Raw genomic sequence first — 72089 nt, forward strand, 5'->3', positions numbered from 1 at the left:
GATTGGGTTGGTTATGGTATTGGAGGATTTGAGCAAATTGTTGGCGAAAAAAGGCATTCTCCGCTTGTTGTTCTTGATAGTGATTTGCAATGGTAGTTTCAATAGAACACAATTTGTTGAAGACTATATCCAAAGTAGCTCCTCCTTCCGGAATGGGTGGTGGAACATCATCATCCTTGTAAACAAAAGTTCCGTCCAAGGCTAAGACAATACCGGTATTCTTGAGAGCGGTTTTGTCATTAATCTCACATTCCCTTGGAGACATAGGTAAAGAAGGTTGATTTTTAAGGTTCACACCGGCAGCTTTCATGATATGTGTAATGGGTCTACTATAAGGTAAACCACCACTCAAATGTTGAAGCCTATGCATGTGGAGCAACATTGTGACAGCCCAATTGATTTGAATGTTATTCTTGACACCATAAAGCACTTGAAGTTCTACCTCATTAACACGGGAGTGATTAGAATGTTTTGGGAGCAAAACATAGGCAATAATGAAGTGAAGCATTCTCTCATTTACCGGAAAATTTGATCCAAACATATTAAACTTTGAGGATAGAGGGTTTTGTTGTGTTACGGAAGCGGTTTGGGATGGTCGGATCATATCTAAAAAGCTTTGAGTTTTGCTAAAGCCTTCCCATTCGGGTGTATAACCGGCAACCAAAACTTGGCCGGTAGTAGGGAGACCTAAGCAATTACCAAAAGAAGCAACATCCATCCTAATAGTTTTGTTACGAACCGAAGAAGTGAGCATAATTTCTTCTAGGTTAGATAGATCATTACCAAACACAATAGTCAAATTATCATAGAACTCCTTAACCAAATCCGGATATATTTTGCCATAATCACTCACAAAATCATAAACCCCTTGATATCTTAGTTTTTCCGGAAATATAAAACTATGAGAAGGAAAGGTTTCAAGGTTACCATATTTTGAAATCAAGAGAGGCCTATTCCGAATGTTGAGCTTTGGATTCTTTGGAAGAGGTTGTTCATCGAAATCATTCCTTGCCTTTTTCTTTCCCTTGGATGCTCTTGATGAAGAAGCCATGGATGAAGCTTTTTGAGAGTTTAGGGTTTGAGAAGGGGATTTTCGGATTTGATTGTATGGAGAGTTTTGTGATATGAGTTTTGGATATGTGAGAGTATATATAGGAGATTGGATGAGTGGGTTTTAATTTTGGTGGAGTGAAAGGCTTGATTTAGTGGAGTTTTTTAATGGTAGTGGAGGAAGATTGAAGAAGATGAGTGGTGTAGTTAAGAGTGAGATGAATGAGTTTGAATGAGTTTGAATGTGAAATAATAGTAGGTTAAAGTTAGGTTGAATGGAGTGAATGAGAATGAGTTATGAGATATAATGACATAAATTCAAAATGGGACAAGTTATGACACATAGAGAAAAGAGAAGGGAACATAAAAGTAGAGTTATGACATATAGAAAGGAGAGAAAGAATCACATGTTTGAATAATATATCATATAAGAAGAAACAAAAAAAAATCACATGTTTGAATAAAACAAAATTGAAATAAAAAAAAGATGTTGCTGCGCAGGAACCGGTTCCCCCTTTTGGGAACCCGGGTTCCAGACCCTAAAAAGGACTAAAAAATTGGCAGACGAACCTAGGAACCGGTTCCCACTTTTGGGAACCCGGGTTCCTTAACCAAAAAAGGCTAAAAATGCATAGAAAGAAGCATTTAACACATAGAGAACCATAGACATTATTGCTAGTATATATATATATATATATAAATAAAAGTATTAATCATATGTGTACCTTTATTTTTACCAAATGAAGAATCATATATCTTTTTCATCTAAAATTCCAAGTTCTCGCCGAATTTTGTAAAAAGGTTCTTTTGCGAGTGGTTTGGTGAAGATATCCGCAAGTTGGTTATGAGTATCCACAAATGTTACTTCGACATCTCCTTGAAGGACATGGTCTCGGAGAAAATGATGTCGAATGTCTATGTGTTTGGTTCTAGAATGCATGACCGGATTTTTTGTAATATTAATTGCACTTGTGTTGTCGCATCGAAGAGGAATGCATCCGAGATCAAGTCCGTAGTCACGAAGTTGTTGCTTAAGCCAAAGAATTTGTGCACAACAACTACCCGCTGCTATGTATTCTGCTTCGGCTGTGCTAAGAGCAACACATGCTTGCTTTTTACAAGCCCATGATACTAATGCATTTCCAAGAATGTGACAGGTACCACTTGTGCTTTTACGATCAGTTTTACAGCCTGCATAATCCGCGTCAGAATAACCAATTAAATTGCAAATACTACCTTTAGGATACCATAGGCCAACGTTGGTCGTTCCTTTGAGATACTTCATGATCCTTTTAACCGCCATAAGATGTGATTCCTTTGGATTTGCTTGAAAGCGAGCACAAAGGCAAACACTAAACATTATGTCAGGACGGCTTGCCGTCAAATATAATAAAGAACCAATCATACCTCGATATTTGGTAATATCAATTGGAGTACCGGATTCATCTTGATCAACATATGTACCGGAGCCCATTGGAGTATTCATTGCTTTGCAATTATCCATATCAAACTTCTTCAATAGTTCTTTACAATATTTGGATTGATTGATAAAGATTCCATCTTTGAGTTGCTTAATTTGTAGTCCAAGAAAGTAATTCATCTTTCCCATCATAGACATCTCGAATTCTCCTTGCATCATCAATGCGAATTCCTCACACATTTCTTTGTTAGTCGATCCAAAAATGATATCATCAACATAGACTTGAACCAATAAAGTGTTACTCTTGATTTTCTTAATGAACAAAGTTTTATCAACCTTACCCTTTTCGAAACCCTTTTCACACAAAAAATTGCTAAGTCTATCATACCATGCTCTAGGTGCTTGCTTTAATCCATAAAGAGCCTTTCTCAACTTAAAGACATGTGAAGGATTCTTGAAGTCTTCAAATCCCGGGGGTTGTTTGACATAGACTTCTTCATTGATGTAGCCATTCAAGAATGCGCTCTTGACGTCCATTTGATAAAGCTGAAAATTTAATGAACATGCATAAGCAAGTAAAAGACGAATAGCTTCTAACCTTGCAACCGGAGCAAATGTTTCTTCAAAGTCGATTCCTTCTTCTTGATTGTAACCTTGGGCCACCAATCTTGCTTTGTTTCGAACAATTATACCATTCTCATCAAGTTTGTTCTTAAACACCCATCGAGTACCTATGATGTGTTTGTTACTTGGTCTAGGAACAAGTTCCCAAACTTGATTTCTCTCGAATTGATTTAATTCTTCTTGCATTGCATTTATCCATTGATCATCTCCTAAGGCTTCATCAACTTTGGAAGGTTCAATTTGAGAAACAAAAGCCATGTGTAAGCAAGCATCTTTTGAGATTTAATCTTGTTGCAACTCCTTGACTAATATCACCAATAACTTTATCAATAGGATGATCTCTATGAGTTCTCCATTCTTTTGGTAGATCATTGGTGTTTGATTCTTGTTGTACACTTTCTTGTTGAACACTTTCTTGTTGTACTTCCGGTGCCTTCTCAATTATATCATTTGAAAGTTCTTCCGGTGCCTTCACAATTGTATCATTTGAAGGTTCTTCCGGGGGTAAATCTAAAGGATCATCATCATCACAAACAACTTCTTCCTCTTTGGAAGTGTTAGTCTCATCAAAAGATACATGCATGGATTCTTCAATAGTTAAGGTTCTTTTATTATAAATTCTATATGCTTTACTAGAAAGAGAATAACCAAGAAATATACCTTCGTCGGATTTCTCATCAAACTTACCAAGATTGTCTTTGTCATTGTTTAGAACAAAGCACTTGCATCCAAAAATGTGAAAATGAGCAATGTTTGGCTTTCTTCCTTTGAAGAGTTCATATGGAGTCTTCTTTAAGATAGGTCTAATGATTATTCGATTTCCAACATAACATGCCGTACTAACCGCATCCGCCCAAAAATATTTAGGAAGATTTGCATCACTAAGCATTGTTCTTGCAAGTTCCACTAGAAACCTATTTTTCCTTTCAACTACTCCATTTTGTTGTGGAGTTCTTGGTGCTGAAAAATTATGAGAGATACCATGTTCTTCACAAAATTCTTCAAACGATGCATTTTGAAACTCTCCACCATGATCACTTCTTATGGATACAATCTTTAATGATTTTTCATTTTGGATTTGTTTTGCATACTTCTTAAAGGCTCTAAAAGCATCACTTTTCTGCACAAGAAACAAAGTCCAAGAATATCTAGAATAATCATCAACAATAACTAAAGCGTATACATTACCTCCGAAGCTTCTTGTCCTTGATGGACCAAATAGATCCATATGCAACAATTGAAGTGGTCTTGTTGTAGTTACCACATTCTTTGGTTTGAAAGATGATTTGGTTTGCTTTCCCTTTTGACATGCATCACATAGTTTATCTTTGACAAACTTTATCTTAGGTAAGCCAATAACAAGATCATGTTTGGTTAACTTATTTAAATGATCCATATGAATATGGGCTGCTCTTTTATGCCATAACCATGATTCATTATTGTTTACCAAAAGACATTTTACTTTCAAAGATAAATCATTTAAAGAAATCATAAAAATGTTATTAATTCTTGTACCTTTGAGTTTTACCTCATTGGTGACTTCATCGATGATCAAGCATTCTTTCTTAGTGAATTTGATCTTGAAGCCTTTGTCACAAAGTTGGCTAATGCTTAGAAGATTATGCTTTAGTCCTTCAACATAAAGAACATCTTCAATTGATGTGAAAGGTGGTGCACCAACTTTGCCTTTGCCAAGAATTCTTCCCTTATTGTTGTCTCCATAAGTGACAAAACCCTTGGCCTTTAACTTTAGATCTGAAAATTGGTTTAGGTCACCCGTCATATGCTTTGAACAACCACTATCTAGATACCATAGGTTTGAAGTGGTTTTCAAGCAAACCTACAAAACAAATTAAGTTTTGTTAGGTACCCAAATGGCTTTGGGTCCATCATAGTTAGTTCCTTTCTTCACCCATACATAATGTCCACTAGGAACACTAAAGTTCCTTACATAACAAGCATTGGGTGTGTGACCAATAATACCACAATAAAAACAAGTAGGTTCAAAGTTACTTCTATATCTAGGAGGATAAGATTTCTTTTGAACAAAGTTCTTCCTTTTAGGATAATGTTGCATTACTTTAGGCTTGATCACTTTCTCTTGAATTGGTTGGTTACTAGCCTTGACAAAGATAGTCTTGTTGGATGTTGGTTTATCAAATTTAGAGAAACCAAGTCCGCTCTTATCATTGGAGTATCTTTGTGTGCTAAGAACATTTTCCAATCCAATTTGCCCTTTTTCATATCTTTCTAAAACACGTTTTAATTGGACAATTTGGAAGGAAAGTGATTCACAATTTTTGCATGCAACATTATCTTCTTGAATACTAATCATTTTTTCTTTGTCATTTTTATGTTCTTCTTCAATTATCTTAACCTTCTCTTCTAAAGATGATATTATCTTCTTTTGAGATGAGATAGTTTTATAGAGAATTTTACATTCATTTAACAATTCATTTATTGCACCTTGTGCACCATTATTAAAAAGAGAATCATCATAACTAACCTCGCCTTCTTCATCATCAGAGTGGTGTGATGCCATTAGTGCTAGGTTTGCACTTTCGTCACTATCGGAGTCCGATGAGGAACTTACTTCATTATCTTCCCATGCTATGTAGGCCCTTTTCTTTTTGAATTCTTTCTTGCCTTTGAATCCATTATTCTTAGAAAGTTTTGGACACTTCGGCTTTATGTGTCCTTGTTTCCCACATTCATAGCATGTTACTTCTTGTGATGAAGTGGATGCTTCTTTGTCCTTATGCTTTGAGAATTTCTTCCTTTTGACAAAGTTAGCATTATCAATATTATTTTTATTACCAAAAAATTTGCCTAACCTTTTTACAAGAAGCATGAAGTTTTCATCTTCATCCGATGTATCTTTCATTTTTCTTTCCTTTGAATCTACTTTTAATGCAATGCCTTTGGATTTCTTCTCTAAGTTCTCATGCTTTTCCAATCTTCCAAGTTCTGTCTCATATTCTTGAAGTTTTCCAAATAGTGTTGCGGAAGTAAGTTTTGATAAATTCTTCTTTTCGGATATCGCCGTTACTTTTGGTTGCCACTCCCTTGTCAAAGATCTGAGCACTTTAAGATTAAGTTCTTCGGTAGTAAGAGTCTTACCAAGTGCCTTCAAGTGATTTGTCAAATGTACGAATCGTTTTTGCAAATCGAGAATAGTTTCTCCGGGCTTCATTCTAAACAGTTCGTACTCTTGGCTTAAAGTATTCAACCTTGATCTTTTAACTTCAGCGGTACCTTCATGAGTTTCTACAAGAGTATCCCAAATTTCCTTTGATGTTGTACATGTTGATACTCGGAAGAATTCATCCATACTAAGAGCACCATGAAGAAGACTGATCGCCTTTTTGTCAGCAAGAACCCTTTTTCTATCATTATCATCCCATGACGCTTTAGGTTTCTCCGATCCAACACCATTGACGACCGTTATAGGAACATGAGGACCTTGTTGGACAGCCTCCCAAACTTCTTCTCCTTGTGCTTCTAGATGAGCCTTCATTTGGATTTTCCAAAAGTCAAAATATTCACCACAAAACAATGGAGGCTTGTTGTTAGAACCACCATCTTTGAAAACCGGTCTTTGATTTGCGGAAGCCATTCTGGATCTTTAGGAACAAGTTACCTATAACTAGCTCTGATGCCAAATGTAAGTATAAGAGTGCGCCTAAGAGGGGGGGGTGAATTAGGTTTTTTAAAAATAATCGGTTTTATGAGAATGTTTTACTAACTTTTTTTTGTTAAGTGTTTGAAGGCTTTTGATGGTTTGTATCTTTATCTTGGTAATGGTGATGAAAGCGGTAAATGCGGAAAGATAAAGAACACAACGATATATACTGGTTCCCCTCACAAGTCGAGAGTACTCCAGTCCCCTTTCAAACACGAAAGAGATTTCACTATAGTTAGAATTATTGTACAAGCTTATGCCTACTATCTAACCTATAGGGTGATCAAAGGTTCTTAACACCTTTAAGATCAAAACAACACTAATGTGAATGAAGAACAATCCTCTTCAAACACAACACTTACTTCCAACAATCCTGGATAGTAAGGAAGAAATAATTTTTTGAATGATACAAGAATTTATGAAGATGAATAATATATCAATCTTGGATTGATCTTCCCTTTCAAGCATATAATTCCTTTTAATGATAAACAAGTGTTCAAAGGATGTATGATATGAAACTTTGGTATTTGAGTGAAAGTTGTATGAACAAAGTTTCAAATAAAAATGAAGTATGGACACTTGATGATTTTTGTGAAAGATATGGACACTTGAATTTTTTGAATTATTTGAATGAAAGAGGTGAAGAATAAAATATAAAAATCTGAAATATATAGCCTCTAAGACACCTTTACAAATGGTTATTTTGTATGGAAGGATGCAAGGATAAAAGATGAAGAGGTACCTTTTGAAGAAAGAAAAGAATTCTGAATTTTCAAAAAAATTCACGTGGGAACCGGTTCCCTTAAAACAGAACCCGGGTTCCCTATATCCAACGTTATAAAAATTTGAAAAAATGAACTGGGGAACCGGTTCCCAGAATGTGGAACTCGGTTCCTGGACATGGTGATGCGCAAATATGCTGGGCAGTGGGATCTGGGAACCGGTTCCTCCAATCTGGAACTCGGTTCCCACATGTAAAAAATGCCAAAAACTTATTTTTAATGATTTGAATGCTTTTCTAATGACTTGCAAATATTATGGAACATGTATGAATGTTTGAGAACACTTGTTTATGCATTAAGAGAGTTGTATATTATATACCTTAATATCTTTGATCAATGAAGTTTAAACTCTTTTGAAATACTTGAATCTTTATGCTTTCATATGAATTGATCCATTCCTTTTGCAATTGAAATCTTGTCTTCATCAAAACCAAATTGTAGAAAGATTGTCTTCACAACATCACACACACACAAAATCTTTTGAGCCGAACTACGGCTGCTCTAATTCCTTAATCATAATACGTAGACATTAGGTCGCGGGGCCTGAACGAGCACAATCTTGTATATATTTCTTTCTTTTCCCTGCATTTCTTTTTTCTTCTTTCTTCGGGCGTTTCCCTTTAGTTTTAGGTTTAGATTTTTAGATAATACCCTTAGATTTAGACTAACAAGAGCGGATTCCGTCGAGTACGACGGACGTGAGGAGTGCTAACCCATTCTTTTTGCATAACCGACACCCTTACCTGTTTCTCTAGGTTGTAAGACCTTTGTTTGTTTTTCCCTTTAGGTTTTACTCGAAGTTTTCCTTTCCTATTTCATGGGCTAAATAAACAATCAATGGCGACTTCATTGATTTCATTTGATGATTTCGATCCAGTTGTTTCAAGTACCTTCTCTAGCGCTAGGCCTTCAGCTGCTAGATGATCAACCGATTCCACCATTAGAATTAATCTAGCTGGTGTGGATTTCAATCCTAATGTTCCTATCCCAATTTATCAAGAAGAAACCTTCAGATCACCTTCACCTACTGCTTCACAGGTTTTAGGTACCTTAACTAGAGAAAATCCATTTATTATAGATAAAACATGGATTAGAAATGAGTTTAACTCAGATTATAATAAAGAAAAGAGAGATTGGTATTTCTCTTCTTTTGATAAAACATTAACAAAATTATATTAATTTAGAAAAAATTTATGAATTCTTAAGTTATCATGAAATTAATACATATTTCTTTACTTGGTTTAAATTATACTGTTTAGAAGAAAAAATTAAAAATCCATACGCTAATAAGATGTTTTTAGATGTTAACACTAGAATTACTACTCAGTGGAAAATAATTTAAAAAGAAACTGTTAGCTCTATACATCCACCTTTATAAGCTATTAAAATAACACCACCTAAAGAAAATGTTGAGATAGAAGCATCTCCTTTTAAAACCATTATATGTCCCGATGAAACTAGAAAAGATATTAATAACGTTCATAGTCAACTTAACTTTACCAACCAAATTTTAAGTACTATGTCAAAACAATTAGAAATAATTGAGGAGTCTATTCCTCATACTGCTTATATACCTTCCCACTAGGGGTGGGAATAGGCCAGGCCGGCCTACAGGGGCCTACGGCCCAGCCTACATAGGCCTAGGCCAGGCCAGGCCTATTTAATAAAGAGGCCAGGCTTAGGCTTTTTTAAAAGCCTATTTTATTTAATAGGCCAGGCTTAGGCTATTAAAAAAGCCTATGAAGCCGTATAGGCCGGCCTATATTTTCATATATATTAGAGATATGTTAAATAAGTTGGTTCATGTATGCATATATATTAAAAAGAAAAAAGCTAAATAGGCTACCATATATATATATATATATATATATATATATATATATATATATATATATATATATATATATATATATATATATATATATATATAAAACAAATGCTAAATAGGTTCACTTATATATGTATATATAGGCCGACCTACAAGACTTCTTAAGTTATATAGATTAATTGAAAACTTTAATGAGATACAGGCTTTTTAAACAGGCTTTCAGGCCAGGCCAGGCTTTTAAAAAGGCCAGGCCAGGCCAAAAAACTGAGCCTATGATAGGCCTTAGGTCAGGCTTAGGCCTTTTAAGTTTATCGTAGGCCAGGCTCAGGCCTTCTAAAGCCTAGCCTATCCTAGCCTATTTCCACCCCTACTTCCCACACACTTGATCCTACTAGACCCATATATCATTATGATATTCCCTCAAAAGAAAAACTACAAGGTATGTTGCTAGGACAAGAGTCTGATGAGAAAATTAATGAATTAATTAAAAGATTAAATGGTTTAAATTTAGGATCAATGTCCACGTTACACACCCTTTCTCACGAAGGAGAAAGTAATAGTACATTAAACAAACTAGGGATTAGAGGCCCAAGGCCAAAAACTAGAAATTATTATTCTAGACCTTCATTTGCTGACTTGCAATTTGAAGAAAGAAGTAGCTTTGTAGGAGATAGCTACTCTGGCGAATCTATAGTTGAATGGAATATAGATGGTGCTTCAAAACAACAAATTCTGGATACCATTCAACAAATGACAATGGCTGCTATAGCTTTTAAAATTAGAAGAAATAGCGATAAGAAGACCAAAGACATGATAGTCATGGGCTTTACTGGTCAATTAAAAGGTTGATTGGATAACATCATTGCCTCAAATGATAAGTTAAAAATTGATATGGAAGTAAAAGGAGAAAATAATGAAGAAAATCGTGTTACAACTCTCCTTTACGCAATTACTAAGTTCTTTGTAGGAGCACCTTTAAAACTTCAACAAAGTGCCTTTGATCAATTAATGAACCTTTATTTCCCTACCATGTATGATTATCGTTGGTATAAAGACATGCTTCTTTCTAAACTCTGCCTTAGATCTGATGGAGCGGCAAATTATTGGAAAGAAAGATTTATTAGTGGCCTACCTAGATTATTCGCTGAAAAGGTCAAAACCAATATTAAACAAAATTATAATGGGATTGTTCCCTACAATTCTTTGTCTATGGGAGAAATTTCCAATTATATAATATAAACATGTATACAAATATGTACTGACTATAAAATACAAAATAAAATTAAAAATGAAAAAATGAATAGTAAGCGCAAAATGGGAACATTTTGTGAACAATATGGAGTTGCCCCTATAAGGGCTCCCAGTAACCCCAAAGGTAAAAAGCGAGTTAGTTATAAAAGAAAAAGCCCTCATTACCATAAAAAACATTATAAAAAAGATAGTCAAGAATTTTATAACAAGCCTTATAAAAGAAATTATGGTAAGAAACCACAAAATAAAAGAATTTTTAAGAAATCTCTTAACAAATATAAAGATATAAAATATTTTAAATGTGGTCGTTTTGGTCATTACGCTAATAAATGTAATGTTAAAGAAAAATCAATCAAATCAGTAATTTAGATATTTCTGATGAATTAAAAGAAAGTCTTATTAGCACTCTAGAAAATATTATGTTAAACAATGGGGATTCTTCGTCTTCTGAAGAATCAGCTTATAATTCCGCATATGATGATGTTAATCAATTAAACAATTCAGAAGAGTCGGCCTCTGACTCTGATGAATGTTTTGGGTTAAACTTTTGTAGTTGTAACAATTGTTCAAAAAGAATTAATGTCCTAACAAATAATCAAGCTAATATATTAATCACCATATTAGATAAAATGCAAGACTCTGAAAGTAAAAAAGCTTTCATGCGTCAGATAAAAGATATTATTAATGATAATGATGTTCATAAAAATGACATTCATAAAATAGAATTTAAAGATATTATGAAAATGTTTGAACTGCCTAAAACAGTTACTATTAACGATTTAAATAACGAAATAAAAATATTAAAGACTGAAATTAGATATCTAAAAGAACATGGAGATAATTTAAAATTAAAATTCCTAGAGCTACAAGGAAAATTTATTATTAGTCAAGAACAGAAGAGTAGACCAACTGAGAGTCCTTCAATATCAGATACTAATAATTCTAAGAATTACATAGATAATATTGCTAGGATCAGGGCCGGCCCTGGGCCAGGGCAAGTAGGCCCATAGCCCAGGGCCTTAAAAGATATGGGGCCTCATAATTTGGGTCTAGGAGCTTTGTAAATTAAAGCGATATCTACTAAGTAATATATATTACATTCATATAACAAAATGAGCGAGTAGTCTAGCGGTTGTGTTTCAGGTGGATGCATTGCCATGTTCTCAGTTCGATTCCTGAGTTATATACTTTGGCAATTCAGTTTTTTGTACTTTTATATGTGAGTTAAATATAGTACTTTGTGACAATTCAATAGCTTTTATTTTTATAAATGAGTTAAAATGATCTTTATGATCCTATAATAAACAAAGTATAGTTTATTTTAATATTATTTTGTTATAATTTTTTTAGATTTTAAAATATTATTTAAATTTAATACTATTTTAAATGAAAAAATTATAAAAAAACTATTTTTTTAGATATATCATTTTGGAAAGTTATGTGAGTTTGATTATATTAAAATATTTAATAATAAATATTTAAATTATTCTTTTCATTTATAAAAAATAATTGAAAATAACTTCTAATATTTTTTTTCAAAAAGTTCTCATAAAATTATTAACTATAATAAGATATTTCATATGATTCGATTGTTTTATTTCAACAAATAAATTGACTCTATAAAGGCTTCAAAAGTTTGATATCATTTTAAAATCACAAATTAACTTACATAGTTTTTGTTTGAAAGAAAAATTTCGGTAGACGAATGATCCTACAAAGTGTTAAGAGTCTTACATCGAATAATATATGATCTAATCATGTGCTTATAACTAAGGACAATCTTCACCCTACTAACCGGTTTTGTATGGATGAGTTAGGCTCAACCACATTTCTTTGCATAAATGTGTTATTATTTGTATACGAGGTTAACATGGTCGTGATTAGTTGACAATGTAAATTTTACATTGTTAGTGTATATATTTTTTCTCTATTTATATATAATCATTTTCTAATCATTAAAAATAAAACTTAAAAAAGGAAAATCAAAATTCAAAATTAATTGCTTCGTCGGGGTCCATTTTTATTATTTGCCCTGGGCCTCTAAAAAGTCAGGACCGGCCCTGGCTAGGATTATATCCCATAAATGGTATACAAGAGTCCAATTAGTTGTTCAGAATCAAACTTATGAATTAATTGCGTTAATTGATTCTGGAGCAGATTTAAATTGTATTCAAGAAGGATTAATCCCGACTCAATATTATGAAAAACAAAAGAATCACTGCGGGGAGCAAATGGTAGTAAATTACAAGTTTCTTATAAATTATCTAACGCTAAGATCTGCAAAGATCAAATCTGTTATAAAACTTCATTTTTGTTAGTAAAAAATATTCATGAAACTATTATACTAGGAACATCCTTTCTAACATTATTATATCCTTTTACGGTCAGTGATATCGCAATAACCACAATGCTTTAGGAAGAACAATTAAATTTGAATTTTTAAATCCACAAAAAAATTAGGGATCTTAATTCCATTAAAGAAAAAAGCATATCCCATGTAAATCAAATAGATATAAAAAGAAAACAAATTAATTTTATTAATAAAGAAATTCATTTTAAAAGAATAGATGAACAACTACAATCAAAGAAAAATCAAGAAAAATTAAGGAGATACAAGACAAATTTGTAAAGACCTTTGTTCAGAACAACCTAACGCTTTTTGGAAAAGAAAAGTTCATGTTGTATCTCTACCTTATGAACCCAATTTTAAGGAAATTAATATACCAACTAAAGCGAGGTCAATTCAGATGAATAAACAACATCTGGATTATTGTAAAACTGAAATACAAGATTACTTAAAAAAATGGTCTAATTAGGCCAAGCAAGTCTCCTTGGAGTTGCTCTGCCTTTTATGTTGTCAATGCCTCTGAATTAGAGCGAGGAAGTCCTTGTTTGGTAATTAATTATAAACCTTTAAACACTGCATTACAATGGATTAGGTACCCTATTCCCAACAAGAAAAACTTGATTAATAGATTACATAATAAAAGTGTATTTTCAAAATTTGACCTTAAATCTGGATATTACCAAATTCAATTAAAAGAGGAAGATAAATACAAAACCGCTTTTGTAGTACCTTTTGGATATTATGAATGGAATGTTATGCCTTTAGGACTAAAGAATGCACCTTCATAAATCCAAAATATCATGAACAATATATTTAATGATTATTCTCTCTTCACCATAGTTTATTTAGATGATATTTTAGTTTTTTTCAGATTCTGTTAATCAGCATATAGACCATATGAATAAATTTTATGAAATAATTAAGTCGAATGGTCTAGTTTTATCTGAAAAGAAATTAAAAAATATTCCAATCAAAAATTAGATTTTTGGGTTTTGATATCAGCCAGGGAATGTATACTCCTATTAGCCGGTCTCTAAAATTTGTTAGTAAATTCCCAAATGAAATAAAAGATAAAAACCAGCTACAAAGGTTTCTAGGTTGTCTTAATTATGTCTCAGATTTCATTCCCAACCTTAGGACTATTTGTGCATCATTATTCAAACGTCTCAAGAAAAATCCTCCTCCTTGGGATGACTCTATGGCTCAAAGTGTTATTCATTTAAAGAAAATAGTCAAAAAAATTACCATGTCTAGGAATCCCATCTCCTAGTGCCAAATTAATAGTTGAAACAAATGCCTCTGACCTTGGGTTTAGGGGAATTTTAAAACAAATACTTTCGAGTTCATAAAAGGAACAAGTTGTCAGATATTATTCTGGGACTTGGTCTTCTGCCCAATTAAATTATAGCACTATTAAAAAAAAAATTTTAGCAATTTTTAATGCATTATGAAATTTCAAGATGATTTATTTTAAAGCATTTTTATTAAAAACTGATTGCAAATCTGCAAAAAATGTCTTACAAAAGGATGTAAAAAATTTAGTTTCTAAACATATATTTGCCAAATGGCAATCATTACTTGCATGTTTTGATTTTGAAATCATGCAAATTGAATGAATTAAAAATGCTTTGCCTGATTTTTTTGACAAGAGAATTTCTGTAGGGTAACCATGAACAACAAAAAGACGAATACTAAAGCGTCTTATGGCCCCCCATTACCATCAAATGATAAGCAGATTATTTTGGATTCGCCCACCTACTTATCAAAGATTAGCCCTCCTAGTTCCTCCTCTAAGGGGACTGGATTAAAAAATGAACTGGTTTCTCCTTTACAGTTCACTCAGAAGACTACGACTTCCCTTTCTCCCTAGAAGGCCTCCCCATCAAAATTTGCATATTACACTCCTCCTCCTACGGAGAGGACAACTTTTATTACAATTTTTTTCATTTCCTATTATTCCTCTGGAACAACATTATTGCCCCCAGGGCTCTTCTTTGACACGGATTATTACAAAAATATTTTCTCAAGGGTTCTTCTTTTTACCAAAAGATACATTAAAAACCAAGAGAATTTTATGAGTTTAAACTAGTAGACTCAGACTCCATTACTCTCAATCATGAATATGATAACTCAGTTATTAAATTTTCAAAGTTTAAAATTAATAAGGTCTTATCACCCGCTGATTGGAATCTTCCTCCAACAGCTGTTAAATCATTTTCAAGGCAATACACTCCTCAACATTACAGCTATCTTGATTACATGGACGCTTGGTCCCATTTTTTCTGTGTTAAACCTTTTGAACATATCTGGTTCATTTGGTTTAATAAGAATATTTCATTATCCTTACCTAACTAGTTCATACAGTGGTTCAATGTGTATGGACTCAATGAAGATATATTTCCAAATTATGCCTCTAAAGCTTATAGAGAATTTACTTCCACTGTTACGTGCCCCAAGCACAAATCTTTACTGGCTTTTTGTGCCGTTTTTGGCATTAACTAGATTACCTCTTGGACATTCTCCTCTGAACAAATATGGCCAAAGTGTCAAGCCCAACAATTAGCCAAAAAAATATCTATTAAATGGTGGGTTAGGTTTAACCTTGAATTACTATCACCAAAAACATTACAAATTTGGTTTAAAGATCATCCAAGATTATGCAAAACTTCATCTGCTTCTGAAGATACTTCTTTTTTAGCAGACAAATCCAAGGTATTAGCCACATTATCTTCTACTGCAGATCCAAGGGAATTCATAGAGAAATTAAAAGATGTTATGTCTGTCTTTTCTGAAAGTGACAGTGCTTCCGGCACATCTGAGTTGGCACCGGAAAATGAAGACGACTATTATGGTATTCTAGATCTCTAAGGAGAATCTATTATGTTGCAAGACATTATTACTTTGATAAAATTACTATTATTAAATTTTAAATTAAGAGTTGTCCAACTTTGAGTTATCTTTGTCCAACTTTAAAGTTACTTTGGCTTTTATACCTAAAAAGGGATGAAGATAAGGAATGAATAAAGTTGCTATGGCCTTTATGTCTAAAAAGAGATGAAGATAAGAAGGAATAAAGCTTCTTTGGAATTATCTGAAAAGAGATGACATTATTATTACTTTACAGTTCAAAGGAACCCACTACATTATTCATTTTGGTGTTATTGAGTATATTATGAAGCCACGTTGGCATTTTATTTTACTTTTTGCTTTTGGCCATTTAAGTTTGTCGGCCACTTTGTATGTTTATTTTTCTTTTGAAATCCGGTTGTAATAAATTTGAAGTCCAGACTTCTTAGTTTACTCCTATATATAGGAGGTTTGTGTGTCTGTTTAGGGCATTTGAAGTTTGGAGAACATACTTGTTCTACAATTGTAGTTTCCCTGAGCAAGAACTCTTGTAAGTTTTTAAATAAAAATGTCTTTGAGCATATTTGTCTACATTAATTATATTTTCGCATTTCATTATTTCAACTATGATATTTTAAACAATATGACAATAAACATTTGCATATTTATTAACTCTTTTATTGATTCAACAATCAACCTTTACATTATTCGTCCGATCCCTGCATATATATATATATATAGAGAGAGAGAGAGAGGGAGAGAGAGAGAGAGAAGTGTGAAATGTATTAAAAAAACTAGACCATGGCCTAGTGGTAAAGCCCACGCTCTACAGTCTTAGCAGACCAGGTTCGATTCCTCTTAATACTTTACCCCTCAGTTTTCAATAAAACCGAGGTAATAAGTTATAAAAAAAATTTAAAAAATTAAAAGATTTTAAAACCAAAGGAATGTATGGTAGGTATATATATATTTTTTAAAGTTAAATATCGATGGAGCTAGAGACAAAGATGGAAATTCGGGGTGCAGGGGTATTATAAGAGACAATGAGGAAGAGTGACTTGAAGGTTTGTCCAAATTCATTGGAATGTGCAGCGTCTACATTGCAGAGTTGTGGGGTGTGTATGAAGAATTACAACTTGCTAATAAACTTGGATTCAAATATATTACTATCGAGAGTGATTATCAACAGGTAGTCAAGGATATTAACTTTGATAATCCTAGTAACATTCTGAGTAGAAAGCTGATTTCCAAAATCAAATCTTTCAACTGCCAAGATACTGAGCTTACTTTTCAGCACATATTTTGTGAAGCAAATATGTGTGTTGGTACTTTAACAAAGAATGGAGTGTTTACATCGAGAATTTATGTGTGTTTTTGTAGCTTGTCCTACCTTCATCAACCACTTCTTAGCTAGTGATTTGTTTGACAATTCAATTTTCCGTTTAGTTTTGTCGTAGTTTTCTTTTTCTAAGCTTTGGCGCTCCATGTAATAAAAAAAATTGTACGAAAAACAAAAGACTTTCACAATTCACAGATATTAGACAAGGATCGGCTACCTTTCAATTTTGGTGTCTTTCTTGACTTTCCCTCTATCTCTTTCTAAACCATTCTATCTCTCATCAAAATAATTCTTTTTATTACTTAACTAGTAAGAGACCCGTGCTCGCGCACGGGTAATTGAATTATGATATTGTGTAAATAATTTAAAAAAATATAGTAATTAAAATCTTCAAAAAATAATAATGAAATAAAAAATTAACAACAAAAGATTTGTTAATATGATAACACATGAATGAGTCTTAATGTCATACAGCATGTGTATACCCTTGTTTTGGTTTGGTTTACTTGTTTCCTTAGATGAACTGAGGGAAAACATGAAGCAATGTCAACCTTCTACGACCTTTGTCCTTACTATACTTCTCAACAACATTTTTGCCCAAGATATCAATTTTAGTTCCACCACAAAATCTGTTTTGATATCTGCAAGCATCAAAACAGATCCAAAATCATTCTCCATTATGAAAATGAGAAAATATGCTTAACTTATGATAATATAAACTACTCCAACTTTTCTGATGTTGGCTATAAATTCATCACAAAACAACACAATTCAAGTATCAACATAATAAAACATGTCTTAATTAGACTTTAATGATGCAAAGCAAAAACTGTGTTTATCAGCAGCAGTATCATGCTCAGATATTTTGGTCCTTAACTCAAACAATGATAGAAAAAGTTGAAAACTATCCACATAAAAATAAGCTGCGAACAGTGAGAAATACAAATAAAAGTATATCAAACATAGGATAGTTTAGTCTGGCAGCACCCAAAGTATCTTCAATATTCTTGATTCTTTCATTTCCTAAATTGCATTTGTTCCTAGTTATGCCTTGCTAACATAGTTTGAGACATGAGAAAATTGAGCCATCTCAATGCTGACAAGAATTGTACTCTGCAACATCAATTGACATATGTAATAAAATTTGCAGCAACTATTAGTGTAAGAAAAGATTTGTTGCTTACCTGCTTTTTTCTTTTGAAATTAAAATCCTAGCAAAAATAAATAAAAACACCATAGATCTACTAATTCAAGACCTATTCTGATAAACTTTTTCCCGTAACTCTTTTCAAGATCTAAGAATAGATCTAAGTTCCAACTATGAACTCACAGTGAGAAATAGTGAAAGAGAGATTGAAATGAAAGATGGGTTTCTAAGATACCATAGAATCGGAGACGAAGAGTAGTGTGGTTATGGGTTTCTGCCGTTTTCTTCGTATCTTTGTCTTCGATCTTGACATGAGTTTATGCACTTTGCTATGGATCTCAAAAGGTTTATAGAGGGAACAGATCGGAAAAAGTTTAGGATGTGAGAGGCCAATGTGATTCACTAACTCATCTTTGTCATCAGTCTTTACATGAATTTCATTGGATTTCTTCACATTAATTTGTTGCTTTGATACAAAGCTTTTCCAATTCTCGGTGGGAGAGAAAGAAAGAGAGAGCGAGTGAATATTAGGGTTGGAGGAATGAAAGAGAGAAAGAGAGAGAAAAAATGAGGAGTAGTATTTTGGGGGAAATAAGTTTTTTAATATAGACCAATAAAAATGGAACATTTAGTGCAAGAATGAAAAAATGAAGAGTTATTTTGTTAATTACTAAAATATCCAATTTGTAGTGCAAATTATTTTTGAGAAAAGCGTATTTTAGAGAGTTTGGCCAATCTTATAATAATTGGTAGATAGTAGAGTAGACAATAGAAGATAGTAGATAGATAGTATATGAACTAAAGGCATCAATGGCACACAGTAATAAAGGCAGCAAATCTCCCTCCTAGTCTTCGAATTTACGATGGCATTGATGATTGGCTGGCATATGGTTCTCAATTGTTTCTATTTCCTTTGTATTTTTGTGACAGTAGCGACACACTGATTATTGCAAGCAATCAAGAAGGTGATGGTTTTTACAACCAACAGGCAATTCTCTATAATTGGAGATATAATATAGTAGAGGAAATTACTTCAAAGCACACCGAGATATTGTGGTTTTATACCAAGGATTATGTTGAAAGCTTGGTTTCGACCTGTCCAAAGTAAGTTTCTCTTCAATGATTTAATTGTTTGGTTTTTCTTTTTGTTGTAGTTTCATGTATGATGTTTTAAAATCTTAGCTAGTGCGGGTACTCTCTTTTCAGTGGCTTAGGATTTATGTTTTTTCTTTGTTTTGATATTATTACTATTTACTATTATTATGACTAGAAGTCGATCCTCCCAAAAGGAAATTTAGTAACTCTTGAATGATTTTTATTTGTTATGTCTTTTCAAACCATTTTATACAAAACTAAAGTACGAAGATGTCCTCAAATTTGGGATAATGTTAAAAAGTGGTAGAGACAAGAGTCTAATGTTAATGCCAGAAACATGTCAATGGGTTGGTGACACATATGTGACATATCTCTTGACTTGGACTGATTTATACTTATATGAGAAAAGAAAAACATTAGTTTCTCTTGAAACTAATAATGTTTTTGTTTACTTCAAAACTTTGTTATAACTAATGAACGTATTTGTAACTGGCTGAATGCATGTTTGTCATAATTGTCAACTCACCTTCCAACTTATGGTTTAGTTTTGCTTATGCCAGTTCAAGTATTTCCAATTTTTGTAAGTGGGGATTAATTTATTTTTGTCCTGATAATGATATTGCAGTAGTATCTAGAATCATAACTGTCCTGTCACTTGTGGTACGAGCTTGTCGTCAGGCATCAAGGTTGAAACCAATTTCTTTACTTTTTATCTACATTTTGTATTTTGATGTTTCAATCTCCAGTCTAATATAGGTCTTTTTTGAATCACAGGACCGCACCATCAATCAACTTCAAGCACATAAGGCATTATTGAGGTTGATGGCTTGGTAGGAAGTAAGGAAAAAGTATTATTGGAGCTATATTTTCTTCTGTTTTAGTGCTCATTTGGTATAAGATGTTTATGGCTCTATTGGTTCCTCTTTTGGACTACTTTGTAAGTGTCGATAGAATTTACCGCCAAATATGTTGTTTTACAATTGTACTCCTATTTGTGTAAGAGAGCCATTGGGAAGAATTATTGTTGCTGAAACATCCAACTATTTTCTGATGATATCAACCATTGTTTTGGCAACACAATTTTTATTATGTACATGTGATCCTCCCTAGGCCAAACAATACATTAAACCACTAGCGTGAATAATATCTGAAACTTCTCCGAATATTATTTTGTAGTTATCTTTGGATTGTATAATTATAATCTGCCTAAAAGTACATTTTTAAATATTTTTCTCATCATTTAAAATGAGGCTGTTTGCTATCATATTGGTGATGGTAATGTTGTTTATAATGATGAGTGTGTAAGTTTATTTATGTTTTAGGAACAATATTTGGAGATAGTAAATAGGATTGAGGTGTGTGGGAAATGGTTCATTTGGGTGATACCTACGAATGATGAAGAGTTTTGTATAGGGCTTCAACTTCAAGAGAGGGATGGGTTTCACTGAGCTTGATCTTGAAGCGCCATGCAGTTGGATTCGTGGTGGGTATTAGTGTCCATAAATTCGTACACCATCCCTTTCTGATTCTTTTTCACAAATCCGGGAGGTTGTACACATAAACTTCTCTTTGTAAAGGGTCGTCTAGAAATGCATATTTACATCCAGATGTATCATAGGTCAATTCCTATTAGCCGCTATAACAATCACCAACCTGATTATTTCATGTCTAGCTACAAGTGCAAACACCTCAAAGTAATCTAGTCCAGGTTTCTGAAGAAAACCTTTAGCTACTAACCTTGATTTATGTTTTTCCAATTGATCCATATGGCTTCAACTTCACCTTGAAGACCCATCTGATGTTGGTGGCTTTCTTTTCCTTTGGAAGCTCAGTCAACTCCTAAGTCTTGTTTCTTTCTATAGCCTCAAGTTCTTCTTTCATGGTCTTCTGCTAGACTTTCTTCTTGAGTGCTTCTTTTGTATTCACAGGTTCAGAGTTACTAACATGGCACATTGAATGACATTGCCTTCAAAGTCTATTTCAGTATCACGTAACATGTCAAACTTTGCAAACCTTCCGGGTATTTGTCTCATTCTTTGTGGTCTCTGAACTTATTCTGAATCTTCTACAGAACCTGGAACAGTGTTAGCTTATGGACCTCCTCCGAAAACACTACCTTCATAAACATGATCACCTTCAAAAGTTTGACCCCTATAGTCGGGACCACCTTTAGAGTCTGGATCACTTCCAGAGTCTCCATCAAAATCACCCTCAGAGTCGCCTTCAGATTCTGATTCACCAAATTATGGACCATCATCAGAATCTGGATCAAAATTAGATTCACCTTCAGAATTAGAATCATCTTCTGATTTTGACTATCTTCTGAATCTCATAGAATCAGACTCGACTTAAGCTTCAAAATCATCTTCTGACTCAGACTCATCTTCGGAACCTACTTCATAATCAAACTCGACTTCAGCTTTAGAGTCACCTTCTGATTTTGACTCATATTCAGAGTCTCATTCAAAATCAGAAATTGTCAATCACACGGGTTCATCATCATATTCATAAGCCATCAATAACACAGGTTCTTCTTTAGAATCTCCTTTGGCTATGTTTGCTTCTTCTGACTTCCTTTCCTTGTTTGACCAACAGTCCTTAGCAAAATGATCAAACCTACTACAAAAGTAACATTGAACCATTCTCTTGTCAAGCTTTTCCTTTCCCTTTTGACGTTTCTTTTCATCAGAGTAGGAGGCTTCTGACTTCAGAGAACCACCGTGTCTTTTCTTGGCATCTGACCAAGACTGTATCTGGTCCTTCTTGACAAAAGATGCTTTCAGAGCCTGCTTTACCTCTCTTTCAGAGGTTCTCTTAGTCAGACACAACTCTTGTGGTTCTAGACTGTTTGTAGCTCTTTAATTCTCATGGTGCTTAGATCCTTAGAATGTTCAATAGCTACAACAATGTAATCAAACTGAGGAGTAAGTGATCTTAGTACCTTCTCAATAATCACCTGTTTTGAGAGCGTTTCTCCACAGGCTTTCATCTCATTAGTGACCAGAATCACTCTAGATATGTGTTGGTGTAAGCCCTAGAGGCCAATACTTTTGGTATTTGTATCGAATAATTTATTAATAATAAAAAGGAATTTTTATATTATGTTTGTTTTTCCAAAATAATAAAGTCCCTAGAATATCTAGTCAGTTTAAAGAAATGTTAAGTTTGACTTAATCATGATAATCATTAAACATAAAGACATTATTCTTAAAGTATCTGTATTCGAGCTTTATTGTGAAGTGGGATAGGATAACATTAAAGCATTGAGACTATTATGTAGATAGACTGATGATCACATCTCATGGATCATGGATAAGGAGTTATAAAGTCTTAACATAGGTATAAATATTAGGAGTAATATTTATAATGGATTGACCCGCTATGAGAATACTACATAGAATGTTATACAAAGTGTCATAAGTTATTCTCATGGCGATAAGTGGTGTATACCACCCTTCGACCTGAAACCACTATGGACCCTAGATGTAGAGTCGAATACTTTATTGCTGATCAAACATTATCCGTAACTAGATGCCCATAAAGACATTTGATGGGTACTCCACAAAGCATGTTGAGGGACATGAGTGACATAGGTGGAATTTGCCCATCCTGCATAACAGGATTAACGTCTAAGGGCCTAATATTGAATTGGACAAAGGTGACACGGTCTATGCCTCGTGTTCAATATAAACATAAGGGCAAAAGGGTAATTGTACACACAAATATTATCATGGAAAAATGTTGTCAGATCACATGACATTTTTGTGACTTTGGTAACAGTGATGTGTTGCTAGATACCGCTCATTGTTTATTAAGTTAAATACATGATTTAATATAATTGCTAACGTCGCGAGAACCTACAGGGTCATACACAAGGACAGATTGATGAGAGATAAAATAAATAAGGAACATTGTAATGTACGTTGCACTTAAGTAGAATACAGAATATGGTAAGGTACCACCCGCTTAAGTGATATACGGTTGTCGCTACCGCGAAAATTAACAGAGTCGCCACTAACATATTTATCCTGAAAAGGAAGGGAATGCCAGCAAACCACAAAAACAAAACAACGGTCTCACGACCAGAGAAAAGGGTAAGGGAGTCGGTTACGCGAGGGGAAGGTGTTAGCACCCCTCGCGCCCATCGTACTCGATGGTATCCACGCCTGTGTCTAAAACTATGGGTGTGTAACAAGTCTACGTCTAAACTGGACTAATATGCATGCAAAATGTAGGGAAAAGAAAGAGTTATGCTCGCACGGGCCCTACCCCGCTGCCTACGTATCTGTTTTGCAGAATCAGAGCTACCGTAGCTCGGCTAACTAATTTTGTTTGTTTTGTGTTTTTTAGGTGAACGAGTTACATTCACACTCCGCTGCTCGACCTTTGGAGGCTTACGCTTGGGAATGGAGCGGAAATAACAAGCTCTTAAGAAAAGAAAATCAAAGAGTGTGGTTTGTGTTTTAAACAATGCATGAGGAAGACCTAAGCTAAAGGGGAAAGCTTGCTACCTAATGTTATCATACAAAGGGTACAAGTCTAAACTAAACTAAACAACCTACGGGGGAAAAAGGGAAGCACACAATAAGCACACAAACGAGCATCCGCTCGTAAAGCAAACAAACCAACGGTACTGACCGAGTGGTAGAAAAGCGGTCCCGCCATAGCCAAGGGGAGCAGCTCAACCCAAGTCAACCAAGCATTAGACCTCGCGAAAATGATCGGGCCATAGACAAGAGGGCGGACCCCTCTCAGCAACCAAGCCGTCACGGATCATAAAGGAAAAAGGTGCGTGCGTACACCGAGCATCAACGTCGAGCGACGCGAGCTATAGGAAAGGCGGGGGTCCGGCTACATGAACCCTTTTACCTGACATACTCGATAACAAGATCTTTTGCACGTTCGGAAGCAAACAACGCGAGGCGTGCGCATACCAAACAGACTCGATGAGACTAGGCGGGGGTTAATTACGAACCCTTGACCGCATGCCTTCCATGAGGACTTAACGGAGTGCCATATAGGACTTATTACACCGTGACTCCCTGCCGCAAAGCACAAATGTAAACACACCAACAAAAACAGAGCCTCTTTCGAGGGCTTGGCCAGATGCATGTCTAGGTCCTACTTCTCATGTTATAGGATGATGCGAGAAAGCGATAAAGGGACCAGGAGACAATACCGAGCGGATAGCAAATCCGCAGTGAGCTAGCAACGCAAGCAAAGAAGAAACTTCACGTAATCTAACATCCAGCAAAGCCGGGAGTCCAGCATAAGCGTCAAAGCAATGCGGTGTGAAAATAAATCACAACCGTTATGTGGTGCATATCAAACACAACCACACAAGCAACCTGCAAGAGAAACACAAGCCAGACGATACAGGAATATACATCTCAATGAATGAGAGATCAGGTGAATCGCATCGGGCATAAGTTCGTGTCCCACAAATAAAGTGGAACACGATGCAAATCAATCGCACCGGAAGCGAATTCGTGTCCCACAAATAAAGTGGAACACGAGGCAATCGAATCACAATCGAAGGCTCTCTCGAAGTACCTCGCACATCTCAGCAAACGCATCAGTAATAACAAGGAAGCATGCACCGACCATAGAAAATACTAGCAATTAAATTCTAAGTAAATCCTAAACAAAGTTTAGCAAGATTAAATTGTTTTCATGACATTTTTATCTAAAAAGCAACGGAACAAAACTATATACAAAACAATTAAATTCTAATGAGCAAAAGGTATTACTTGTTTTTATTCATTTTTTTTAATCATGTAAAAAAAACTAACAAAGATCAAGGTTTTTCATACATTTTGTTATACTAAAAATAATAGACAAAAAACTAGTTAAAAAAACTAAATCTAATAGGTGAAATAGTGTACAGAAGGGGTTAAAGTATGAAAATAATGGTGTAGGAATTAACAGGGGCGCTAGGCCCAGCCAGAATCGGCCCAAGGTGGTGTTTATTGTTCAATAGGTTTTTTTCTATACAGGAATTGGGCTCTTATTGGGGGTGTGGACAGTAATTTTCGTATGAACATGGCATGGCCCAAGGGACATGGATCAGACTTCAGATCTTATTCTAATTAATCACAATTAACCAACCAAATTTCACTTAATTCTCCACTAATCACAATTATATTCATTTAATTTCAGTTAAGAGAAAATGATTAATACAAAGGGATTAGGGTTACGTGAACATTGGAATTTCATCCTTCTTCTTCACGTGAGCGGCGAACGGCGGCACATCAACAACCTTCTCCGAGCTCTTTTCTCCGATCAACCTCTCTGGCTCTCTCTCTCGATTTCACTCTCATGTTGTTCGTCTCCGATTCTCTCTCGAATATCTCGCATCTCAGTGATACGTCTCGTTTCCTAATCTAATCGGAGAAGCTCCGATAGAGATTCCAAGACGTTGGTGACGAGAGATTAAGGTCATCATACGCGTTTCCTCCATCCGATTCATGCTTCTTCTTTGGATTATTGCTGAACTTTATGGATCGTTGTTGTTGGATGCGAGACCTGATGCCGGTTGATGATGAAGTTGCGTGAAGCTCGTGAAGATGAAGCTTCCATGAACTTGATGTGTGAAGAGCGTGAAGCGTGACCTTATGCCGCGGTGCTGAAGACGTTGCAGAGAATATGTGAAGAGTGATTGAATTGCTGTCGAAGATGAAGATTCACGAGATCGCATTGATGGAGGAGATTCTGCCGAGAAGGTTGAGATTGAAGAATCAAAGATGATGAAGAACGAGGGAGCTCTCGTTGCTATTCTCAGTGATGAAGATCACGGATTTGGTTCAAGATCCAGAGAAAAGTGCAATTCGGTTAGAGGTTTGTTATCTCCACCTTCTCTCTTGTGTTATCGATTTCTCCCTTTTTTGTTGTGTGAGTTTTTTTGACGAATCTTCAGTGAATTGAAGGATGAAGATGAGGATTGTTGAATTCTCCAGGTGATTGATGAAGAGTTTGTGATTTGTTGAAGATTGGAGAGTAACCGAGAGCGAGGACAAGTTTGTTACGGTTTCTCTTCCAATTTCTGTTACCAGGTTGAATCAAGAGAGAAAGAATTGAAGAGAATCGTGAATGTGAAGATGATGAAGATAGCAGGAGTGATGATGAACGATGAAGGTTCTTGAAGAGGCTCAAAGTTTGTTACGTTTAGGTTATGAAGTCTTTTTCGGTTTTTTTTTGTTATGTTGTGTGGTGAATGGACGAGTTGTAGTGAGTTAGATCCAGTAACTTCTGCATAACTTTGGTTTTTTATGTTAATTGTTGCAGGTGCTGTATTATGAACTAATGATTCACGGTTTTTTCTCCGCAGTGAAATTAATCACAAGCCATCAAAAAATTCTTCCATCAATGAAATTTTCTTTTGTATCTTATGTGACTGAAAAATCAACTACTTTGTAAATCTTCTTGGAATTGAACTCGTGCTTAGTAATGGATAGAACTTTTTGTAATGAGCTTTGTACATGGACTTGAATATCTTGATTTATTGTGATGATCTCTTGAATATGTAATGAATATAAAGACTTCTTTAAATTTCGAGAACTTTTTCTCCCCATCAAACAACCACATATTCGCATTATTTCTTTTCCAACCTTTGATGCTTGAAACTATGACATCAATGAGATGAAGGACAAAAACTCGCTTAGTTGACTTTAACACCACGTCAAAATTATGGCTAAGAACCTTGAATGACTTCACAAAACCTCAACTGAACTCACGTCACTTGTATTAACTGCGGAGCTTTGCCTTGTAAACCAAGTAACCATGTGAATCTAGTTTCCAATGATGATGATAACTAGAGGAAGCCTTAAAGTATTGAAATGAACCATATAGTGACAAAACACTAGAATGATCACTGTCATGAACCAATCAATGAACCAGAGAATTATGTATTTCACTGACCTTCCGGTAAGAAGCTATAGATTTTGCACTTATGCCGTTAAAACAAAATTCCAAACTGTCGTGAAACAAAGGAAACTCTTTATTATTTTTTCAACGACGAATTAACGCCTTTCATAACTTATAGCACGGAGAAAGAGGGCAAATTTTGGGGTGCAACAGCTGCCCCTATTCAAACTTCTTGAACCGACGAGTGAGAAATGAAAGTTTCGAACCGTTGAGGTGGAAGGAGATTGAATACCAGAATGAACTCGAAAATTTGCTCTCTTGATCAATAGAAGATTCCATCTTGCAATAAGAAGAAATGTACCACCCCGCAAGCAGGGAGAAAAAACTTCAATCGATCTAGATAATAAATATGTTCCAACTTGTGATAAGAAGGAACGGGCACCCACAGGCAGGGGAAACACTTCAAATGATCTGGGCATCAAGAGAAGGAACATCTCGACTGATCTGAGTATCAGGCGTGGCAGATGTCTCCGAACATGCATCGGGATAGATGTCTTAAGTCGATCTGGGAATCGAGGGAGATACAACGGTTGAATCGGACATCAACGGGTAATAGGTATCTCTGATCTGGGAATCATGATCTGGGAATCTGGGCAGACATCTCTTCTGATGCAATTAAATCATCAGGTAGATATTCCTACTAATCTGGGAATTAGCGGCTAGCTCCTTCGTAAGACCACGGGGATCCGGAGGCGGTTCCTTCAACTGAACTAGTAATCAGGATAGGAACAATATCTCTTCCGAACTGTGTACGCCGGGGAAAGAATGCCTTTAAACTGATCTAGACATGATGCTAGAAAATAAGTAGGACAATCTTCATCTGAATGAAAAAGTCAATCAGGCAAACATCTCCATCTGATCTAATGATATCAGTGGCTTGCTCCTTCGTAAGACCTTGGGAGATCCGGAGGCGGTTCCTTCAACTAATCTGAAACTGGATATTAGGATAGGAACAGATGTTTCTTCCGAACTGTGTACGCCGGGTAAAGAAAACGTCCTCAACTGATGGTTAGGCATCAGGACTGGGCAAACGAATTTCTTCTTCTGAACGAACTAAATCGTCAGGGAGTAGATATTTCCAACTGATCTGATGTATCAGAGGGCTTGCTCCTTCGGAAGATCTTGGGAGATCCGGAGGCGGTTCCTTCAACTGAAAGTCTGATTCATCAGGAATAGGAACAAATATCTTCCACCGATCTGGGGGGCATCGGGAATAGGAATGTCTTTGAACTGATCTGAGCTATGCCAGAAAATAAGTAGAACAATCCTCTTCTGATTCAAAACATCAGGATAAGCGCCTGTAATGACTAGGCGAATATTGCTCTTTGGGAGCATTTGAATCTGGATAAGTTTCCTGCAGAAAGAAACAGATATGATATGATTTATGCATGATGCATGTATGAATGTGCATGGGATAACGTTTCCGAGGAGGAAGACGCTACACGCTTAGAGAATGCAATGCGAATGATGCATGATTCGGACGTTGCTTAAGGAAACAACGGATGAGCACTGAGTTGCTGAAGAAGTCCTGAAGAGAGTATAGAACTCTGCGGGGAGGACAAGATGAGTGACCACAAGTCACAACTACGAGCTGGCAAAGATGGATCAGAAATCTGCTGGAGACGATCAAATCTAGATGCGAACTCTGTTTGGGGAATAAATCCTGCTTGGGGATATGGACATCCCAATTATCTGCTTAGGGAAGACCCTTACAACTTCATTGGAGAAGCAAATTCTCGACATTCTGGGGATGTGGAGATAAGAGCAAGTCATGGAGATAACTCTGATGGGGAGTGGCCAACTTGCTTATATAGGATGCATTCCGCTGGGGAAATCCTTGAAGGACACAGATTCTGCTGAGGATGCAAGTGAAACTCTGCTGAGGAAAGAAGCTCAGTGGGGAAGATGAATACTTCTGCAAAGCGAGCGACTGAGGATATGAGAGATACGCTGGGGAGAAGGAACTTGACATAAGAACCTTTTGTTAAGATAACTCCACTGGGGAATGAGATAACTCTCCTGGGGAAAACAGGTCAATCTGTTGGGGAGAGAAAACCTCTACTGGGGAGAACAAGGAATTCGGGCAAGAGACCTCATTAAGAGCCTGCTAGGGAATCAGATACCATTCTATCATGATTCGACTGGGGAGAAGGCATTCTGTCGGAGAATAAGGCTTCTGGAGCACGGAGAATGCATCGAGACGTGCTTTGCTGAGGATATGAGAATCTTGGAACAAAGAAAGTCTCATCTGAACGTACTCAGCTGGGGAATGAGAGTCTTCCATTAGAATGCACTCAGCTGGGGAGAGAGAAACTCTCATGGTTAGGTCCGCCAATATGTTGATACGAAGCGCTTGCGAGGACGTACCTGCGAACAAACAAATGAATATGCCCCAGGATATAGCATGATATCTTTCATAGGACCTCCTCACATGGCAGAGAACGGTAATGCTCACCCACAATGGGCAAATGCAAGAGCAAACTGATTGTCAGACATCTTAACTTTGAAACTTTCCATACAGGCAATGGATTCAATGAGCTGATAGGAAAGCAATGATTATAACACCAAACCAGTATCGGCCTAAGCATCAAACAGGCATCCGTTCTTCAAGAGAATACCACCAGGAGGTGGGCTTAATGGGTCAAGCAAGTGTCGACTTCAAAGGGACCAAACAAGCATTGGCTTTCATAGTGTTCTGCATATTCGTGTTGATTGTAAAGATACCAACAAGTAATGGGCTTACAAACACATTGAGGTGTATATGACAACCATCCGCAATCGTTGGAAACTCACGACACGAGGGTCGGAAAGGGATCAACTCACGACTCGAGGGTCGGAAAAGGATCAAGCTCACGACGCGAGGGTCGGAAAAGGATCAAACTCACGACTCGAGGGTCGGAAAAGGATCAAACTCACGACTCGAGGGTCGGAAAAGAATCAAGCTCACGACGCAAGGGTCGGAAAGCAGGTAAACTCACGACACGAGGGTCGGAAAGGAGGTAAACTCACGACTCGAGGGTCGGAAAGGAGATAAACTCACGACACGAGGGTCGGAAAGGAGGTAAACTCACGACGCGAGGGTCGGAAAGCAAAGGACTCACAACACGAGGGTTGGAAACTCACGACTCGAGGGTCGGAAAAAAAAAGGACTCCGATGTCCACATGACATGACTCTGGTTGAGGGATACCAATAACCAACGCTTGCAACCTCCGGAAGAGATTTGAAAATCACACTGAAATGCGAAGAGATGCCACCAAAGATTGGACTTTCAGCTTCAGACTATTGAGGATGGCGACCCTGATAGTTCTCAAGTTCATAAGTTGTTTAGCTCACACCTGAACTTTAAACTGAACACCTCCTGATGAGGATAAAATGCCAATGCATAGTGACTTGCCCCAACCTGTAAGGACTTTGAAGAAATTTGTCTTGTAAGGACCTTCTGATATCTGTTCATATCAAACTGACTTGCCCCAGTATCAAGAATTTCGGCACCATGCCCCTGCCTGGCTTGTATTGTAGGTAGCTTCAGCTACACTTGGGTGAAAGCCCCTGATTGCTTAGCATTTTGAGAGATTCTTCGAATCTTGACCTGATTGCCTCAGATTGATTGAGAACTTGCTCGACAAAGTATTCAAGCGCCTTTGTGCCCCTGAGGGTGATGGAACTTTGAAATATGACTGCCTCTGCTCAACGGAGTTCTGAAGACAACTTGCCCTTCGGGAGGATAAAACTTTTCATCAGAAGTTCATGATGGAAACTTCCTTGATTTCAAGCACTTGTTTATATGCAAAGAATGTTTATTATGAGAAATATAATTCTAATGCAAAGAGTATGTTTGTCTCGAAGTTTTAAAGAAACTTTATGAAAGGATGTCGTAACATCGAGTTTTTTTTTTGAAAGAAAGAAAAGATGGTGTGATACCAACCCAAGCGTTTAGAAGATCTCCTGGGAGTCAGCTTACCGTATTCTCATGTACAATATGCTTTCGAATTAACCCATGCTTCAATTAGGACTTTTCAGGGTTGTAACGTGGCCAGGTTCTCGGTTTGAGAAAAAAAGATTTTTAGGCTCAAAATTATTTGGTGCCCACCCCCTTCATGATGTTCTCCAGTCCTAAGTTCAGTTAACTTGACACGAGCATTCATCTTTCAAGAGGAACTTGAGATAGTTGAGGAATCAATGAGGTATTTGGACACGACAGCCACTTTACCTTTTGTTTTTGGTGTCTGATCACACGACTTTGTTCTTTGTTGAGGATCTTTATTTTGTAATCCTTGTTTTTTGCTTTCTCTTTTCCTTTCTTTTTTTTTGTTTCCCTAAATTTTGCCTGGACAAATTCTTTTGAATTTTGATTTGGATGTACAGCGGGATGCCCTAATTTTTGCCTAAGTCACATGTTTTCAAGTTGTTGACTTAGCGGGCTCTTTTTTCTTCATTCTATTTTTCTTTTCTTTTTGATTTATTCTTTTCTTTTGAACAAGTCGTGTGATCCTGAATCTCTGATTTGTTGGAGTGCAGTGACTGCCTGAGTCCTTGATAGATGAAGAATTACCATTGTGGTATCGTCATCCTTTGACCTCATGATATGAGGGATAATCCACAGCGGCTTTGATGTTGGTCTCGACCTCCTGATGTGAGGGATAAATTTGATGTCTCGACCTCCTGAGGTGAGGGATAATCGTTGTGGATTTGACTTTCCTCAACCTTTTGAAAGATAGCCATTGTTGTATCCTTAGATGTGTGCTCTTGATGAAATTTGAATGCTTGATCAGGTTAACTGAACACTACCCGCCCCTGGGTTAAATGTGAGGGTTTTTTCGTATAGAAAAGAAAACTCCTACTTCGAAGGCTCAGAGGGGTTAACGAAGGTTTCACTCCCTTATATCTCCAGTGTTTGGGAATTTGAAACAATGCCTGTACATCATCAACAGGGTTCTACTCAAAAGCATACCATTTGAGGTTTTTAGTATTATGTTCATCATTCTCCCTACGGAGTTATCATGCTTTGTTAACAAGAGTTAAGTATCACAAAAAGCAAATAAAAACATATAAGAGCAAAAGCGGATGGATTTTTTCCAAGACAAACATATCAAATGCATTATGATTATAGTTCAAAAACAAACAAGTTTTGCATGCAAACAGAATTGACAAAACAAGAAAGCTTAAAAATGAACATGCATGATGAATTAAGAATTGCCAATGTTGAGGAGATCCTCTCCGTATGGACTTATTGCTTCAAAAGACCCGCTGAGTCGGAGGAGAACTTCAATTTTGAACTTCAGGTGCAAATGTGATAGCTTTTGAGTCAATTAGGTCTTGAACCTTGTCTCTGAATGTTTGACAGCCTTCAATTAAATAACCAAGTACCCTAGTGTGGAAAGCACACAAAGCATTAGTATCTGATCCTGCAGAACCCTTCAGATTACTTCCCAGCAGAAGATTTTGGCAAAGTCATACAGAAGTTGCAAGTGTCCAACTTTTAGGGATTTGAGATGTGCCAGTGGTGCACAAACTCAAGATACAAAGCGTCTTGCTTATCCCTCGGTCGGGAGCCCCAAAAAACAGCGACTGGATTTTATGAATGCTTTAGGGATTTGAGCTGCCAATGATGCGAACTCAAGAACACGGAGTCTTGCTTAACCCTCGGTCGGGAGCCCTAAATATAGCTGCTGAAATAGAAAACACCATCATGAATGGAGGAAACTTGTATTACCATCGGCGAAAAACAATAAATTCTGGCGCTTGACTATCAAAGTCAATACTTGGAACACACAACAGTTGTTGTGAAGGAAACCTCTGGCAGTACCAATTGCAAGTGATTCTCATGAGTTACCCCTTGAGGAGGATCAAACATTCTACTTGTGGCGCATGAAATGGAATTAACCGGTGGAAACCGTTATGAATAAACTCAAACATCTCTGCATCGTGCAAGTTCTGGACTCTTTGTACCTCAACACCTTGTAAGACTTGACATTATGATCAGGTGCCCCGAGAATGGAAAACACCAAGTATTGTCATTGAAATCAGGAGAGCCATCTGTGATGAGAAAGACCCAAAGCAACGAATCTTAACCGATTGAAATTCCATCAAACCAGAAAGCAACTGAACACCAGGCATGGGATTACATCAGCTTGTTCCTCATATTCTTTTTCTCTTTCTACCAACAAGCAAAGGCTACTGAATAGGAAACTCCAGGAGGAGGTGACTCGGGATGTGAAGTAGAACCTTGAGAATGTGAGGTGTCTATGTAAACCACTTTTGATTACTGCTTGGCAGAAGATTCTAGCGAAGTCACACAGAATATGTAATGCTTTAGGGATTCGAGCAATGCAAATGGTGCAATGCTCAAGATAGACAATGTCTTGCTTATCCCTCGTGCGGGAGCCCCAAGCAATTTCAAAGACTTGTAGATACTAACATCACGACCAGGTGCCCCAGAATAGAATTCACACCTAGTGTCATCGTCATCAAGCAGAGGATTTGTAGACGTCCACATAGTATGGAGCTTAACTAGTTGCAAATAAAGCAAGCATGGAAGCAAGTGAGCATAAGACAAGTCTTCAAGAAGAACCTCAATTGAGCTTTCCTCTTGGTCACCCCACAAAGTTGTTTCATGACTGATCTTTGAACACACAATAAGGACAAATCAAGTCTCTGAGTCTGTACCAAGTGTCTGTACCAAGTCTGAATAAGAAATCCTCGATCCTGAACACCTGTTATGCATGAAATGTATGAGATGCATGATGTGAATGCAATGCCATGTTCATTCGATTTCCAAGGAATCCTCGTGTTTTGATTTTTTTGTATAACAAAAGATAGAAGAGCTCGACACGAGGCTTAAAGATGTGATTCCTTAGAAATGGAAGGAACACGTATGCTAGTATGCTAGTTATTTTTTTTTACATCATTTTTTGGAAAAGTAAATATGCAATGATGCAAGGTGGTGGGAACCACAATACTGGATATATCTGGGATACCAATAAATCACACGGCACAGGTTCAAAGGTTCGGCACCAATTCGGAACTCCCCGTAGATCACGGGACACAATTAATAGAAACAGAACCATAGTCATCATAACAGGAACAAAACCACTCGAACAAGAACCATGGTAACCCTCGAACAAGAACAGGGTAACCCTCGATCAAGAACTAAAGTAACCCTCGAACAAGAACAGCGGTAACCCTCGAACAAGAACCAAAGTCACCATCAATGTACCTGTTATATAATGATTGATTCCCGCCCCACTCACGGGTAAATCTAGGCCAAGGTAGGTCGAAAAGCCAACAGAGGATCGAATGTAGGCGTTATCATACGATATTGCCTCATTCCACCAAGCTCTGCCCGTGGATACGTGATCAGATCAATCAGGCATACGCCTTCTTTCCGTCACGGCCACTCTATTCCTAGTTCCTATGGTATCACTCATAGCCTGGGTATTGGGCCTTTTACCTCTTGAAACACCCACCCACAGATAGAAATCCAGACAGTCCAGAATATGATGCAGAAAAGTAAAAGCGCACATAGAATGCAATGCAAACAGATAAATATGCAAAGCGATAAAACACCCAAAGATAAACACACAAGCGCTAGGATCGACTCGCTGAGTCCGGACCAGCAACAGGTCGACATCTCCCCAGTGAAGTCGCCAGCTGTCGCTACCGCGAAAATTAACAGAGTCGCCACTAACATATTTATCTTGAAAAGGAAGGGAATGCCAGCAAACCACAAAAACAAAACAACGGTCTCACGACCAGAGAAAAGGGTAAGGGAGTCGGTTACGCGAGGGGAAGGTGTTAGCACCCCTCGCGCCCATCGTACTCGATGGTATCCACGCCTGTGTCTAAAACTATGGGTGTGTAACAAGTCTACGTCTAAACTGGACTAATATGCATGCAAAATGTAGGGAAAAGAAAGAGTTATGCTCGCACGGGCCCTACCCCGCTGCCTACGTATCTGTTTTGCAGAATCAGAGCTACCGTAGCTCGGCTAACTAATTTTGTTTGTTTTGTGTTTTTTAGGTGAACGAGTTACATTCACACTCCGCTGCTCGACCTTTGGAGGCTTACGCTTGGGAATGGAGCGGAAATAACAAGCTCTTAAGAAAAGAAAATCAAAGAGTGTGGTTTGTGTTTTAAACAATGCATGAGGAAGACCTAAGCTAAAGGGGAAAGCTTGCTACCTAATGTTATCATACAAAGGGTACAAGTCTAAACTAAACTAAACAACCTACGGGGGAAAAAGGGAAGCACACAATAAGCACACAAACGAGCATCCGCTCGTAAAGCAAACAAACCAACGGTACTGACCGAGTGGTAGAAAAGCGGTCCCGCCATAGCCAAGGGGAGCAGCTCAACCCAAGTCAACCAAGCATTAGACCTCGCGAAAATGATCGGGCCATAGACAAGAGGGCGGACCCCTCTCAGCAACCAAGCCGTCACGGATCATAAAGGAAAAAGGTGCGTGCGTACACCGAGCATCAACGTCGAGCGACGCGAGCTATAGGAAAGGCGGGGGTCCGGCTACATGAACCCTTTTACCTGACATACTCGATAACAAGATCTTTTGCACGTTCGGAAGCAAACAACGCGAGGCGTGCGCATACCAAACAGACTCGATGAGACTAGGCGGGGGTTAATTACGAACCCTTGACCGCATGCCTTCCATGAGGACTTAACGGAGTGCCATATAGGACTTATTACACCGTGACTCCCTGCCGCAAAGCACAAATGTAAACACACCAACAAAAACAGAGCCTCTTTCGAGGGCTTGGCCAGATGCATGTCTAGGTCCTACTTCTCATGTTATAGGATGATGCGAGAAAGCGATAAAGGGACCAGGAGACAATACCGAGCGGATAGCAAATCCGCAGTGAGCTAGCAACGCAAGCAAAGAAGAAACTTCACGTAATCTAACATCCAGCAAAGCCGGGAGTCCAGCATAAGCGTCAAAGCAATGCGGTGTGAAAATAAATCACAACCGCTATGTGGTGCATATCAAACACAACCACACAAGCAACCTGCAAGAGAAACACAAGCCAGACGATACAGGAATATACATCTCAATGAATGAGAGATCAGGTGAATCGCATCGGGCATAAGTTCGTGTCCCACAAATAAAGTGGAACACGATGCAAATCAATCGCACCGGAAGCGAATTCGTGTCCCACAAATAAAGTGGAACACGAGGCAATCGAATCACAATCGAAGGCTCTCTCGAAGTACCTCGCACATCTCAGCAAACGCATCAGTAATAACAAGGAAGCATGCACCGACCATAGAAAATACTAGCAATTAAATTCTAAGTAAATCCTAAACAAAGTTTAGCAAGATTAAATTGTTTTCATGACATTTTTATCTAAAAAGCAACGGAACAAAACTATATACAAAACAATTAAATTCTAATGAGCAAAAGGTATTACTTGTTTTTATTCATTTTTTTTAATCATGTAAAAAAAACTAACAAAGATCAAGGTTTTTCATACATTTTGTTATACTAAAAATAATAGACAAAAAACTAGTTAAAAAAACTAAATCTAATAGGTGAAATAGTGTACAGAAGGGGTTAAAGTATGAAAATAATGGTGTAGGAATTAACAGGGGCGCTAGGCCCAGCCAGAATCGGCCCAAGGTGGTGTTTATTGTTCAATAGGTTTTTTTCTATACAGGAATTGGGCTCTTATTGGGGGTGTGGACAGTAATTTTCGTATGAACATGGCATGGCCCAAGGGACATGGATCAGACTTCAGATCTTATTCTAATTAATCACAATTAACCAACCAAATTTCACTTAATTCTCCACTAATCACAATTATATTCATTTAATTTCAGTTAAGAGAAAATGATTAATACAAAGGGATTAGGGTTACGTGAACATTGGAATTTCATCCTTCTTCTTCACGTGAGCGGCGAACGGCGGCACATCAACAACCTTCTCCGAGCTCTTTTCTCCGATCAACCTCTCTGGCTCTCTCTCTCGATTTCACTCTCATGTTGTTCGTCTCCGATTCTCTCTCGAATATCTCGCATCTCAGTGATACGTCTCGTTTCCTAATCTAATCGGAGAAGCTCCGATAGAGATTCCAAGACGTTGGTGACGAGAGATTAAGGTCATCATACGCGTTTCCTCCATCCGATTCATGCTTCTTCTTTGGATTATTGCTGAACTTTATGGATCGTTGTTGTTGGATGCGAGACCTGATGCCGGTTGATGATGAAGTTGCGTGAAGCTCGTGAAGATGAAGCTTCCATGAACTTGATGTGTGAAGAGCGTGAAGCGTGACCTTATGCCGCGGTGCTGAAGACGTTGCAGAGAATATGTGAAGAGTGATTGAATTGCTGTCGAAGATGAAGATTCACGAGATCGCATTGATGGAGGAGATTCTGCCGAGAAGGTTGAGATTGAAGAATCAAAGATGATGAAGAACGAGGGAGCTCTCGTTGCTATTCTCAGTGATGAAGATCACGGATTTGGTTCAAGATCCAGAGAAAAGTGCAATTCGGTTAGAGGTTTGTTATCTCCACCTTCTCTCTTGTGTTATCGATTTCTCCCTTTTTTGTTGTGTGAGTTTTTTTGACGAATCTTCAGTGAATTGAAGGATGAAGATGAGGATTGTTGAATTCTCCAGGTGATTGATGAAGAGTTTGTGATTTGTTGAAGATTGGAGAGTAACCGAGAGCGAGGACAAGTTTGTTACGGTTTCTCTTCCAATTTCTGTTACCAGGTTGAATCAAGAGAGAAAGAATTGAAGAGAATCGTGAATGTGAAGATGATGAAGATAGCAGGAGTGATGATGAACGATGAAGGTTCTTGAAGAGGCTCAAAGTTTGTTACGTTTAGGTTATGAAGTCTTTTTCGGTTTTTTTTTGTTATGTTGTGTGGTGAATGGACGAGTTGTAGTGAGTTAGATCCAGTAACTTCTGCATAACTTTGGTTTTTTATGTTAATTGTTGCAGGTGCTGTATTATGAACTAATGATTCACGGTTTTTTCTCCGCAGTGAAATTAATCACAAGCCATCAAAAAATTCTTCCATCAATGAAATTTTCTTTTGTATCTTATGTGACTGAAAAATCAACTACTTTGTAAATCTTCTTGGAATTGAACTCGTGCTTAGTAATGGATAGAACTTTTTGTAATGAGCTTTGTACATGGACTTGAATATCTTGATTTATTGTGATGATCTCTTGAATATGTAATGAATATAAAGACTTCTTTAAATTTCGAGAACTTTTTCTCCCCATCAAACAACCACATATTCGCATTATTTCTTTTCCAACCTTTGATGCTTGAAACTATGACATCAATGAGATGAAGGACAAAAACTCGCTTAGTTGACTTTAACACCACGTCAAAATTATGGCTAAGAACCTTGAATGACTTCACAAAACCTCAACTGAACTCGCGTCACTTGTATTAACTGCGGAGCTTTGCCTTGTAAACCAAGTAACCATGTGAATCTAGTTTCCAATGATGATGATAACTAGAGGAAGCCTTAAAGTATTGAAATGAACCATATAGTGACAAAACACTAGAATGATCACTGTCATGAACCAATCAATGAACCAGAGAATTATGTATTTCACTGACCTTCCGGTAAGAAGCTATAGATTTTGCACTTATGCCGTTAAAACAAAATTCCAAACTGTCGTGAAACAAAGGAAACTCTTTATTATTTTTTCAACGACGAATTAACGCCTTTCATAACTTATAGCACGGAGAAAGAGGGCAAATTTTGGGGTGCAACAACGGTACATCATAAGGTATGGTGCACGTACACTTAAGTGGGCTTTTTAGCTTGCATCCCACACAAGTGGTTCTATAAATAGAACCCTTGTGCAGAAGCATTTTGACTTGATGAAAATTCGATCTGAGAAATCCTAGGCGTATTTTCTTCTCTCTCACTCAAAGCCTTCATTCGTATCAGCTAGCACTGAGACTGGAGGGATCTGTTCGTGTGGACTGAGTAGAGGCGTTGTTATTCATCAACGCTCGTGATCACTCCTTCGATTCAGCATCAAAGGTTTCAATCGCCACAAGAGGTAACCGTTTCTATCACTGATCATGCCCATTCGTAAGGATCACTAAAGAAAAATTTTAATTTCTGCTACATATTATATCGCGATTTTCCTTCAAGATGTACTCAGGTACCTTCTCATTGTTCTTCATGTTGAGATTCTCATATTGTTTACGTAGAGACTGGAGCTTCACCTTCTTCACTGATAAGTCACCTCCATAGCACCGACACTGAGGAATAACCCAATCCACGTCCACCATTGAGACGACCCAAATGACCTAGGCCCAATCACTCGCGGGCGGAGAAAGCACTCTCCCTCATGCCTGATGCGACCTAGCCGACCAGATCGACCCCATCATCTCTAGGCGTTCATTTGGCTCCCCAGATCTCACCTCGTGTCGACCGGGATCGCCCCTCTGCTCGCCTAATGGCTAGTGTCGAGTAGTCTCCCATGATTCCTAGGTTTACTCCTATAATCCTTAACGTCACGAGTTTTGGGTCTAAATCCACGACCTAGCCCAAAACTCGGAACGTTAGCTACGCGCCGGGGGTATTATATAAACTCTCACACTCGAGAGGGTTAGGGAACACATTTTTCATCCATCATATCACAATAAATGGTAAATTAGGATGATTCTCATACATCATCCACCAGGCTCAAAGGCCATACATCCAAACTATAACATAATACAAATATGACATACATATGAGTAAAACAAAGTCTCATAGCATCAAGTCAATTAAAAACTATAAACCTAATCCCAAGTGTTACATGACTAGAGCACGAATGACTACTTAGTCAAGACACTCTACAAGAGATCTAAATCTCCGAGTTAATCCTCCTTCAAAGCATCACTATCCTCGAAACCTACGCGATGTCGCATTGAACATCATTCAAACAGAAGGGTGAGAATTCAAATTATTATAAATAAACATAATATAGGAAATGTTTTCAGAAGTTTTCTCCTTAAGAGTTTTTGTGGGTTTTTTAGCAGAATCTTCATTTTCCTCTTGTGGAGGTTTGGTCCTATTAGCTATAGATTTTGTCACATGCTAAACTGGAAAAAACTCTGCAAACTTTTCTAAATCCCCAACAGAAATCAAGGGACTTATGAAGCCTAGGGTTTTGCCAGAAAAGGATGAAGGAATGAGTACCTGAGAAGCATAGATGGCTTTTTGTTCTGGAGTAAGCTTCGGAGGTGAGATGAACTCTTGATTCCCAGAAGTCATAAGTTTGCTAAGAAGTGCAGTTTGAGGAGCGGAATCCTTTGAACTTTCGGTTTCTTTTTTGCTTTTAGACTTGTGTTGCTTCTTAGTGGGAGACAATGTTGAAGGAAGTTAAGTTAACTGAAGATCTTAGAAAGAAAAAAATAGGTTTTTTTGCTCTGAGAATACTTAAGAGTTTCAAATTTGCAGAAACAAAAGTGAAGAAGTGGGGAAGATGAGGTATTTATAAGAGGTCTATGACAGTTGGAAAGTTACTTATCAAGGGTTTAGTGGGACACATGTTACCTCCTTATGGCGAAGAAAGAGAGGTTACTTTTTTCTTTTTTCTTGGAAACTGATTGTTTTGATAGCAATGATGGGAACTGTTGCACGCACGTTTGAATGGACGTTTTGGAAAAAGATGTAATCATTACTCATAATGTCATAGCAGTAAATGATTATAATAATAGGTTTAGCCTGTCAAAATTCCACATTGTATTAAAAAATGAGCATTTCTCTACGTAACGAAATACACATTTTTGATGGGGCAATTTGTTAGCTGATAATTTCGACAGTAGTTGGTCGAAGAGTAAAACAAAATATTCATTGTGCTTTGGGCTTCGATTGGATAAGGTTAGACAAAAGCCCAAGTTATCAGGATCAAATAGTTGTATTTGTTGATTTAAAATTTAAAGTTATTTGGATGTAACGCATCGAAGACTTGGCGCTCACAGAAAGAAAAAATTGGAATTCAAAGTTGATCAAGCCCTTCGTCGAAGACGCGTGGAAGTTTTTTATTCAAAAGGATCATGCAAATGTCGAACTGTAGCAACCTGCCTTAAAATTGAAAGGTTTTAGAGTCGCCACCTATTCTGAAGGGCGAATAGGAAACCCTACGCAGATATGAGATTCAGGGTAAGTTATTATAATCAGGTTGAGGGAAGGTGTTAGGCACCCTCAACCCTTTCCTAAAGGCTAACATTGCAAAGATAAGGGTTTATGGCAATAATTATGAGGTTTATAGCTAATGAATTGAAAAGGGTAAAAAAATAAGATTTAAAATGAATTGAAATTTTAGGGGGGAGACTCGCCTTGTTACCAAGTGCCTACGTACCTCCTTATGGAGGATCAAAGTCAACGTAGTTCGGGCACAGGGTTGCACGCCATAGGATTAGAATTTGTGGTTTGAAATTGTTTAAAGGCTTTTTGAGTGGCCTATCGTAGTTTTGAAATTGATTTGAATCTGGAAAAGGTTTTGAGATTTAGCGTGCAACCCTGATTTAATTTTTTACTGTTAGATGCGGTGATCAATAGATTTGATCAGTATAGCTAACAGATTGATGGGCATTGATGGTTATTCAGATCGATAGATTGATCGTCGCGGGCAGCAAACTAAATGTGTTTTGAATTTCAAATATTTTTCATCTCTCGTCTAATGCGACTAATGGATTTAGTCGGGTCGAGGAGAGAATTAATTTAGAATCATTAGAATTATAAAATAAAAAAAATTATTTCTCGTCTAATGTGACTAATGGATTTAGTCAGTTCGAGGAGAAAATTATACTTTTGGATTATCAAAAACAAACAAATAAAATCAATTAAAGTTTTTACAAATTAATTAATTAAAATTTATTTTAAAGGCAGGGGGTGTATTTTTATGAAGGTTAATAATTGAGGGGTGTGTAAATAGAAACTGGATTAGGCCCACTAAGATGTTTTTTCCTTACGCAGGGGGGTGTAGGTTTGCTAAGTATTAGTAATTCTGGGGGGTGTGGTTAACGATGGTTTTGGTCCAGGAAAGTTGTGGATCCGCTGGGATCCTGTGTGACGAGGAAGCATGGCCTCGGTGAGCCTGCAGATCTAGAGCGTTGGTTTTTTGATCAAGGCCATCATACGGCCTACATGCATTCTTAGTTGAGGGCGCGTGATTAGGGAGTGGCACCGAATCATGTTCGGTATGCCAGCCTTGTGGCTATCGTGAAGCCACATGGCTTCAATCCAGCGGCTCAAAGGGAAATACCTTAATCTCTATCTCTCTCCATCTCTCATTTCCTTCTTCTCTTTCTCTCTCTACCTTCTCTCTTCCCCTCTTCGTTCTCTCACTCTCCCCACATCAACCCAGAAACCCCCCTTCCATCCACCGCCGACGGCCCCAACTCTGCCTTAGAACCACCGTCCCTCTCCTAGAAACCGATGAATCTTCATCGGGAAATTCAAACCCCAACCCAGAATCCTTCGATCCAAACCCAGCAGCATGAAACCGGATGAAGATCATTGCGATCTTCATCTTTCCTCCGACCCCAACCCATTCAATATGAACCCAGCACCCTTAAATCTTCACCCCTAACCTATGAACGCAAAACCCTAAAACCCCAAATCGAACCCAAATTCACAGATAAACACACATAATCATGCAATCGAATGAGCCTTAAGCTAAGTTTAATGTTCGATTACCTTAAATTCTTGAATTCAGGAACGTGTTAGCTCCCCCTCGCTCTGATCTCCCTTTCCTTTCTCTGTTTGCAGGTATGAAGACGAAGAATTCTCGCGGCGGCGCTCAAGGGTTTTTTTCAGAAAATGTCTGAATCCCTTTCATCTGTTCTTTGATTTTCTTTTATAGTCTTAGGTTAGATTATTGTTTAGGAAATCTTAGATTCAATTAGGTTATTATTGATTCAAAGATTTGATTCATGTATTATTTGTTGTAATATTGATTTGTAAAATTTCCAATAAACATTATTTTATTCGATTCTGTTAATTTTAGATTCAGATTATGTTGATCAATTGATTGAAGATTTGTTTGTGATTCAATTCCATGGGCCTGGGCAATTGTTGGGAACTAGGGTTTGTGTGTTGTCTGCAGCGGCGCAGATGCTGAAGGAAGACCATGAATAGTGGCCGGGTCGGTTTGACCCGGTCCACTGCCCCTGACCCGGTTCGCCTGATCCATGTGTGTGAGACAAATGACCGGCCCATTTACTTGTCAAAACGTGTTGGCCCAACAAAAGCAAAAACAGACCTAACAAAAACCAAAAACCCAATTCACTTAATTTAATTAATCAACTAAAACTAATTAGTTAATAATATTCTGATAACCAATTATATTAATATTAATAATAAAACTTGATTAATCTTTAATAACCCAATATTAATTTTAAAATTAATATTTCGGAATTAACAAATATTAATAAGCTATGATTAATAGTAATGTAAATGGTTAAATGGTGATAAGCAACTGGGCCTATTGGGCCCTAATTTTTTTATTTCTAGCAAGACACCCCTCTATTTTTTATTACGAAACAAAAAGAAGAAAGAAAAAAACCCAAGTGCCAATTGAATTTAGAGATTTTTGCTATTTACACCCTCTCTTTTCTTTGATCAATTTATAAGGGAATTTTATAAGAGAGCGAGTTTAATAATAGATATATTAAACCCTATGGCCCTTAATTTTTAACGCCCTTATTAAAGCAAAAGATGTGAATTATATCAGGTAAATTTTGGGGTATGACAGCTGCCCCTATTTAATTATCTTGGATTGAATGGCGTGAGAATACGCAGGTCTCACGCTTTTTGGATCGAAGAGTTATTAAATAATGGAAGACCCCTAAATTTACCTTGTACTTGAGTGTGAGGAAAGAATCATCCTGCTAAAGCCAGAGTCTTACATAGCGAGAACTTGTAGGAGGGATTACTTGTTATAATCCTAACAAGCTTACCTGTACCAAAATGGGAATTATTTGCTATGGGTACAGCAAATTCATCTGCACCAGTAGGATCATTTGCTATGGGTACAACAAACTCACCCGCACCATTTAGGCTAATTTGCTATGCTTATAGCAACTTCACCTGCACCAATAGGGTCATTTGCTATGCTTATAGCAACTTCACCTGCACCAATAGGGTCATTTGCTATGCTTATAGCAACTTCGCCTGCACCATTTAGGCTAATTTGCTATGCTTATAGCAACTTCGCCTGCACCATTTAGGATAATTTGCTATGCTTATAGCAACTTCGCCTGCACCATTTAGGATAATTTGCTATGCTTATAGCAACTTCACCTGCACCATTTAGGATAATTTGCTATGCTTATAGCAAACTCATCTGCACCATTTAGGCTGATTTGCTATGCTTATAGCAACTTCACCTGCACCATTTAGGCTGATTTGCTATGCTTATAGCAACTTCACCTGCACCATTTAGGATAATTTGCTATGCTTATAGCAACTTTGCCTGCACCAATAAGGTCATTTGCTATGCTTATAGCAAATTCACCTGCACCATTTAGGGTAATTTGCTATGCTTATAGAAAACTCACCTGCACCAATAGGGTCATTTGCTATGCTTATAGCAAATTCACCTGCACCATTTAGGATAGCTCGCCATAGTTATGACGAGTTCACCTGCACCAATAGTATTGTTTTGTCATTGTTCGGACAAGTTTCACCTGCATAGAAATTTGTTTTGTAAATGCGTATGCATCATGCTTATGCATTATGCGCATGCCACTGTTGTTTGTTTAATGTATATGTATGAATGTTTACACATGCAAATGTTACATGTATGTAAATGAGTATGTATGTTAACCCAACACCTTATCTCCTTATCACCCATTGCCTTTTGTTTAACCCCTTTTGGAATGTTCGTAAATCCTGGTTCGGATTGTATTTGAAGGATCCTTTGATATTATCCTTTGTGAAAGAGTTGTATTAGATTGTAATGATCGCGGCGTAGGGCGTATGTAGCCCTCCGGAGATTTTGTAGTTTTTATCCTATTGCTTTTGTATTGAAAGTTTGTAAGTTTCTCATATTAAATCCAAGTTAAAGCTTATGAAAATAATTTATCCTTTGCGAATGGTATTGAAATGAGAGAGAGTGTAGCATGCAAGAAAAGAGACTTTTATTGAATGCCTTGAATTGGCGAGTGTACAAAAATGCAAGAAAAGAAAATGACAAAATAGAAATGATATTAATACTGTCGTCGCTCCTTTGTTATCAAGGGTCCCAGTAATCCTTCGACCTTAGAAGTGGATGATTGCACGAACCCCTATCCTTCGTAGTTTGTTTTTGGTTTATAGCCGGTAATCCTGCCTTTGCTAGGCGTAATAACTTTTGACCGCATCAGAGTTGATTGGGTGCGGTAGCTCATCCCCATCCATTGTAGTGAGAACCAACGCTCCCCCTGAGAACACCGTTTTTACAACATACGGACCTTCGTAGTTAGGTGTCCATTTTCCACGGGCGTCAAGTCAAGGTAATAGTATTTTCTTGAGAACAATATCACCTTCTTTGTAGGTTCGAGGACGGACCTTTTTATCGAACGCCTTTTTCATCCTTTTCTGATAGAGTTGCCCGTGACACAAAGTCGTCAGTCGCTTTTCTTTAACGAGATTAAGCTGATCAAAACGAGTTTTTACCCATTCTGATTCTTCTAACTTTGTGTCAGCCAGGACCCTTAATGAAGGAATCTCCACTTCGATAGGGAGCACTGCTTCCATACCGTAAACCAAGGAGAATGGTGTTGCTCCTGTAGATGTGCGTACTGAGGTTCTGTAACCGTGTAGGGCGAAGGGAAGCATTTCGTGCCAATCTTTGTATGTTTTCACCATCTTTTGTATTATCTTTTTGATATTTTTATTTGCAGCTTCGACAATGCCGTTCATCTTAGGCCTGTATGGTGAAGAATTATGGTGTTCAATCTTGAACTCCTCGCACAGCTCCCTCATCATGTTGTTGTTTAGATTCGACCCATTGTCAGTGATAATCCTGTTTGGAACCCCATACCGGCATATGATGTTATGCTTAATAAACCGAGTGACTACTTGTCTCGTCACGTTGGTGTAAGAGGCAGCTTCGGCCCATTTGGTGAAATAGTCTATGGCAACCAATATGAATCGGTGTCCATTTGAAGCTTTCGGTTCGATCATCCCTATCATGTCAATCCCCCACATTGCGAACGGCCATGGTGAACTCAGAATGTTCAACGGATTTGGCGGTACATGTACTTTGTCGGCGTAAATCTAGCACTTGTGACATGTTCTTGCATATTGGAAACAGTCAGCTTCCATTGTTAACCAGTAGTACCCTGCTCGCAGTATTTTTCTCGCCATTGAGTGTCCATTTGCATGGGTTCCGAAGGTCCCTTCATGCACTTCTCTGATAATCTCCCTGGCCTCATTTTTATCCACACATCTTAATAACACCGAGTCGTAGTTCCGTTTGTATAGGATATTTCCGCTCAGGAAGAACTTAGCTTCCAGTCTCCTTAGGGTCTTTTTATCAATCGTGGAGGCGTTTTCCGGGTATTCTTGTTTCTCCAGGTACCTTTTAATATCGTGGTACCATGGTTTGTTATCAAACTGCTCCTCGATTATGAGACAATAAGCAGGCTCATCAAAGTGTCTAACCGTTATCTGTGGTTCATGGTTTGGCCATGTCACTTTGAACATAGAGGAAAGTGTTGCTAACGCGTCAGCTATTTGATTTTCTTCCCTCGGGATATGAGTAAAAGTGATTGTATCAAACTCAGCCATCAACTCCAGTATAAGGTCTCGATATGGGATTAACTTTGTATCTCGGGTATCCCATTCTTTATTGACCTGGTGGATTACCAGTGCTGAATCCCCGTACACCTCGAGCAATTTAATCCTTAGATCGATTGCAGCTTCTAACCCCAATATGCACGCTTCATATTCTGCTATGTTGTTGGTGCAATCAAAGCATAGTCTCGTAGTGAAAGGTAAGTACCGATCATCAGGAGATGTCAATACTGCACCTATACCATGTCCTAGTGCATTTGAAGCACCGTCGAACATAAGTTTCCATACCAAGCCTGGCTCGGGTCCTTCGTCGGGTCCTGGTATTTCGTAGTCTCTTACTATCATAATGTCCTTATCAGGAAAGTCGAACTTCATAGATTGGTATTCTTCGAGGGGTTGATGAGCAAGATGTTCTGCCAGTACACTCCCTTTTATTGCCTTTTGGGTGACGTATTGTATGTCGTATTCTGACAGCAACATTTGCCATCTTGCAATTCTACCTGTGAGAGCCTGCTTTTCGAACACGTATTTCAAAGGATCCATCCTCGATATCAGCCATGTGGAATTGTTCAGCATATATTGCCTTAGACGTTTGGAGGCCCATTCTAGGGCACAGCATGTCTTTTCCAATGGCGAATATCAAGACTCGCAGTCTGTGAATTTCTTGCTTAGATAGTAGATAGCGTGTTCTTTCCTGCCTGTCTTCATCATGTTGCCCCAATACAAACCCCATAGATCTCTCAAGAACTATGAGGTGCATGATCAGTGGTTTCCCTGGTACAGGAGGTAAGAGTATCAGTGGCTCTTGTAAGTAGTTATTTATAGTTTCGAAGGCTACCTGACAATCGTCATTCCACTTGATAGGTTGATCTTTCCTGAGCAGCTTGAATATAGGCTCACATGTAGCCGTCAGATGTGAAATAAACCTTGAGATGTAATTCAATTGACCCAAGAACCCACGAACCTCTTTTTCTGTCTTTGGAATAGGCATTGCTTGTATTGCTTTTACTTTGTCGGGATCAACCTCTATGCCTCGTTGGCTCACAATGAATCCCAATAGCTTTCCTGACCTCACGCCAAATGTACACTTGTTCGGGTTTAACCTTAGCTTGAACTTCTTTAAAAGTTCGAACAACTTGTGTAGGTGTGTGATATGTTCTTCTTCTGTGCTTTTTCCCGACATGTGCACATCCTTCTTTGAGTGGTAACCTATGTACAACAATATCAGTATCCAGCCCCGGCATGTCACGGTATGACCAAGCAAATATTTCTGCATACTTGTGGAGGAGCTTGATTAGCGTCGCTTTCACGTCCTCCTTCAGTGTTGCCCCAATCTTGATGTTCTTGGGTTCTTTTTCTGTACCCAGATTTATGGTTTCGATGGCCTCTTGAGGAGGGAGCATGCTTTTGGATTCCTTATCCATTAACCTTGACAACTCCTCCGAAAGTTCATCGTCTTCCTCATCCCCTTCTTCGGACTGATTAGCGAGAGCCTCGAGTTTGTACAGAGTTTCAGCAGTATTATTATCGGTAGTGTTAGAAGATGATTTGCACACGTTTTATGTTTTGTTTTTAGTATGCATATATGAACGTGCTTTTTATGCAAGAAATTTATTTGTCATTTTGAAAAGGAAAAGAAATAAATGCGGGAAAAGACAATGTTTTCAATACCAAATGCAAAGACAACTTTATTAATAAACTTTTAAACTTGGAAATAGATGGGGCCCTTATAAACCAACTCTATGCTTCGGGCGAGGCATGAGCGTCATTGTTTTTCTTTATTTGAAAGGGAAATAAAACACACAAAAGCAAATTACTTTGGAATAAAAACTATCTGCGGTATCTCCAGACTTGTCCAATTCTGAAGCTGCTCTCCTGGTCTGACCTCTCGGATGAAGTTGGACGTTCCCTCCTTAGAATCCTTGTTGGGTACCATGGCCACATGTTCATATCCACCGGTTACGAAAGTCTGCGTAATCGGGGGGAATTGTCGCTCCTTTTTCACAGTGCTTGTGACCTTTGATGGTTGATATCCCAGCCCTAGGCGATCCTTCTTCTCTAAGATCTCCGATACTTTGCCCCAGCCTTCTACATTCAATTCTTGTAGATCTCTCCAGGATGTTAACGCTCTCTTTATTTCCTCCACGGGGTGTTCCCTTAACTGGATTAACCCTTGGCCCATAAGTCTCTGCAAAGTGTCTTTAAAAGCCTCGTTATGTTCTAGGATAAACCCCTTTATAAGAAGATACCTCTTAAGTGCATCTATGGGGGAGTTCCTTTGTTGAACCAACTTTTGCTCATTGACGACTTCTATTGCATTGACTGTACCATTATGGTGTGGTATAGGATTTGTTTTCACATTGGGTTTGTCAAAGGCGATTGCCCCTGACTCTATTAAATCCTGGACCTTGTGTCCAAAGGCCCAACATTTTTCCAGCGTGTGTCCAGGGGAATTAGCATGGTACTCGCACCTTTCATTGGCGTTGTATTTGGATAGCACTTTTCCTTTGGGAGGAGGAAGGAAGCGCTTAATTTCCACAAGCGACATGCTAACTAGATATTGCAATAGCTGATGGCGTGTCGTGGGAAGTGGGTCAAATTTCCTTGTAGATCCTCTATTTAACCCTTGCAGTTTCGCCACCGGTTGCCTAACCCTTCGGTGCACCCCAGTATTGATTTCTCCTTTTTTCCTACTTGGGAAATTGGGAGTAGATTCCCTTGAATTAAAGGAGTTATCATGTGCTCCCTGGACCTTGGCATTTTCGATACTGACCTCAGCCCCTTCTCCTATGATCCTTGAGTCGGAGAATCCTGGAACAGTGTCATCCGTCCTTTGGTTGCGGTATTGCTCGTGTAAAGCATCCACGAACATATCCATAAGTCCTTTTAGTGGAGGTTGCACTTCCTTTTTAGGAGGACTAATGCCTGGGATAGTTATTGTACTGGGTGCCCTGTCCTTCTGTGGAGGAGGGACAAATCTTTCTTGAGAAGTCTCCCCTTCATCGGAGGATTGTGTGACTTTATCAGGAGACGATACATATGCTCCTGGATAAAAAGATGTGTTTTTAGGCGGGCCAAAACCAGGGAGATATCCTTGTAGGGGGTTGTCATCATTTGGCCAGTCGTTAATTCGAGCTTGAAGTTCTTTGGCCAAGATCTCAATGGTTCTTTCTTGTTTTTCCAAGAGATCCTTCATGAGGCTTATCGCTTGTGTCATCACTCCCTTAATCTCACCCACAGTCCCTTTCAGTTGAGTCACTTCCTCACAGAGGGCGGCTTGATTTTGTTCCAATTGTTCCATTAACTTTTTCTTCTGAGCTCTTGTTTGGTATGGCGGTCGAGCTGCAATGGCGTGACTGGAGATAAAGATAGTTTCCCTTTAATGTTTTGAAAAGAAATGCAATGATATGCGTGCTATGAATGATATGCAAATGCTATGCTCATGTCTTATCCACATTGTTATTATAATATATTTATATATATATTTATATATTAGCCTATATGTCTATATATATATATATATATTATTTCTTTTTTTTGTAGTAAGAACCTTCTTTTTTGAATAATCCCTTTTGGTGAAAAATTGCAAAGAAATTGAATAATGCGGAAATAAACACACTTTATTAATTTAAAATACTTTAAAGAAAGTACAAATTAAAATTGTTCAACTTTGTGAAAAGAAATAAACATCAATAGAAATAAGACTTTTAAATTTAAAGTAAAAAACTGATAAATATCTAAGAACGCCTATGAATGTCCTCCTTGAATTTGTCCACCATGTCTCTACAAAGCTCCAAGAACTCCTTGACTTCTTTCGGAAGGATAATAGGAGTTGATTCCGCCTTTGCCAAACTCTTTGGAATGTCTAAGATTAAATCATTGCACAAATAGACCAACTTGTCATAATTTTCACGACATTTCTCATATTCTTCAAGCATCTTGGGAACCATGCTCACATGCTCATATGTCGTAGAAACAATTGTGTATTGTCTTTTCCAATAATCCCCTTCATCCCTTGAAGCCTCACACATCTCCTTTTTCCTTATAAGTAATTGCCTAAGCAAAGCCATAGCCTGAAGTGCTCTGTGACGCTCATCGGTGCGCTGTAAAAGTGCTTCTTCCGCGGTCAAACTCCTTGAGCGTTCTGTTAGAACAAGATTTGTTCTTATCAATTATCTTAGTTTTGATGATAACAATAATATGAATTTTGCTCAAGATAATATGGTACTCTAATCCAATGCAATTTCCCTTTCAGGAAATATATAAAGAGTACGCATAATTCAGCGCTCAGAAGTTGTGTCTCAAATGGTTCAGCATGCAACATCAGAACATGGTCTGGCAAGACATCAGAAGATGGTCGAAGCAGAATCAGAACATGGGTCTATGGAAGCATCAGAAGAACATGAGATCAGAAGCACTGAAGATCAGAAGATGGTATCACGCTCAGAAGCACTTCAAGGTCAGAAGATCAGAAGATGCTATGCACCAAGCTGTTTGACTCTGATGATATTCAAACGTCGTATTCACAAACATCAGATCAGAAGGAAGTACACGTGGCAGACTACGCTGACTGACAAAAGGAACGTTAAAGCTACTAAAGGCTACGTCAGTAGACACAGCGTGAACAAGGCTCGAGGTAGTTGACAAAAGCGTATAACATTAAATGCAAAGCTGTACGGAACACGCAAAGCATTAAATGCATTCAACGGTCATCTTCTCAACGCCTATAAATATGAAGTTCTGATGAGAAGCAAGGTTAACGATTCTGCACAAAATCAACTTATATCAAACTTGCTGAAACGCTGTTCAAATCTAAACTCAGAATCTTCATCAAAGCTCACTACATTGCTGTTGTAATATCTTAGTGAGATTAAGCTTAAATTGTAAGAGAAATATCACAGTTGTGATTATCGCTTTTAAGAAGCATTTGTAAACTCTTGAATTGATTACATTAAGTTGTAAGGAACTAGAGTGATCAGTTGATCAGTATACTCTAGGAAGTCTTGGCAGTTGGCTGAGCAGGAAGTCTTGGCAGTTGGCTGAGCAGGAAGTCTTGGCAGTTGGCTGAGCAGAAAGTCTTAGGAGTGAACTAAGCCTAGAGTGATCGTGTTGATCAGTAGACTCTAGAAAAAGTCTTAGGAGTGAACTAAGCAGTTGTTCCTGGAGTGATCAGGTTGTGATCAGAAGACTCTGGAAGACTTAGTTGCGGCTAAGTGGAAAACCATTGTAATCCGTGCGATTAGTGGATTAAATCCTCAGTTGAGGTAAATCATCTCTGCGGGGGTGGACTGGAGTAGCTTCGTTAACAGCGAACCAGGATAAAAATAATTGTGCAATTTATTTTTATCGCCCAAGTTTTTAAAGTCACACTTATTCAATCCCCCCTTTCTAAGTGTTTTTCTATCCTTCAATTGGCATCAGAGCGCCGGTTCTAAGGTGCAAGCACTTAACCGTGTTTAGAAAAGATTCAGGAAGAGAAAAACGCTTCATTTAAAAAATGGTTGATGAAAGTGAAAGGACTATACCTACACCTGCATCTACATCTGGCTCTGCTGAGCAATACAACGGTAACAATGGTTATACTAGACCGCCGGTATTTGATGGTGAAAACTTTGAATACTGGAAAGATAAACTGGAAAGTTACTTTCTGGGTCTAGATGGTGATCTATGGGATCTTCTGATGGATGGTTACAAACATCCTGTAAATGCCAGAGGCGTGAAGCTGTCAAGGCAAGAAATGAATGATGATCAAAAGAAGCTTTTCAGGAATCATCATAAATGTAGAACTGTTTTGCTGAATGCTATCTCTCATGCTGAGTATGAGAAGATATCTAACAGGGAAACGGCCTATGACATATATGAGTCCTTGAAAATGACTCATGAAGGAAATGCTCAAGTCAAGGAGACTAAAGCTCTAGCCTTAATCCAGAAGTATGAAGCCTTCAAGATGGAGGATGATGAAGACATTGAAAAGATGTTTTCGAGATTTCAAACTCTGACTGCTGGATTGAGAGTTCTTGACAAAGGATACACCAAGGCTGATCATGTAAAGAAAATCATCAGAAGCTTACCCAGAAGATGGGGTCCGATGGTGACTGCATTCAAGATTGCGAAGAATCTGAATGAAGTTTCTCTGGAAGAGCTTATCAGTGCCTTGAGAAGCCATGAGATTGAGCTGGACGCAAATGAGCCTCAAAAGAAAGGTAAGTCTATTGCATTAAAATCTAATATCAAGAAATGCACTAACGCTTTTCAGGCTAGAGAAGAAGATCCTGAAGAATCAGAATCTGAAGAAGAAGATGAACTGTCCATGATTTCCAGAAGGCTAAATCAACTCTGGAAGACCAAGCAAAGGAAGTTCAGAGGCTTCAGAAGTTCAAGGAAATTTGAACGTGGAGAATCTTCTGATGAAAGGAGATTTGACAAGAAGAAGGTCATGTGCTATGAATGCAATGAGCCTGGACACTACAAGAATGAATGTCCAAATCTTCAGAAGGAAAGTCCCAAGAAAAAGTTTCATAAGAAGAAAGGTCTTATGGCAACCTGGGATGAGTCAGAAGATGATTCAGAAGATGAGCAGGCCAACTGTGCGCTGATGGCGACAGAAGATGACGGATCAGAATCTACATCAGAATCAGATTCTGAAGAGGTATTTTCTGAACTTACTAGAGATGAGTTAGTTTCCGGATTAACTGAACTTCTGGAATCCAAGTCTCAGATTTGTATTAAATACAAAAAGCTGAAAAAGCTATTTGAATTTGAAACAAAGAGGCTTGAATTGGAGAATTCTGAATTAAAAGAAAAACTTTTAAAACTATCCAATAATGTTGGATCTCCTTCTGATTCAGAAAAATCCACTCCCAGTCTAAACCATATTCTGAAAGAATATGATTTAAGTTTCAGAAAGTTCTTATCTAGAAGTATTGGCAGAAGTCAGCTAGCTTCTATGATATATGCTGTGTCTGGAAACAAAAGAGTTGGCATTGGTTATGAGGGTGAAACCCCATACAAACTTGAACCTGTTGATGAAATGAAAATTACATACAGGCCATTGTATGATCAGTTCAAGTATGGCCACTCTCATGATATTAGGCACACCTCACATGCACAAAGTTTTCACATAACACACACTAAGAAGCATGTGACACAACCTAGGAAATATCATGAAACTCACATTAAGAATTATCATGCTGTTCCTCCTATTGCTTACAATGTTAAATCCAAGTTCAAACAGAACTTGAGAAAATCTAACAAGAAAGGACCCAAAAAGATGTGGGTACCTAAGGATAAGATTATTCCTATTGCAGATATCCTTGGCTGCAAGAAGGACAAAGCACAACATGTCATGGTACCTGGACTCTGGATGCTCGCGACACATGACAGGAAGAAGGTCTATGTTCCAAGACCTGGTGCTTAAGTCTGGAGGAGAAGTCAAGTTCGGAGGAGATCAGAAGGGCAAGATAATTGGCTCTGGAACTATAAAGTCTGGTAACTCTCCTTCCATTTCTAATGTACTTCTTGTAGAAGGATTAACACATAACCTCTTATCTATCAGTCAATTGAGTGACAATGGTTATGATATAATCTTCAATCAAGAGTCTTGCAAGGCTGTAAATCAGAAGGATGGCTCAATCCTATTTACAGGCAAGAGGAAGAACAACATTTATAAGACAGATCTGCAAGATCTTATGAGTCAGAAGGTGACTTGTCTTATGTCTGTTTCTGAAGAGCAGTGGGTCTGGCACAGAAGATTAGGTCATGCTAGTTTGAGAAAGATCTCTCAGATTAACAAACTAAATCTTGTCAGAGGACTCCCTAATCTGAAATTCAAATCAGATGCTCTTTGTGAAGCATGTCAGAAGGGCAAGTTCTCCAAACCTGCATTCAAGTCTAAGAATGTTGTTTCTACCTCAAGGCCATTAGAACTCTTGCACATTGATCTGTTTGGCCCAGTCAAAACAGCATCTGTCAGAGGAAAGAAATATGGATTAGTCATCGTAGATGATTATAGCCGCTGGACATGGGTAAAATTCTTGAAACACAAGGATGAGACTCATTCAGTGTTCTTTGATTTCTGCATTCAGATTCAGTCTGAAAAAGAGTGTAAAATCATAAAGGTTAGAAGTGATCATGGTGGTGAATTTGAGAACAGATCCTTTGAAGAATTCTTCAAAGAAAATGGTATTGCCCATGATTTCTCTTGTCCTAGAACTCCACAGCAAAATGGGGTTGTAGAACGAAAGAATAGGACTCTGCAAGAAATGGCCAGAACCATGATCAATGAAACCAATATGGCTAAGCATTTCTGGGCAGAAGCAATAAACACTGCATGCTATATTCAGAATAGAATCTCTATCAGACCTATTCTTAATAAGACTCCCTATGAATTGTGGAAGAATAGAAAGCCCAACATTTCGTATTTCCATCCTTTTGGATGTGTATGCTTTATTCTGAACACTAAAGATCATCTTGGTAAGTTTGATTCCAAAGCACAAAAATGTTTCCTTCTTGGATATTCTGAACGCTCAAAAGGCTACAGAGTATACAATACTGAAACATTGGTTGTAGAAGAATCAATCAATATCAGGTTTGATGATAAGCTTGGTTCTGAAAAACCAAAGCAGGTTGATAATTTTGCAGGTTGTGATATTGACATCTCAGAAGTTGTTGAGCCAAGAAGCAACGCATCAGAAGCAGAGCTTCTCAGAAGCAAAGAATCTGAAGACCAAGTATCAGCTTCTCTGGAGGATCTAAGCGTATCTGAAGAACCATCTGTCAGAAGATCATCCAGACTCATCTCTGGTCATTCAGAAGACGTCATTCTTGGAAGGAAGGATGATCCAATCAGAACAAGAGCATTCCTTAAGAACAATGCAGACTGTCAATTAGGTCTTGTATCTTTAATCGAGCCAACTTCTGTTGATCATGCTCTAGAAGATCCAGACTGGATAATTGCTATGCAAGAAGAACTAAATCAGTTTACAAGGAATGATGTTTGGGATCTTGTTCCTAGACCAGATGGATTCAATATAATCGGTACAAAATGGGTCTTCAGAAACAAGCTCAGTGAGAAAGGTGAAGTGGTAAGAAACAAAGCCAGATTGGTGGCTCAGGGTTATAGTCAGCAAGAAGGGATTGACTATACAGAAACCTTTGCACCAGTGGCCAGGTTAGAATCTATTCGTCTATTAATTTCTTTTGCCACTCAACATAACATCACTCTCTATCAGATGGATGTTAAGAGTGCCTTCTTAAATGGTTATATAGATGAAGAAGTTTATGTCCATCAACCTCCTGGTTTTGAAGACTCTATGTCTCCTAATCATGTTTTTAAACTTAAGAAATCATTGTATGGATTGAAACAGGCTCCCAGAGCTTGGTACGAACGCTTAAGTTCTTTCCTTCTGGATAATGGTTTCACTAGAGGAAAAGTGGACACTACTCTCTTTTGTAAAACCTTTGAAAAGGATATTTTAATTTGTCAAATATATGTAGATGATATTATTTTTGGAACATCTAATGCTACACTTGGAAAGGAGTTTGCTAAGTCTATGCAGGCTGAGTTTGAAATGAGCATGATGGGAGAACTCAAGTATTTCCTTGGAATACAAATAAATCAAACATCAGAAGGAACGTATGTTCACCAGACCAAGTATGTGAAGGAACTTCTGAAGAAGTTTAATCTTCTAGACTGCAAAGAAGCCAAAACTCCTATGCATCCAACATGCATCCTAGGTAAGGATGAGGTAAGTAAGAAGGTAGATCAGAAGCTATACAGAGGTATGATTGGATCTCTTCTATATCTGACTGCTTCTAGACCTGACATTCTGTTCAGTGTTTGTTTGTGTGCTAGATTCCAATCAGATCCTAGAGAATCTCATTTAACTGCTGTTAAGAGAATTCTAAGGTATCTGAAAGGTACTACTAATGTTGGTTTAGTTTACAGAAAATCTAAAGAATACAACTTAGTAGGATTCTGCGATGCTGACTATGCTGGAGACAGAATTGAAAGAAAAAGTACTTCAGGAAGTTGCCAATTTCTTGGAAGTCATTTGATCTCCTGGTACAGCAAGAAGCAAGCAACTATTGCTCTATCAACAACAGAAGTAGAATATGTTGCTGCTGCTGGTTGTAGCACACAGATGCTCTGGATGAAAAGTCAGTTGGAAGACTATCAGATATTTGAGAGTAACATTCCTATATTCTGTGATAATACTTCTGCTATATGTTTATCTAAGAATCCTATTCTTCATTCAAAAGCTAAACATATTGAGATAAAACATCATTTCATAAGGGACTATGTTCAGAAGGGTGTTATTTCTTTAAACTTTGTTGATACAGACCATCAATGGGCTGATATCTTTACAAAACCCCTGGCTGAAGATAGGTTTAAGTTCATTCTGAAGAACATCAGTATGGATTTATGCCCAGAATGAGAAGATGAGAAGTTCTCATATATGAGTATCTTCTGAAATGAATGTGGAACATTTTTTTAATCAGAAGTTCTGATTGAAATCTTTTAGAAATTATGATTCGGTTATTACTAACGTTTCATTGTCTAAGTTGATTCAGAACCTCTTTTAAAGCAAAACAGCTGTTACGTTTTATCTCGGGATGGTAAACCTGTCGTTACTATTCATGGATAAGTGCGCGTGCAGTTGAAGGGACGCCGACCATAGGTAACTGTGCTAGTCACCTCATTTGTCTTTATTATATCTCTCCTCACGTCACGTAACATTAAATGCTTTTCATCATTCGTTTCACTTTATTTTCTTTTAAATACTCTTCAAAATGGTTTTTGGTTTCCTATCTCTTTGTTTTCCTCTTAAAAGTTTTTTTCTCTCTCTCTCTCTCTCTCTCTCTCTCGTTTTTCTTTTCTTCTCTCAAAACCTAGCGTTCACCCTAAGCCTGTTGAAGCTCCATGACTCAAAGGCGACAGATCTTTGTGCATCTCGGGATGGCTCTTCTAATACCTCTCAAGTCAGACTCTTCTTTGATGTTGTTATCAACTTTCATCCAAAGACAGAAGACTTTCTTGAGTTATGGGAGGAGGTTAAGAATGATATTCTTGACTTCTATGTTGAGGGAAAGCCCCGCTTGCAACATTAGCTCTCTGTCTGTGAACTGTCCCTCACTTCCTCCTTGGTTCTGGGATCTCTCCTACAGTGGAGGTTTCAGTCTGGAAGACAAGAAGTCCTCCGGGATTCTTGATGGGTTGACACAGAGCGTGTCTAGCTAGGGTTCTGTTTTTTAATTTTTGTAGTGATTTCCTCCTTGGAAATCCTTTTTTGTATTTGCTAGGAATGTTTTTCATCTTGTTAAACATAGGAACCTTTTGTAATATCTTTTGATTATCAATGAAAAGTTTCCTTGTGTTTTACATTCCAGTAAATGTTTCCTTTTGTCGTTTTATACATCTGAATTTTTTTTTAAATATTCTTTTTGATGTTATGACAAAAAGGGGGAGAAAGATAAATGATAAATGATTTGATTAAATCTATCAGTTGCTGGGTAAAGGCTCCCACACATTCACTAACAAGAACTGCAAGTTCTATATGGTTTAAGTGTTTTGCAGGTACAGAGAAGTGAAGAAAATCTTCAAAGCAAACACTAGAAGCAAAACCATGGAAACTGAAGCAAGCTGAGTGCTGTCAAGCTTCAGAGATCAGAAGCAAGAAAGAAGAATGAATCAGAAGCACTGATAATAGAATTTGAATATCATTGTCTATCCTGTTATGACAAAATTCTATTTGCCCTGATACATATAATGTTATGGCTCTAATACATTATTTGCTCTGATACACGTGTTTAGCCTAAATGCTCTGATACATTTGGCTCTGATACATATCATGTATTTGAATATACATTTTATGTTCTAACTCGTTCATGCTGACTTTTGTCGTTTAGTTTTTGTTCTGTAACATTTCAGGATGTAGAGATGCTCAGATGATGCTCTGGTACATTCAACAATGTTCTGATACAAATCTAGCATGAAGTGATGATTGGTAGACATTCAAAGTTCTGAAGCTATCCGAGGGAAGCAGAAATCAGAAGATGTGAATGCTCTAAAAGATCCAGAAATTCAAGTTCTGAAGCTGTCCTGAATGGAAGCAGAAGTCAGAAGCTGTGAATGTTCTGAAGATCAAAGAAATTCAAGTTCTGAAGCTGTCCTGAATGGAAGCAGAAGTCAGAAGCTGTGAATGTTCTGAAGATCAAAGAAATTCAAGTTCTGAAGCTGTCCAATGGAAGCAGAAGATCAGAAGCTATGAATTCTCTGAAGGCAGAAGCTTATATGATCGTCTCTACCGAAATAATCAGGGAAGTCTTTTATCAAAGTTCTTCGAGTATTTATTTCAGGGGGAGATTATTTATCTCAGGGGGAGATTGTTAATCTCAGGGGGAGACATATTCATATGCTTATGCTATAGCTGTGTAATTTGTCTTTTGCCGTCTACTCTTTCTGATCGCAAATTCATATCATTTATATATGTTTTTGTCATCATCAAAAAGGGGGAGATTGTTAGAACAAGATTTGTTCTTATCAATTATCTTAGTTTTGATGATAACAATAATATGAATTTTGCTCAAGATAATATGGTACTCTAATCCAATGCAATTTCCCTTTCAGGAAATATATAAAGAGTACGCATAATTCAGCGCTCAGAAGTTGTGTCTCAAATGGTTCAGCATGCAACATCAGAACATGGTCTGGCAAGACATCAGAAGATGGTCGAAGCAGAATCAGAACATGGGTCTATGGAAGCATCAGAAGAACATGAGATCAGAAGCACTGAAGATCAGAAGATGGTATCACGCTCAGAAGCACTTCAAGGTCAGAAGATCAGAAGATGCTATGCACCAAGCTGTTTGACTCTGATGATATTCAAACGTCGTATTCACAAACATCAGATCAGAAGGAAGTACACGTGGCAGACTACGCTGTCTGACAAAAGGAACGTTAAAGCTACTAAAGGCTACGTCAGTAGACACAGCGTGAACAAGGCTCGAGGTAGTTGACAAAAGCGTATAACATTAAATGCAAAGCTGTACGGAACACGCAAAGCATTAAATGCATTCAACGGTCATCTTCTCAACGCCTATAAATATGAAGTTCTGATGAGAAGCAAGGTTAACGATTCTGCACAAAATCAACTTATATCAAACTTGCTGAAACGCTGTTCAAATCTAAACTCAGAATCTTCATCAAAGCTCACTACATTGCTGTTGTAATATCTTAGTGAGATTAAGCTTAAATTGTAAGAGAAATATCACAGTTGTGATTATCGCTTTTAAGAAGCATTTGTAAACTCTTGAATTGATTACATTAAGTTGTAAGGAACTAGAGTGATCAGTTGATCAGTATACTCTAGGAAGTCTTGGCAGTTGGCTGAGCAGGAAGTCTTGGCAGTTGGCTGAGCAGGAAGTCTTGGCAGTTGGCTGAGCAGAAAGTCTTAGGAGTGAACTAAGCCTAGAGTGATCGTGTTGATCAGTAGACTCTAGAAAAAGTCTTAGGAGTGAACTAAGCAGTTGTTCCTGGAGTGATCAGGTTGTGATCAGAAGACTCTGGAAGACTTAGTTGCGGCTAAGTGGAAAACCATTGTAATCCGTGCGATTAGTGGATTAAATCCTCAGTTGAGGTAAATCATCTCTGCGGGGGTGGACTGGAGTAGCTTCGTTAACAGCGAACCAGGATAAAAATAATTGTGCAATTTATTTTTATCGCCCAAGTTTTTAAAGTCACACTTATTCAATCCCCCCTTTCTAAGTGTTTTTCTATCCTTCACGTTCTTCTTGTCCAGAATTGCGGGCTTCTTGAAGATCAAATTTGAGATCTCTTATTTCTACTTCTTGATCTTTAGTCCTATCCGTTAATTCAAAGACCACAGCTTCTAGATTTTTCTCGGATTCTGCTTTGTCATGGGAAGCCTTTTCATAACGCCTCCTCCACCTCGCAATTTCTATATTTGCTTGTTCCAACCTTTCATTATGTGCAATTAAATCAAAGTTGGCACTTAGTACTCCTTCGGTCGCTCGCTTTCTTTTATTCCTTTGTCTATCATTCTCTTCCTTAGCGGCTTGAAGCTCTTGGCTTTTCTCCTTAAGATCGAAGCGTAGTTGGCTTTTTTCGTTGGAAAGTCGATGTATGTCAAGCTCTAATTTTTCCTTTTCCTTACGGGACGCCTCTAGGGCAGCCTTGATTCCTTCTATCTCTTCGATGGATAGATAAATAGGATTAGGAGAATCGGGCTTGTACGCGGGATCCACACCAAAAGGTAGCAAAATCTTTCCAACTCTCTCTTGAACCCATCTAGTGTAAGGTTCCTTAGCGACAATATTCTTCGGTCCATAGTTCTTTGTTTGAACATGCTTCCAAGCTTGAATTATTTTCTTTAATGTTCTTGGATCTCCTTTCCCATTATCATGCAAAATCAATCCTTCCACTTGTTGATCGGAAGGCTCACAATCCATAGAATGACCCAATTGGCGCAATGCAAGCACGGGATTATAATTAATGCTACCCAAAGTTCCCATTAAAGGCACATTATTAAATTCTCCACATTTATAAATAATTCTTTCAAAATTTAATTTCCTTGCAAACCAAAAGATAGAATCCGCATTGAGAGCTCTTAGCTTTTGAGACCATTCATGCATAGTCAAATCTTTGATTAAATAGCTAGCTTTGTAAAGATGAGAAGTCAACCAAGAGTACAATAAATGAAGACAACAAGATATCGCTCCCCTCTTCTTTTCATACCGATCATGGATAGTATAGTAAATATTAGCAAGAATAGTAGGAGTTGGATCCTCATTTGAATTTCTGAAGGAGATGAAGACATGAATAGCAGCATCATCAACATACTCCGCCTTATTAGGCAGTAAAACAACACCAAAAATTAAAAGAGCCAAAAAAATATCCACAAATGTCCCATTGTTTCTTTTGAGCATAAGACATAGCTTGAGCTTCTAAATAAGTTCTTTTAATTCCTTGTATTCTTCCATCAGTTTTGTGATTAGCTTCTAAATCCGTAACGGGCACTTCCAAAGCTTTGGCCAAATCAGACATTTCAACCCTTTTTCCAGCACCTGTATAAAATACTTTTTTAACCCTTGAAAACCCAAGCATAGCATCCATCTCCTCCAAAGTAGGAGCCAACTGAAAATCCTGAAAAGTGAAACATCTAAGCGGCGGATCATAAAACTGGATCAAAGCGGTGATTGCTTCTTCTTGAACCTTAACCTTGAGCAAATCCAAAATATCCCCATAGCGGCCCTCAAACATGTTCAAAGCAGTTGATGACATTTTATCTCTATATTTCTCAATTTCTTGATGTCAGGCACTGAGACGGTGAGGTGGACAATAGGCTTCTTAGCACTCATTTTTCCTGAATTTTCACCAAAAAGAATTATTATTATTTTTTTTATTCTTCTTTTTTTTCCCTTTTTTTTTCTCACCTGTGGATAAGACATGATAAAAAAAATATGCATATGATGTATGATGCATGCAAATAATTATACAAAAAACACAATATTATAATAATAATAATAATAATAATAATAATCACATATTCAGCATATAATCACATAGGCCCTAAGTTCATAGGTTCGACGTAACGGCTCGGGAGCCTACCCTTCCCATGGGAATGTTCTAGAAGGTCTCATGGGATCATTCGTAGCCGCCGAGACTTTTTGTCTCTTTGGATTTTAGAACAACTCATTGGTCCATGAGGTTCGAATTTTAGGGGTTGGTTCCCAGAGAGATCAGCTAAATACCCAGTCCAGCCCTCAACAAGGTCGAGCCTCGTATCAGACCTTTCCGAATATTTAACCCACTCTGAGTGGAATTATAATAAGACTCGTAGGCGATGTAGTTCCCCTCTGGTCATTATTATAATTCCCACGCTTAGGCTTAACAGCAGTAATATATAACCCAACAGTGCAAATTATATAACAATTAAACATTTAATGCAAATATGGCAAATAAACATTTAATAAAAATAAATAAATAAATAAATAAATAAAGAATTAAAAATTTATTGTTAAAAGATAAACCTTCCCCCAAACCCTAAAAGTGGCAAGTTTGCCAAACCCTAAAATACGCCAAAACCTAAACCATAAACCACAAACCTAAACCCTCTCAAACCTTAGGAGCATAATAATTAACCTATAGTGTTTTCCCCAGCAGAGTCGCCAGCTGTAGCAACCTGCCTTAAAATTGAAAGGTTTTAGAGTCGCCACCTATTCTGAAGGGCGAATAGGAAACCCTACGCAGATATGAGATTCAGGGTAAGTTATTATAATCAGGTTGAGGAAAGGTGTTAGGCACCCTCAACCCTTTCCTAAAGGCTAACATTGCAAAGATAAGGGTTTATGACAATAATTATGAGGTTTATAGCTAATGAATTGAAAAGGGTAAAAAAATAAGATTTAAAATGAATTGAAATTTTAGGGGGGAGACTCGCCTTGTTACCAAGTGCCTACGTACCTCCTTATGGAGGATCAGAGTCAACGTAGTTCGGGCACAGGGTTGCACGCCATAGGATTAGAATTTGTGGTTTGAAATTGTTTAAAGACTTTTTGAGTGGCCTATCGTAGTTTTGAAATTGATTTGAATCTGGAAAAGGTTTTGAGATTTAGATCGATAGATTGATCGTCGCGGGCAGCAAACTAAATGTGTTTTGAATTTTAAATATTTTTCATCTCTCGTCTAATGCGACTAATGGATTTAGTCGGGTCGAGGAGAGAATTAATTTAGAATCATTAGAATTATAAAATAAAAAAAATTATTTCTCGTCTAATGTGACTAATGGATTTAGTCAGTTCGAGGAGAAAATTAGACTTTTGGATTATCAAAAACAAACAAATAAAATCAATTAAAGTTTTTACAAATTAATTAATTAAAATTTATTTTAAAGGCAGGGGATGTATTTTTATGAAGGTTAATAATTGAGGGGTGTGTAAATAGAAACTGGATTAGGCCCACTAAGATGTTTTTTCCTTACGCAGGGGGGTGTAGGTTTGCTAAGTATTAGTAATTCTGGGGGGTGTGGTTAACGATGGTTTTGGTCCAGGAAAGTTGTGGATCCGCTGGGATCCTGTGTGACGAGGAAGCATGGCCTCGGTGAGCCTGCAGATCTAGAGCGTTGGTTTTTTGATCAAGGCCATCATACGGCCTACATGCATTCTTAGTTGAGGGCGCGTGATTAGGGAGTGGCACCGAATCATGTTCGGTATGCCAGCCTTGTGGCTATCGTGAAGCCACATGGCTTCAATCCAGCGGCTCAAAGGGAAATACCTTAATCTCTATCTCTCTTCATCTCTCATTTCCTTCTTCTCTTTCTCTCTCTACCTTCTCCCCTCTTCATTCTCTCACTCTCCCCACATCAACCCAGAAACCCCCCCTTCCAGCCACCGCCGACGGCCCCAACTCTGCCTTAGAACCACCGTCCCTCTCCCAGAAATCGATGAATCTTCATCGGGAAATTCAAACCCCAACCCAGAATCCTTCGATCCAAACCCAGCAGCATGAAACCGGATGAAGATCATTGCGATCTTCATCTTTCCTCCGACCCCCAACCCATTCAATATGAACCCAGCACCCTTAAATCTTCATCCCTAACCTATGAACGCAAAACCCTAAAACCCCAAATCGAACCCAGATTCATAGATAAACACACATAATCATGCAATCGAATGAGCCTTAAGCTAAGTTTAATGTTCGATTACCTTAAATTCTTGAATTCAGGAACGTGTTAGCTCCCCCTCGCTCTGATCTCCCTCTCCTTTCTCTGTTTGCAGGTATGAAGACGAAGAATTCTCGCGGCGGCGCTCAAGGGTTTTTTCAGAAAATGTCTGAATCCCTTTCATCTGTTCTTTGATTTTCTTTTATAGTCTTAGGTTAGATTATTATTTAGGAAATCTTAGATTCAATTAGGTTATTATTGATTCAAAGATTTGATTCATGTATTATTTGTTGTAATATTGATTTGTAAAATTTCCAATAAACATTATTTTATTCGATTCTGTAAATTTAAATTCAGTTTATGTTGATCAATTGATTGAAAATTTGTTTGTGATTCAATTCCATAGGCCTGGGCAATTGTTGGGAACTAGGGTTTGTGTGTTGTCTGCAGCGGCGCAGATGCTGAAGGAAGACCATGAATAGTGGCCGGGTCGTTTTGACCCGGTCCACTGCCCCTGACCCGGTTCGTCTGATCCATGTGTGTGAGACAAATGACCGGTCCATTTACTTGTCAAAACGTGTTGGCCCAACAAAAGCAAAAAACAGACCTAACAAAAACCAAAAACCCAATTCACTTAATTTAATTAATCAACTAAAACTAATTAGTTAATAATATTCTGATAACCAATTATATTAATATTAATAATAAAACTTGATTAATCTTTAATAACCCAATATTAATTTAAAAACTAATATTTAGGAATTAACAAATATTAATAAGCTTTGATTAATAGTAATGTAAATGGTTAAATGGTGATAAGCAACTGGGCCTATTGGGCCCTAATTTTTTTATTTCTAGCAAGACACCCCTCTATTTTTTATTACGAAACAAAAGAAGAAAGAAAAAAATCCAAGTGCCAATTGAATTTAGAGATTTTTGCTATTTACGCCCTCTCTTTTCTTTGATCAATTTATAAGGGAATTTTATAAGAGAGCGAGTTTAATAATAGATATATTAAACCCTATGGCCCTTAATTTTTAACGCCCTTATTAAAGCAAAAGATGTGAATTATATCAGGTAAATTTTGGGGTATGACACGAACGTGACATGTTTTTGGAGAAGGAACGTTATGGTCGAATTAGTATAAATAGGAGTCTTAATGTTAGGATTCAGGGGTGCTCATTTTGTACAAATTACTCAAATACTCAAAGTACCAGCGTTAGAGAAAAGAGTTGCAGAGAATGTACGTATAGAAACACAATCGTTTTTATTTCAAAGCCATTTACATTATCAGTATAAACCTTTATTATTCAAGGTGATTTACTTTATTCAGTTGAATTACTTTACTTTATGTTATTATCATTTATTGCTTTTAAGAAAAGCTTTAGTATTCATTAAGAAGTAATAATTGTCGAAACATGAATTCTATTATAACCCTAATCATAAACAAAAAACTATGACACATATCTTAGGATCAATCTAGTTGATCTTGTAAGTTACCAAAGTATTTGATTTGGAAGACTAGCGTTTGTTTACCAAATATCACAGTAAACAATGGGATCAACTATCAAAGAGAGGCGTTATCCATTTGAACTTAGATAAGTGTTGCGTTTTTTGTTTCGCTGAAGAAGAATCAGTGTCTCATTGATTTGATTCCTGTTTCATCTCTTCTTGCATTTGAAAAGCTGTTGTGAACTGGATTTGCGATAAGGTTCCTTTGCCTTTAAGTCTTGCTAACTTTCTTCTGCATTTTCACACTGTGAAAAAGGCTTCCTTTCGCAACGTGGTTGGTTTGATTTGGCTAGCCACTTCTTTGAATCTATGGCTTTTTCGAAACAAAGTTCTGTTTAAGGTTAAGGTGTTTAGCTGTGAGGATTGTCTTAACTCTATCAAATTTTTGTCTTGAAGGTGGTTAACCTTATATAATGACAAAAATAACCGTACTTTTCTAAAATGGTTCTCTTCTTGAAATTTTTTAGGGTGCGTCCATTTGTATTCCGGTTCGAGTATTCCTAATACTCATTTATTGAATTTTGTTGCCTATTAAAAAAATTATTATCAATATAATATTTATTATAATTAAATAAGTTTAATTATTTTAGTTAACAAATTTCATATAATTGTACCTATTTACAATCATATAAATTAAGATGGAACATATTTTATTCAAAATAGAAAAATTTGTATAATTATATTTACGATAAGTGAGTTTAGAATTATACAAATTAATAGCGATTAATTTTTTAAAATAAAACTCTCAAAATAATAAGATTTTTAATATACTCCTAAAACATTTTTATTTATTTCTTTGAGTATATAACAAGAAATTAATCTATGACAATGAACAAGTAGTTTTTAATTCATAATGTTACGGAAAAATAAATTTTTTATATAAATGTATTTTTTATATTTTTCAAAAGGAGAAAATAATATTAATAATAATTTCTGTGATTATATTATTAAGCACCGAAGATTGAAAATAAATCATGGCTCAAGAGAAAGCCATTATAACAAAACAAACTAATAATAATAAAATTTGGTATAATAACAAGAATATAAATTTAGTTTGTCTAAGGAATTGCTAAAGAAAAAAGTAGTATTGATATTTTACAGCTGCGCATGTAAAGAATAATAAGACAACATCAATATTTTTTTTATAATAAATGAGTGATTTTTAATATATAATATCTAATGGGAGAATTTGCAAATTTGAGCTTTTATACAATAGCAATACTTAATAATAAAATATGCATTTATGTTCTTATTAAAATAAAAAATTTAACATAAAAATATTTATGCTCAAATTTATAAATACGTAACTGTACTATTCTGAAATTGATTGATTAATAAATATCAAAAAAATTCAGAAAATAATTCAAATCTTAATAATCAAGAATTCAAATTAGGGAGAAACAGAAAATAAGTAACATAGACAGAAACAGAACCAACATAAAATTGTTCATAACTGCAAACAAAGCTAATTAACTAGAAAGAGCAGGCATGATGGCGCAAGTAGCATTGTTGATTGACCATTATGTGGAAAATATGGCAGTTTCTGATGGTGAAAAGCAAATAATTGAACAAATATTACATCACAGAAAAACTCAAATAAGCAAAAACTCACTGATTGAAAAGCATCTTTTGGAAACTGATTTCAAATCGAAAAAATTATAGTGACCCGGAGCTGAATAATACAAATACTCATGCATACAGCCTAACAGAATAAAGTGAGCGTGACATAATAGCCTACGAAGCAAGCTTCTCCCTGGTTGCAAACATCTACATTGACAAAAGCACATAATACGTATATACTACACCTGCATTCATGAAAATGCTTACAGTAACACTCCAAGCTTGGAATGCAGAGCACATAATACCATCAGCAGCACAATGATCAAATGAAGGAATGTGCAGAAATCAAAGTTAGTCTCTGAGGATCTTGTACATAAGCTTCACTAATGGATAAAATGGAGTTCAATTGTGTGAAAATGATGGATAACAAGAGCAAAAATCAAAATGGAGCTCTAATAAACCTTTTTCGCCTTTCTTCCTGCCACGCGATCGGCTATCAATAACACCCAGATGTGCTTGAATTTGAGGTTGTGGTCCTATGATTAAGAACACACCCATATTAGAGAAACAAAAATAATGATGAATGCATATTTCTCAAAAGTGCAGTTATATTCCTTTGTGAACAGAATAACACCCAGATGAGCTTCAATATTGATTCATCAAAGCAACAGAGATAACCTTTTTCTAAACATGGTAATAAAATCACACAATTTATAAAAATGCTCTGAACAACAACCAAATAAAGGGCATTCCACAGATATTGAATATTCTTTTGGAAATGAAAGGTTCATCATCTAGTCCTAATTCTAATAATATAAAATAAAACAAACTCTTTCAATCCATAGATTTTTAAATCCTTCAATGGATAATATGGTTTTTAAACACTTCCATCATAAAAAGACAAAGTAATCCCACATAACGTTGCTTAGCATCCATTAAAATGCAACGGTGTTATATCAGATTGAAAGATAACCATTAGTGCAAAACAATGTCAAAATGTAAACAAAATACTCAAAAATAGAAAAATACATAAAATTAAAGAGATCGTCACTCTTAAAAATGATAATGGCTTTAAAAAAGGATTTGAGAAAAATACATAAAATTAAAGAGATCATCACCCTTAAAAATGATAATGGTTTTAAAAAAAGGATTTGAGCAACTTCGCCAAAAACCCGGATAGCAAACACGATAGCGATTTGGGGCCACAACTAGCGGCCTCAACAACCACTATTGTTGACAGCGGCTCGCAGACCAAAAAAGTCGCTCTACCACAACTATTATGATATTCAGCTCAAGCTCACAATTGAAAAGATAGATTACCACACCATCTATTGTTACAAGATGACTATGAGTTTCAAAAAAAACATACATCAATTAAAATAAGTGAATAAGTACTTACTTTCAACATGGTGAAGCCAAACTTTCGACATAACCCTTCGTAAAAAACCACAATATTTCATCGGTAAATCTAGTCCGCTCTACTCTATTGTCTCTCCAATTATAAAGAATCGCTTTTTCTTCTTCACATGCAAAGCTTTCTTGATTGCTTGCGAGTACTAATGTGTCATTACTCTCCGAAAGACCCAACGGAAACAAGAACAGTTGAGAATGATATTCAAATGACTCACTAACTCCATGATAAATCCGAAGATCCACATAACTAATTTTAAGGAATTGAATCCAAGACTCTTGAACTCCAAATTCCATCATCTTCCACAAAACAAAATGCGTTCCCTTAAAATGATGTGAAAAACATAAACAATCCATCAACACAGTAACAGCCGGCTCAACCGAAGGCACTTCATCAAAGCCCCGAGGTGGTAGCAACTGCCGGTATGTCTCAGTACCCAGATCAAGTGAAACAATTACAAATTGCTCAATGTTAATATCTTTCCATTTATAATCAGTCACATTCCGAATAGCCAGCCAGTTAATACTACCACTCACACAAACACCTTTATTCACAAACAGATGGCAGTGGAGTTGCGTAGACTCAACGTCAAAAGGAACAAACGGAAAACTTTCAATATTTCTCCAAACACTATCACCTAAACCGAAAACTTTAACCTGATTGGCAGAGAATGCCACAACCTTATAAGTGTCCTTTAATTATCATAACCAAATGCAAACCTGAAAAAATCAGATGAATCATTGCAAAAGAGCCCTAATTTTTCAGATATCTTTTTGGTTGCAGGGTTCCAAAAACGGAATGTCTTTTCATACTTGTTAGACAAACTAAGCAAGCATATCAATCCATTGCAAGAACCAACCATTTCACAGCAATCCAAACGTTCCAATCTGTGTTCAGGATTAGCAATGGAGATTGATGGATTATCTAATAAACGCTTTAAAGGGAAGGGAACGACACTGATGTCCATGTCCTGATCAGGTCTGTTCCAATATGGAACTAGTGCGAGATGTGTGTTGCATGGAGAACGCTGAGAGTGCAATTTGGAAAAGGAACGATTAGAAATTAGGGTTTTCCATGACTTACAGACACAGTTCATTTGCATTAGGGTTTTCACAGGAAGCCGTGACAGAATTTCCGAGATGAGTTCGTCGGGGAGGATTTCCGGCGACGTTGCACCGTCGGAGTGATGAGGGGGATTCATGGGCTACGAAATAGAGCGCCGTTGATGAAACTGAAATTGGAGTTAGAAAGTAGCCCTAATGGAATTAGGGTATGTTTGGATTGATGGAATAGGATGGAATGGAGCGAAATGGAATAAGTTTATGTTCCATCATTTGGATTAATTAAAAACGGATGGAATGGAGTGGTATCGAATGGAATGCATTCCATCCCATTCCATCACTTTCCACCCTTTTTTTACCCTCCGATTTGGGTGGAATGAAAAATTTACTCTATTCCATCGTGAAGTTCCCAAACAATGGAAAGATGTATTTATTCCATTTCGCTCCGTTCCGCTCCATTCTACCCCACTCCGTTCCATTCCGCTCCGTTCTTTTTATTGTATCCAAACATAGCCTTAAGCTTTCACTTTGATTTTCCTTTGTTGTTAATACTTCAATTTTATTCGTTTTAAATTGCACCTTCGCTTATGTGAGAGTTGTGGAGTGTGATAGAGAGTCTATAGAGTGACACTATGGGTTCAACTAGGGTTGGAAATGAGTCGAATCGAACACGTCTTGGATCGGATTGATTCATTAAGAATTTGTTCAACTCACAAGGACTTTGGTTCAACTCGTTTGTTTCACGGATTTAAAAATAATCTTTTTAAGTTTATTTTTTATATATTTTATATTTCAAATTAATAATTTCTAAAATAAAAATTTAAAAATAAATTAAAAGTTATAAGATTGGAATTTACACGATGTTGATTTTATTTGTATAATTATTTTTAGAAATAGTTTCCCATGAGAATATAAATTATCAATCAAAACTGTTAGATTTAAAGAAAATATATGGGTAAGATGTAAAGCAAATCTTTAAACATATTCTTAAAGACAATATAATTCATCTCATATATAATTGAGTTGACTCATTAACCTAATAAGTCGAACTATGTATAATTCAAATTCAACTTAGTTGATAATATGTTTGTTGTGACGTGATGATAGTGTAATTGTGAATTTGAATATCTGGTCTTAATTGATTAATGACATTGTTGCTGTTTTGAAAGTTGTATTAGATTGATAAGTTGTTTTGCGATGAAAATTGTTGTAAGATGTTATGTGACGCGAAGTGGTGAAATTATGTATGATCTATATCTCGTATATTATTTATCATGCATTCCTTTATATTGTAAGATATCTCACCACGTTGCTGATATTTCCCCTACCATGGGAAATGGACAGGTATTCAAGAATAGTTGTGGATGTTCGAAGTGACTTTATGAAGTCTTTTTGTTGCTTTATGGCAAGTCGAGTTGGTGTCTAATGCTCTGATACGTAGCACTCGGGGGAATTAGTTGTTATTATTTAATTGTTGTATTCCATGATGACATTTGTTTTAATTTGAATTGGAAGATGCTTATAAGTTAAAGTTGTAAGTGGTGAATAAAGTTTTGTTTCCGAATGCTATGTATCATTATTAAATGCAATATGAGTATGTTTGTTTGGTTAAGTTGAATTGTGACATCCCATCGTTTGATGAATATTTTTAAACGCACTATGATTTTCGCTTATAATTGCGGAGTAGATTTAGGGTGTTACAATAGTGGTATCAGAGCAGGTCGGTCTGTCCGACCAATGTTATCTTATGTTGTTTGTTCTCGTGTACGCCA

At 37.1% G+C, this 72089-nt stretch overlaps 3 long non-coding RNA genes and 1 pseudogene across 3 annotated transcripts; 3 read left to right on the forward strand and 1 right to left on the reverse strand.

Moving 5' to 3' along the window:
- Positions 1 to 19170: 19170 nt before the first annotated feature.
- Positions 19171 to 20472, forward strand: LOC131611656 (uncharacterized). The gene is made up of 3 exons (XR_009287074.1): positions 19171 to 19421; positions 20038 to 20098; positions 20187 to 20472. It is a non-coding gene; the product is annotated as an uncharacterized LOC131611656 (long non-coding RNA).
- A 5082-nt stretch (positions 20473 to 25554) lies between these two features.
- Positions 25555 to 26679, forward strand: LOC131611658 (uncharacterized). The gene is made up of 2 exons (XR_009287075.1): positions 25555 to 26249; positions 26339 to 26679. It is a non-coding gene; the product is annotated as an uncharacterized LOC131611658 (long non-coding RNA).
- Positions 26680 to 37143: 10464 nt separating this feature from the next.
- Positions 37144 to 38272, forward strand: LOC131611659 (uncharacterized). Its single transcript, XR_009287076.1, has 2 exons — positions 37144 to 37842; positions 37932 to 38272. It is a non-coding gene; the product is annotated as an uncharacterized LOC131611659 (long non-coding RNA).
- Positions 38273 to 67785: 29513 nt separating this feature from the next.
- LOC131611660 (F-box/kelch-repeat protein At3g23880-like) lies at positions 67786 to 70607 on the reverse strand (annotated as a pseudogene).
- Positions 70608 to 72089: the final 1482 nt, after the last annotated feature.

Source organism: Vicia villosa, linkage group LG6, assembly GCF_029867415.1.
Source record: "Vicia villosa cultivar HV-30 ecotype Madison, WI linkage group LG6, Vvil1.0, whole genome shotgun sequence".
Taxonomy (NCBI): domain Eukaryota; kingdom Viridiplantae; phylum Streptophyta; class Magnoliopsida; order Fabales; family Fabaceae; genus Vicia; species Vicia villosa.